The sequence below is a fragment of the Dipteris shenzhenensis genome, chromosome 10, assembly GCF_047967505.1.
Source record: "Dipteris shenzhenensis isolate YYH24624 ecotype China chromosome 10, Dip_SZ_1.0, whole genome shotgun sequence".
In the NCBI taxonomy this organism is placed as follows: domain Eukaryota; kingdom Viridiplantae; phylum Streptophyta; class Polypodiopsida; order Gleicheniales; family Dipteridaceae; genus Dipteris; species Dipteris shenzhenensis.
The window spans coordinates 6,481,476-6,553,564 of record NC_141605.1 but is presented as its reverse complement, the minus strand read 5'-3'; positions in this window follow the sequence as shown (position 1 = coordinate 6,553,564).

The following is a 72,089-nucleotide window of genomic DNA, read 5'->3' as shown; positions in this document are numbered from 1 at the left end:
ACCAACACCTCGAGAGATGCATGTCCAAGATGTGATGCTCGCTACGATTGTGAGAAATGGCCTACAGAAAATAAAAGGGGTGCACAACTTAGATGAACTAACTGCAAAGAGGGTGACATTAGCTATGTTGGTGTGGGCCTAAAACAAAGGAGAAATGGCTTGGGCACACAATGTCAAAGATGTTGTCAATCAAAAGGACCAACATGGCTCCAACATCTGAACATAGAGTGGAAGCAATGCATGATCATCATGATCCGAGAAGTCTGTGGGCTTCAACGAAACGCAAGAAAAGGAGAGACAGGCTAAGTGCAAAAGTCATTGCTAGAGTGATGACTTTTTGGCATAAAAATATGAGAGTTTTTGCAAATAATAAGGACATCTGTAGAAAGCAGACGGGATGCAAGACATCTAACGAGCATATCATACACATTCTTGATACAATCTAGGTCATTGGTTGCTAATCTAGCCTGGTGGTTGTTTGTGGATTGAGATTTTGGAAAGTTTACTTGCTTCATTTCTAAACCAAGCTAGCTTGGACTTAATGTGATTGTCCTAAACTAGCTCGGTGGTTGTTTGTGTGATGAGCACATCATACACATGTTTGATACAACACAAGTTAGTGGTTGGCTAATCTAGCTCGGTGGTTGTTTGTGATTGAGCTTTTTGATAGTTTACTTGTTTCATTTGTAAATTAGACTTAATGTGATTGTCCTAAACTAGCCCAATAGTTGTTTGTGATTGAGCTTTGGGATAGTTTACTTATTTTATTTTTAAACCAGGCTCGCTTGGGGACTTAATGTGATTGTCCCAAACTAGCCTGATGGTTGGAACATCATGCAATAGTTGGTTGGTTCAACTTAAACACCAGTTATGTGATTGTCCTGAACTAGCGTGGTTGAACAAAAATTAGCAGCAATATATTTCGCAATTGAACATCAATATATTGTTATTTTTTTAAACCAGCCTGGTGGTTGGAATATCATGCAACCGTGGCTAGTTTAGCTCAAACACCACTTATGTGATTGCTTTGAATTAGCGTGGTTGAACAGACATTAGTTGTTGACCAACCCGGTGGTGGTTGAAATTATTGCACAGTACTTAAATTAGTTAAATTTAATTTCCTACTGTTTGGGTCATATATCGCTCAAGTTCTAGGCCGAGATGGCTTGGACTTAATGTGATTGTCCTAAAACAACCCGGTGCTAAAAGCAATATATTGTTATGTTCTACTTGTGAAATTTAGAAATGAAAGCAGGTGGATGAAATTATTGTGTTAGTACTTAAATTATCTATATTTGATTTCCTATTGTTTGGGTCATATACCACTTAATTTCTAGACCGGGATGGCTTGGACTTAATATGATTGTCCTAAACCAGTTTGGTGCTAAAAGCAATATATTGTTATTTTCTAATTGTAAAAGTTAGAAATGAAAAGTAATATAATGTTATATTGTCACTAGCCTAATGGTTGAAATTGTGATCATGTCCTAAACCAACTCGGTGGTTGAAATTGTGATTGTTCTAAGCCAGCTCAATGGTTAAAATTATGATTGTCCTAAACCAGTTTGATGGTTAAAATTGTGACTGTGTCCTAAACCTACCCAATGGTTGAAACTGTGATTGTGTCCTAAACCAGCCTAGTGGTTGAAATTGTGACTGTCCTAAACTAGCCCGCCCGATGGTTGAAATTGTGATCGTGTAGGACCTGAACCATCCCAGTGGGATTTAAGGGGTTTGGGATTTTAAGTGGTTATGAGGGGTTTAAGAGCGGGGTTAGGGTTTAGGGGTTTAATGGGGGCTAGGGTTTAGGGGTTTAGGGGGGTTAGGGTTTAGGGGTTTAGGGTTCAAAATGAGGGGTTGAAGGGGGGGTTTAGGGTTCAAAATGAGGGGGGGTTTAGGGTTCAAGCTGAGGGGTTTAATGGGAGATAAAGTCTCTATCAAAGCCAATGGTTTGTTTAAAGGGAGACCTTGAGTGGCACCACATTGAATGCATTTGTGTCACATGCAAGCATTGTAGTCTAAAGCTGAAGAAGATGCAATTCTATGTCTATCTAAATGAAATGAGAGAAGATAGCCTAGTTGCTCTAAAATGGAGGAGATTTGAAAATGTCAAATTTGAAGGATCCGATATAAAGATATGGCTACTATTATATAAGAGCACTCAGCCAAGGGGGCCTCTAGGTCACTTTGTTCAATCCATCCCAAAATAAGTGTTTCATAATTACATGGCGAGCTGGTAGGATAAGCAGTTCAGGAGGTGCCTTGCTAATTTTCCCCATGACACTATTGTCTCTGTCATAGATTTTTCATAAAATTATCATTTCAAGAAATTTAAGACTCTGATACAAAGTGTTCACTGGTACAACAAGCATATAATAATTCTTGTGCATATCATGTATAGTCATTTGCTTGATTCCTCTATGACTAATGCCAATCTGCTTGCTCGCTCATAGGAGTCCAGGTCATTGCAATGCACATACCATTTCTACATTTCAAATGATAGGGAACATGACACCTTATTTGTGCAGCATGCTTTTCTACTGCATTGGGAATGGATGAAAAAAGAAGATCCCCATGCAGAAAACTAGAAGCAAGATCAAGTTTCCCTTTATGTTTAGATGGAGTCACAAACAATGGAGAGGCAAAGAATGACTCTCCACAGTTTGGGGAGAGTTTTGATGACCTCACTAACTATCTGAAAGAGGGGGATAACTTTGCAGTGCTCGTTGCCTTTGGGGAGAACGAGGAACATGACCCATACTTTGTGTTGCAATGCACGAAACCTAAGCACAAGGTTGAGGAAGCATTTAAGTATCATTGGGGAACAATCTATGAGAAGTGGGATGTAGTGGTTGGAGCTTTTTGGTACAAAAAAACATCCAAGAGAGGCCACAATTACATTGTGTTACATAAGGGTCCTCGAACTTTTGTGTACTCTCATCCAGTAAGAGCTATGAAGAGTCCAAATGCAACCTATGGCACAAAAAAAGAAGGACAAGAGTGTCTTCAAAATGGATTTAGACATGCATGAGCACAACATGGGGTGTCTTGGAGTAGTGGATGAGGATGACTAAGGTAGTACTAATAAAATACAGTCTCATTGTAAGTAACAATATTCCACTTATCTTGCACTACTGCCATGCTATCCTAAACCGCATCGTATTGTTACAAAGTGCTATACTAAAATAGTCCCCTTTAGGCTATTCTCTTTAACCATTGTCTTTAGGCTAGTTCTCTTTATCTATTGTCAAATTTCAGCCACGGGGATTGTGACCACAAATCCTAAACGAATGAACTTGTATGCCATTCACCTTGTAATGATAAAAGCAAACCACTGTGCTGGTTGTAGTTTATCCTAGTGTACAACCAACCACTGCGGTGGTGGCACCCCCCCGCTAAACAAATGAAACTGTATGCCATCCATCTTGTAATAATAGAAGCAAACCATTGTGCTAGTGGGAGTTGATCCTAGTGTGCAGCCAACCATCGTGGTGGTGGTAATTAATCCTAGTGTGCAACCAACCAACATGGTGGTGGTAAAAAATCATAGTGCTACAACTGCAACCAACCAGTGCTATACTAAAATGAATCACATTACTGCATTGCTGCAAAGTACTATCCTAAAACATATACATTTCCCAATCTTCTTTGCCTTTCCATGTCGATAATTTTTTCAATGGCCTCAGCTTGCTCTTGTGCCTACAAGGCCCTCGCCTCTACACCCTCCCTAAGCATTTTCTCATGTAGCATTGCCTTTGCTGCATCGGTAGCTTTCTTTTGTATAAAAGTCACCTTCTTACCATATTTCTCAAAAATTCGTTTGAGGGTAGATGTCATCAGGTGCATTGCAACTCTAGTGGACTGAGCTGACAATTTAGATTTTCCATCCATGCAATTATTCAAGTTAACCATCACGCTCTTGGAGATCGCCCTTGAGAATGAGACTTCACGTCCTTTAATTATTATAGCTACCATAGTGGCTAGTTACCACCATCGGGCTTGCATGATCAATAGAGTGCAATTAATTACCAATCATCAAGCTAGCATGCTCAGTACACCAATGGGCCGATTACCCACCATTGGGCTTACATGATCAATAGAGTGTAGTTAATTACAAGTCATCAAGATCCCAATCTTGTCTGGATTCATGTATAAGGTCATTGTGTTGCACTTATTAGGACTTGAAATGCTTACTCTTATGGAACCTCTTCATTCCCTCACTGCGTGACACCACCTTGGATGGCATGTACACCTTTGGCCTCTATATGGTTGTGCTCTATGGATTCCCTGGAGACGTTGACAAAGTGTTCATGATTTTCATAGTAGAGTTCTCTCGTCTTGTTGGGGAGGCATATTCAAAGTCCTGCATTGTCTTCATTATGTCCATCATCTCCTCCATTGGCTCCCCAAAAAATTCAAAAGCAGCAACCTGGGCTCTCTTGCTCAACGAGGCTCAACCACTCATCAGCAATGGCCAGATGTAATCTGATGAAATATTTTGGCCTCTAAGGCTCTCAACAATTGCTAAGTTTTCATAAGTGTAATCTCTTTTGTTCCATACTCTTTTTACTCAGCCATGGCTAGGTGTAAAATTTGATGTAATTTTTTGCCTCTAATGCTCTCAACAATTGCTGAGTTTTAATAAATGTAATTCTCTTTTGTTCCATACTCTTTTTATAAATGTAATCTCTTTTGTTCCATACTCTCTTTATAAATGTACTCTCTTTAAACACAACGTTTCCATACTTTCCACACCAATTTAATTCACGCTCTGGGAGACTTAGTTTCAAATGTGTAATAAGGGGTGATCATCGTTGATGGATTCCCTAATCGTGCGACTGAGACATACATTAATGTATTGGCTTTACCTAAAATGGGAGGGATAAAGCTTATAATTGTACAAATCAGATCACAAATCAATAGAAATCATACAAAACACAAGCTACCAATGAAAGCCAGAAGACATGTATAGTGTGGGTTCATTGGCAATCTTGCAACAACTGAGACTCAATGAAATTTCAATCTATTATGGAGGGTGCTAGATGAAAGCTAGAAGACATTTACTGTGGATTCATTTGGGCATGCAATTGAGACTGAGACTCATTAAAATTTTAGTCCGTTATCTACAAACATTGCCTGAAATGAAAAGATTGTGTAGTTTTAATATGCTAATGAAGTGGGTTTGCTAAGTGCAACAATGCACGAGCAACGTACTAGTAAATTGTTATTAGATGTGTATGAATTGTATTTGATTATTTGGATGGCACCACCGAGCCTCCAGTCACCACGATGGCTAGAATTTTGGCTTGAATGATTATGTGGATGGCATCGCCGAGCCTCCAAACACCGTACAGTGCCTCAAATTTTGACTTGAATGATTATCTGGATGGCACCACCAGGCCTGCAGTCATTGTAGTGGCTCTGAATACTTTGGCCCTCATTTAGGATTTATTGCAACAAGGACTAAAATACCAGTAAAGTAGGACTACATTTTCCTTGGTTTAGGACCAAAATAATGCTAAAATAGCTCCAACAACCACCACAGTGTTACATGGAGATACACCTAGAAAAATACAATCAAACTTCTAGAAAATACAATTGATGATATGGCCCTTGAGGGGTCCCCTCTAGGGGCAAGGGCCATATTGACATGCATTATACAATATCCAGAATGCCACTGGAAAAATTTGGCATGTCGATATGGCCCTTGTCCCTAAAGGGGATCCCTCAAGGGCCATATCAACAATCGCATTTTCCTTGGTTGCACAAGGAAATACATTTTCCTTAGTGCACTAATAAAAATAACTTCGAAAGTCCAAGAACCAAAATGGGGTTAATAAATTAAAAAAGGTAACTCCATAACTCCAAGAATGAGCACGGTGGTCGCTCCAAGCTTGAAGGAGAAGGTTGGCTTGGAGCAACCACCATGCTAGTTCTTGGAGTGTCAATGCCAAAGAAAAAGGTTGTGTGTTGATAGGCAATTAGGCCAGAGACTGCGCTATGCCAATGTAGTCTGCACTGCATGAAGCAAGGTAGAGCTGCATGATTTAGTCATGCCAGAGATGCGCTGCGAGAAGTAGGGAAGAGACCTACACGATGTAGTTAGGCCAAAGACTGCACTGTGTGAAGTAGGGCAGAGCTACCCCATGTGTTGAGCTCTGTGGTGTTCCAAATGATAAATTGTGTCTCACTATTACACCAGTGTGGCATCATGACATCGGGCAAATTTTCGTCGGTGAGAGTGTGGGTCTGCCATACCAAATTCAAAATCTCACCCAAAATCGCATCACGTCATGGCCTCCAAATGGCCCTAGTTGGCTACACCTGATCATACTGTTAAGATATCGAGCTCCACTCGAGATATGCCAGGGTGACCGTTGGGTACTTATGTCACCGACTTGTTAGCTAGAGATGCGGTTGGTACACCGCCCACGAATAATAGCTGGATGACAGCTATCCTTATCTACACTAGTTCGTGGCTCAGTTAGTATGCCACCTTAGTTAGTTGAGTTTGGTTTGAGACCCACATATAGGGTTCTTCTATTTCTTTGTACTTGAGTTCTTTTGGCTTACACAACTAAGAAGAGGAAAACTGTTTTCAGCCTCCACCTTTGTGTGTATTCCCCCATTGTGATTGTGAGAAAGCCGCAAGTGAGACTCCTTCCCTCTCTCCCACAATCTTCACATGGTATCAGAGCCTTGTTCGTGGTAAGGAGCTCAAGAAAGCAAGCCAAGTTCGTGGTGTCTTGGTAAGAGGACAAGTGTTGCTTTCCTATTTCGAGTTTGGGAGCAAATCTCTGCAGGTAGCACAGCTAGAAGTGCAGGAGTGCACTGTTTCAGATTGAGACGCCCTTCGCGGTGTTGCGAGAGCGCAGTATATGCTGCGGGAGTGGGCAAAGCCCTCAGTGACTTTATTTTTCTGATTTGAGGCCGTTTCGGGGCCCATTTTGGAGGCGGAAGTTCTTCACAGGCACTCAGAAAAAGGCCCTGTTTTTTGCTGTGCGACCACTGCTGCACGGCTAGTCGGTGGAAAGGTGCCGCAGAAATTGCATCGTATGCCTGTGTGCAGAGATATTCGGAGTTGCAGATTCATGCCTGTTGCCTGTTGATGCAAAATCGTCACTAGGAAGTGACTGTGTGGTGAAATACCACTTTCGTCAGTTTTGCAGATCTGCCCGTGTGAGGCAAAAGCTGTGTTTTTTGCAGTGACAGAATATTTTGCAGTGTTCTGTAATGGCATCTGATTCTCTTTCACAGATTGTCACTGAAAAGCTTGACAAGAACAACTTCCAGGCATGGAAGTTTAGAATGACGAATTTCTTGATGGGAAAAGGCTATTGGGAATTCATTACAGGAAATGAAGAAGAATCTGTTCTTCCTAATGTTCCCAGTCAACAGGAAATGCAGGCATTCAAAGGATGGCATGAGAGAGCCAGGAAAGTTATGTACTGGCTATCTATCAGTATTTCGGACTCCATGATTGTGCATATTCAGGATGCAAATACGCCAAAGGAGGCATGGGATACTTTGGCAAAAATGTATAGCACAAATACGCAAGCCAGGAAAATGCAACTCAAACAGGAGTTGCACAATGTGCAGAGAGAAAATTTGAGCATAAATGACTACCACATGAAAGTGAAGAAAATTGCAGATGCACTTGCTTCCATTGGGTCGCCAGTGGATGATGATGATTTGGTTTCTGTGACCTTGAATGGTCTAGGAAAGGATTATGCACAGTTCCGGACATCCATTGCCGTCCGTGAAAACTTTCCTGATTTTGAGGAGCTGATTGCTCTTCTAATCTCTGAAGAGCAGAGAAATGGTGGTGCATCTTCTTCAGCAGGAACTTCAAAAGAAACTGTCTTCTACTCAAATGCTGGCAGAGGTAGAGGCAGAGGTAGAGGAGGCCGATCTGCAGGCCGTGGTAGAAAATCAGAATATGCAGCAAACGCAAGAAAACCAGTCCTATGCAGGAGGACGTGGTAACTCTAGAGGCAGGGGGAGCCAAAGAGGCCGTGGTGGATGGCAGAGAAGCCAAAATGCAAACAGCAATGTTGAATGCTACTATTGTGGCAAAATGGGTCATATGGCTAAGGACTGCTATAAAAAGCAGAATGACATTATGAGTGGAAAATTGCAGCAAGGCAATTATGCATCTTCTAGCAGGCAGGGTGATGACAGAAATGAGCATCTATTTATGGTGCAGCATATGACCAATTCTGTGACAAGTGTAGAAGAACAAAATGATGTGTGGTACGTTGACTCAGGTGCATCAAACCACATGACAGGTCATGCAGAATGGATGCAAGATGCAAGGAAGATGGAAAAGCCAGGATTTGTGGAGACTGGTGATGATACTGCACATCCTATTGTGCAGATTGGCAAAATTCCTTTGTCTATGCAAGATGGGAAAAAGAAATACTTGTCTGATGTATTTCATGTCCCAAACATCACCAAGAACTTGGTTTCTGTTGGTCAGATGGTTGAGCAGGGCTTGCAGGTCAGATTTAATCCTCATGGATGCTTTGTTGAGGATATGAAAAATAATGGTCGCTTGATAGCAAAAGGAAGGAAGAAGGGCAGGATGTTTACGTTGGATGCAGACATGCCTGAATTGAGTGTAGCAATGTTTGCACATGGGACCGGTGTAGTTGCAGATATTGATATCTGGCACAAACGCATTGGTCATGTTGATATACAGCAACTTAAATCAATGCAAGCCCAAAATATTGTTGCAGGATTGCCAAAATTCAAGGTTGCAGAAATGCACAAGATTTGTGAAGCTTGTCAATTTGGGAAACAGGCAAGGAAACCTTTTCCTAGGCATGTTCAAGAGAGTAAAAAAACCATTGGAATTAATACACTCTGATGTGTGGACTACAAAAGCTGCATCTATTGGAGGCTGTCACTATTTTGTCACATTTATTGATGACTTCAGCAAAAAACTGTGGGTGTATTTTATGAAAAAGAAAAGTGAAGTGTTTGGGCACTTCAAAGCTTTCAAAGCTATGGTTGAAAAAGAAACAGGCCTGCAAATAAAATGCCTAAGGTCAGATGGAGGGGGAGAGTACCTCTCAAATGAGTTTGCAAGGTTCTTGCAGGAGCATGGTATAAAGCAGCAATATTCATGCAGTCATACCCCACAGCAAAATGGAATTGCAGAAAGAAAAAACAGGCATATTGGAGAGGTGTCTCGGGCTATGCTAAATGAAAAAGATCTACCAGATTATTATTGGGCTGAAGCAGTTGCTACAGCAGTCTATATAATGAGCAGGACTCCCACTGCAGCAATACATGGCATGACGCCAGAGGAGATGTATACTGGTAGGAAACCAGATATTTCCCATTTGAAGATTTTTGGTTGCATTGCTTATGTCCATGTGCCAGATGAGTTGAGGTCCAAGTTGGATCCAAAAGCTGAGAAGTGCGTCTTTATTGGTTATTCTCTGCAGCAGAAAGGGTATAGATGCTATAACCCTTCTACACGTAAGTTCACAGTGAGCAGAGATGTTGTTTTTGATGAGATGAGCAGTTGGTATAAACCAGTAAATGTGATGATTGATGTAGATGCACAAAATGGTAATGCTGCACAGAATGCACAGCAGCAATCACAAAATATCAGTGGACCTGGAGTGTCCTCTACCAGTGGTTCACATACTTCGCCATGGACAGGCAGATTGAGATCAGGAGAATCCCCTCAAAGCAATGCAGAGAGTGGTACACAGGTATCACGAAAAGGGAAAGAGAAGGTAGATCAGCCCATGTTTGATGTGAATGCAGGTCACTCTTATGTGGATGGTGAATCCAGTGGCTCAGAACAGAGCATTGATGATGAGTTGGGTATTCCTTCTGTTGTTACACCTGGAGTAAGGAAGACCAGGGATGTTTTGAGAGCACCTGGAAGTGAGCCTATTTTGCGCAGGTCTACCAGGGTTAGGTATCCTGTGGATAGGCTGAAATATGATGGATTTACAGCCATTCACTATGCCTATATGGTCAAAGTGATACAGGAACCAGAACCCACTTCTTTTGAGCAAGCCATGGGAAATGAAAAATGGGAGAAAGCCATGGATGAAGAAATGGATGCCTTGGATGCTAATGCTACATGGGAATTGGTGCCTTTGCCTAAAGGCAAGAATGCAATTGGTTGTAAGTGGGTTTATAAGATCAAGCACAATGCAGATGGTTCTGTGAATAGATACAAGGCAAGATTAGTTGTCAAGGGGTATGCACAGACATATGGCATTGATTATGAAGAAACTTTCAGCCCAGTTGCAAGGATGGCAACCGTAAGAGTAGTCATTGCTATGGCTGCATCAAAGGGATGGTCTTTACATCAGATGGATGTAAAGAATGCCTTCTTGCATGGTGATTTGCAAGAAGAGGTCTTTATGGAGCAGCCAGCAGGTTATGTTCATGCTATTCATCCTGAGTTTGTTTGCAGGTTGAAGAAAGCCTTGTATGGCTTGAAGCAAGCACCTAGAGCATGGTCTGACAAGATAGGACAGTATCTTGTCACTATTGGCTTTCAGATTTCCAAGGCAGATTTCTCACTCTATGTGAGAAAAACAGAGAAAGGGATTATGCTGCTTGTCATTTATGTTGATGATTTGATCATCACAGGTGATAGTGATGAAGATATCCTTCATGTGAAAATGCTATTGAAGCAGAAGTTTGAGATGAAGGATTTGGGAGAGCTGTGTTATTTCTTGGGCATTGAGGTGATTAGATCACCAAGTGGGATACAGCTCTTGCAGAGGCAGTATGGATTGGACATGCTGTCCAAATATGGGATGACAGGCTGTAAGCCTATTTCAGTTCCTTTGGAGCAGAATGTGAAGCTGAGCACAGATGCAGGTGAGCTTCTGGAAGACCCTACTATGTACAGACGCATAGTAGGAAGTTTGATTTACATGACTATTACCAAGCCAGATTTGAGCTATGCTGTTGGGTTGGTAAGTCAGTTTATACAGGCTCCAAGGAAACCGCATTTGGATGCGGCTAGACGCATACTCAGGTATGTGAAGTCCACATTGCAGTATGGACTATTTTATGAGGCTGGGGTTCAAATACAGTTGCATGGATACACTGATGCTGATTGGGCTGGTAGCATTTCTGATAGACGATCTACCAGTGGATATGTGTTCTCTTTTGGGAGTGCTGCAGTCACTTGGAGCAGCAAGAAACAGCCTACAGTTGCCTTGTCGAGCACAGAGGCTGAGTACAGGGGTGCAGCAATGGCTGCATGTGAGGTAGCTTGGTTGCATAAGCTACTCTATGATATGCATCAGTCTACAGATGGGCCGGTTGTCATTTATTGTGACAACATGAGCAGTATACACTTGGCAAAGAACCCAGTCTTTCATGCTAGAACAAAGCACATTGAGGTGCATTATCACTATGTGCGGGAGAAGGTTTTACTAGGTCTTATTGATCTAGTTTATGTCAGCACAGAGGATCAGGTAGCTGACATATTCACGAAAGAATTGGGCGCAGAGAATCTGCGCAAGTTCAGAGACCTGCTTGGTGTGCAGGATTTGGGATTGAGCTCGAGGGGGAGTGTTGAGATATCGAGCTCCACTCGAGATATGCCAGGGTGACCGTTGGGTACTTATGTCACCGACTTGTTAGCTGGAGATGCGGTTGGTACACCGCCCACGAATAATAGCTGGATGACAGCTATCCTTATCTACACTAGTTCGTGGCTCAGTTAGTATGCCACCTTAGTTAGTTGAGTTTGGTTTGAGACCCACATATAGGGTTCTTCTATTTCTTTGTACTTGAGTTCTTTTGGCTTACACAACTAAGAAGAGGAAAACTGTTTTCAGCCTCCACCTTTGTGTGTATTCCCCCATTGTGATTGTGAGAAAGCCGCAAGTGAGACTCCTTCCCTCTCTCCCACAATCTTCACACATACATCAACCCAGGAGCACGCTGAAGCATATTTTTTGATATCATGTATGGCACGCGGTGAAAATTGGGAAAATATGCATGTCCAATCATCCACACGATCTTTTTTGAGCATGATATTTTGCTGGGAATTACAGTAATTAAGTTTAAGATGTGTTCAAAATATCATATATATGAGACAATTGCACATACAATAGAAGCACAAAAATGTGTATTTTTTGATACTCATCTATGACACATGATGGAAATGCGTAAATATGTATATCCAATGATGCAAACGATGTCTGATGAGAGCATTATACTTTGCATGAGGCTTAAGATAGATGAGTTTCAAGAGTGTGGGAGATATCATACCCATTGGATAAATGTACATGTGATACAAACACACATATATGTGTTTTTTGAAACTCATTTATGACACGACATGAAAAATGGAAAAATATGCATGTCCAACCATGCAAACAATGTTTGATGAGCATGATACTTTTCATGAGCATTAAAGTAGATGAGCTTAAATATTTGGCAAAGTTTTGTATCCATTAGACAGATGCACATGCGATAGGAACACTTTGATGCATATTTTTTATACTTATCTATGTGACGAGTGGTGAAAAATGAGGAAATATGCATGCCCAACCATGCAAACGGTGTATGTTAGGCATGATAATTTGCACCAAAACTAAAGTAGATGGTTTTAAGGATTGTGCAAAATATCTTATCCATTAGACAAATGCACATGCAATAAGAGCACACTGATGCATATTTTTTGATACTCATGTATGATACACATTGAAAAATAGAAAAATATTCATGTCCAACCATGCAAACAGTTTCCAATGGCATGGGAATTAAAGTAATAATTTTAACATGTGGGGAAAATATTGTATGCATTGGAAAAATGCACATGCCATAGGAGCACATCGATGCATATTTTTGTATATTAATCTATGACTTGTGGTGAAGAATTGAAAAATATGCATGTCCAACCATGCAAACAGTGTTTAATGAGCATAATATTTTGCATAAGCATTAATGTAGATGATATTAAGGAGTATTCACAATATTCTACCCATCAGACAAATGTGCATGCAATAGGAACACGCTCATGCATATTTTTTGAGATTTATCTATGACCGGTATGACACATGGTGAAAAATGGAAAAATATGCATGTCTTCCCATGTAAACAGCGTCTTATGGGAATGATATTTTGCACAGGAATTAAAGTAATTAAGTTCAAGATGTGTGGAAAGTATCATACCCATCGGACAAATACACATGCGATAAGAGCAGGTCGATGCATATTTTTGGATACATGTATGACAGGACATGAACAATGGAAAAATATGCATGTCCAACCATTAAAACGATTTCTGATGAGCAGGTTACTTTGTACACAAATTAAAGTAAACAATTTCAAGGTGTGTGCAAAATACCATACCCATAAAAAAAATATAGATGCCACAAGAGCATGCTAATGTATATTTTTTGATACTCATGTATGTCACACTGTGAAAAATGACAAAATATTCATGTCCAACCATGCAAACGGTCTCTTATGAGTATGCAAACAGTGAAAAATGACAAAATATTCATGTGTAACCATGCAAATGGTCTCTTATGAGCATGATATTTTGCACACAAATTCAAGTAATTAATTTTAAGGTGAGTGCAAAATATCATATCAATTAGACAATTGCACTTGCGATAGGAGCATGTTGATGCATATTTTTTTATACTTATCTATGATACGTGATGAAAAATGGGCAAATATGCATGTCCAAACATACAAATGGTGGTGATGATTTATATTTATTTATACTCATGTATGACACGTGGTGAAAAATGGGAAAATATGCATGTCCAATCATCCAAAGAGTCTCTTATGAGCATGATATTTTGCTAGGAGTATCAAAGTAATTAAGTTTAAGGTGTGCAAAATATCATATCCATCGGACAATTGCACATACGATATGAGCACATTGATGTGTATTTTTTGATACTCATCTATGACACGTGGTGAAAATGTGTAAATACGCATGTCCAACCATGCAAACAATGATAGGAGCATGTTGATGGGTATTTCTTTTGGTACTCATGTATGACACATGGTGAAAAATGGATAAATATGCATGTCCAATCATTCAAACGGTGTCTTACAAGCATTATATTTTGCGTGAGAATTAAAGTAATTAATTTTATGGTGTGTCCAAAGTATCATACCCATGAGACAAATTCACATGCGATAGGAGCATGTTGATGCATGGTTTTGATATTGATGTATGAGACGACATGAAAAATGGAAAAATATGCATGTCCAACCATGCAAACGGTGTCTGAAGAGGATGATACTTTGCATAGATCTTGAAGTAAATAATTATAATGTGTATGCAAAATATGGTATGGAGCAGACAAATGCACATGCAAAAAAAGAGCACACTGATGTATATTTTTTGATACTCATGTATCACACATTCATACATGTGGTGCAAAAAGGAAAAATATGCATGTCCAACCATGCAAATGGTCTCTTAGGAGCATGATATTTTGTAGAGGTATTAAAGTAATTAAGTTTAAGGCTAGTGCAAAGTATCGTACCCATCGGACAAATGCACATGCGATAGGAGCAAGTCGATGCATGTTTTTTGATACTCATGTATGACATGACGTGAAAAATGAAAAAATATGCATTCCCAACAATGCAAATGGTGTTTGATGAACATGACACTTTGTGCCACCCAAATGGAAAATTAACTTGTAGCCGTAGGTCTGCATCCAAGTTATGTCTGCATGTAGACTTTCGGGAGTGCAAATCCATGGCATGAGCTCCTCGGGCTTTACGAGTTGCATCACCTCATCATGCGTAGGATAATTAAGGGACTCAGTGATGATGCAGCACCAACCTTGAAAGTTGAGAAGAATGGGATGGGCGAATAGGGTTTGGAGATCGGAGGGGCAAAGAAGAGATAGGGAGGTGGGCGAAAGGTCAAGAGAAAAATAATACGTAGCTAAGATGGGGCGGCAATGGTCGGGATTATGACGAAGAATAGTTTGAAGGGCATTGGGTGGTAGTGGAGTAGTGAGGTCTAGGTGGAAGGTGAGGTTTTGTGTGTAGAGTGCATTGAAGTGCATTTGGAGGGTTTGGGTGATGGTGCGTGGTGCAAGTGTATATGTGGCTAATTGTGCAGACACCTTGCAGTATAGCATGAACTCCTGCTGCTCATAGTCTTCCACAGCAGACATCTTGTAATAATAGAAGCAAACCACCTCGCTGGTGGCTATCCATATCCTAGTGCAACTAACCACCACACTGGCGATAACTTATCTTGCTCTACTACCCTGCTATCCCTACACTACTGCCATGCTATCCTAAAATTTATTGCATAGTGCTAGTGCCCTTTAGACTGGGTTATTGTTAATCATCATATTTCAACCATCGGGATACTTAAAACATTTAAGTACTAACATGGAAGCAAGTATCTACTCTCTCGCTTCTGATAGTTGTAGCAGGCAGGCACATTTGATCTATCCATGACCTAGACAATGGCACATGACATAGTCTATATACCGAGCTTGTAGTTACAAACACTTTAAAGCAAAAAACATCCATAGGGTGGTGGCATGTAGGACATTGGATCATGTTGTCATTTATGATGGGGGTATGGCAGGCCATGCATTTTGGACCCTACTGATTAACAAGATAGGCATCTGATTTAACTATTGTGGTTATCTCAATAGCACAGTCGAACTCTTTATATAAAGAAGTTGCTTCTTGATTCCTTCCTCCCTCATCTTAAGTGTGTGGATGTTCTCCTTCAACTACTCCCATTTTTTCTCACTCTATGCAATAGCAACATCTGATTCCATTAGCATCTTTTGAAGCTCTTAAAGCTGACGAAGACTAGCATCAATACGGGCTGTTTCTAAGACTTCCACTCTAGTTTGGATCCTTGTCACCCAAGCGGCCTACACCTTTTGACAGCCTTTGCAAGAAGCTGGTGTGAAACCTTATTATAATCTTATTGCACAAAAAAGAGCTTAACTTTCCAAAATTCCACAAGTGGTTCTAGATAACAACTATGGCTTCTGCAACTTATTCCACCATGGTGGCTGCTCGCTACATTCTTCCTGCCTGGAGAGCTACCTCGCTATCTTCTCCATCGTTGGCTGCTCTCTACATCCTTCTTGGTCTGGATATCTATCTCATTGCCTTGTCCACTATGGCTGCTCTCTTCCCCATCCTTCCTGGCCTTGAGGCTCTCTCATAGCTCTTGCATCACTAGGCTAGTTTTTGCATTCTCCTTTTTCAATTCCTCCATCATCTTGTCTTTTTCAACGGTCAATGCATTCTACATGTTGCAGAGCCTTTTGTAAAGAGCCTCCTTTTTGGCTCTCTGGTGTTCAAGATGCTTTTGCATGATTGCTAGCTCCTACTCTACCATGTCCCCATCTATTCTGACATCTTCAAGCCTATCACGGAGCTCCTTGATGCGCTTCTCTACTCCTTTCCTTCTTTGCCTTTCCATGTTGACCCTTTTTTTAGCGACCTCATCTTGCTCTCGTACCTACAAGGCCTTGGCTTCTGCTTCCTCTACCTTGGTTTTTGAACCATCCATGAATATTTTCTCATGTAGCAGTGGCCTTTGCTACATTGGTGGCTTTGTCTTGTAGAAAATTCATCTTCTTATCGTATTGCTCAAAAATCCCTTTCAGGGTAGATGTCATCAAGTGCATTGCAACTCCAGTGATTGAGCTAACAATTTGGATTTACCATCCATGAAATTCTTTAAGTTAACCATCATGCTCTTGGAGATCTCCCTTGAGAAAGAGACTTCACATCCTTTTAGTTGCTCTACTACTGCTTGAACAGGCCAGAACTTCATGGTTCCTCTGGTATCAAAAAAGTAATTTATTATCTTCTTCAAGACATCTTGGAGGTCTATTGGCAAGCTAGAAAGATTGACTTCACCATCTGCATTAATTTGAGCAGTGGGGTATACATCTAGAATATCCTGTCACTTCAAGTGCTTCTCCAAGAAGTGTGCTTGCAAATTTCCTTCAAGAATGCCTAGCGCCTTTTGAATCACGCTTTTAGTGATATTGATCTTTTGCTGTCCTTGACAGACTATGTGTCCCTCATTCACATTCACCTCCTATACCAATCTAGGGAAGTTGGTGAGAGCATTCAAATTGGACTTTTGAAGAGCAAGTGAGGAGCTCCCATCTGGCATGATTTCAACCTCGGTGTGTCTAGGGGGATCCATTATGAGAGGGGAGAGAAGTTGTAGGAAGAGTGCAAGAGAGAAAGGATTATGAGAGGGGATAGAAGTTATAGTAAGAGTGCAAGGGAGAAAGGTTAAGAGGGATAGAAGAAGAAATAGTGAAGGAAATAGAATAGTGGAGGCTTAAGTTTGCAGTCCGAGTGCAAGGGAGAAAGAAATGGTCGAGAGGGATAGCCCACAAAATAGTGAAGGGAATTGAATAGTGGAGGCTTAAGTTTATATCCTGACTTAAAGGAGAAAGAAATGGTCGAGAAAGAAACATGAGAGAAAGAATGGATCAAGTTTGTAGCCTAACTACAATAAGGGAGAAATAAAGACAAGAGGAAGAATGGAATGAGAGCCACCATGGTGATTGCACAAATTTTGATTAATTCAAGGTGGTAGTACTACCTTGCATAGTAATGAGTGATTAGGCTTAAGTTTTTATCCCAAATGCATAAGATTCCATTGGGCTTACTAGCCACTGTAGTGGCCAGTTACCATCACTGGACTTGCTACCAATCGCCAGGCTTGCATGCTCAATACACCACCAAGCCAATTACCACCACCAAGCTTTCATGATTAGTAGAGTGCAATTAATTTACCAATCAATTGGGCTTGTTCCACCCACCCTCCTCCAGCTCTCTTCTGCCCCCAATCTACTTTACTCTAGGCTCCCTCCTCGAACTCTCATCCACTCATCTACTCCCTTGCTCATCCGCTCCACTGCTCACCCACTCTTTTTACCATGCCTCTAAGGCTCTTAGCAATTGCAGAGTTTTATAAATGTATATCTTTTGTTCCATACTCTTTTTACTTAGTAACAATGCTAGATGTAATCTGATGTAATCTTTTGGCCTCTAAGGCTCTCAGCAATTGTCGAGTTCTTATAAATGTAATCTCTTTTGTTCCATACTCCTTTTATAAAATATAATCTCTTTTGTTCCATAATTTTTTTATAAATGTAATCTCTTTAGACACAACATTTCCATACTTTCCACACCAATTTGATTCACGCTCTCAGAGACAGTTTTAAATGTGTAATAAGGGGTGATCATCGTTGATGGATTCCCCAATTGTGTGACTGAGACATATGTTAATGTATTGTATTTGCCTAAATTTGGAGGGATAAAGCTTAAAATTGTACCAATTGGATCGTGAATCAATAGAAATCATACAAAACATGGGGTGCTAATGAAAGCCAGAAGACATGTACAGTGTGGGTTCAACAATCTCACAACAATTAAGACTCGATGAAATATTAATATGTTACATGGGGTGCTAGGTGAAGAAAGCCAGAAGACATTTACCGTGGATTCATTTGGGCATGACACTGAGACTCAATGAAATTCTAATCCATTATGTATTAGCATTGCCTGAAATGAAAAACTATGGAGAAATTTTAATCTTCTAATGAATTGGCTTTGCCCAATGTAGCAACACATGAGCAATGTACTAGTAAACTATTATAGGATGTACATGAATTGTAGTTGATTATTTGGATGGTACCAGTGGGCCTCGTCATCACGATGGCTTGAATTTTGGCTGGAATGATTATGTGGATGGCAACACTAGGCCTTGAGTCACTGCGGTGCCTCAAATTTTGGCTTGAATGATTATGTGGATGGCACCATCAGCCCTCCAGTCATCGTGGTGGCTCTGAATACTTTTGCCCTCATTTAGGATTTATTGCAACAACAAGGACTAAAATACTAGTAAAGTAGGACTACATTTTCCTTAGTTTAGGACCAAAATAGCGCTAAAATAGCTCCAACAACCACCATAGTGGTTGCATGGAAGACATCTAGAAAAAAACAATTAAACTTCTAGAAAATGCAATTGATGATATGGCCCTTGAGGGGTCCCCTTTTGGGACAAGGGCCATATCGACATGCATTATACAATATTCAAGATGCCATTGGAAAAATTTGGCATGTTGATATTGCCCTTGCCCCTAAAGGAGACCCCTCAAGGTCCATATTGACAATGCATTTTCCTTCGTGCACTAATAAAAATAGGTAACTCCATAACTCCAAGAACCAATGCGGTGGTAGCTACAAGCCAACCTTGAAGCACAACCACCACTCTAGTTCTTAGAGTGGCAATGCTCTGGCAAAAGGCTGCATGATGATAGGTGGTTAGGCCTGGTACTGTAGTATGCCAATGTAGTCAGGCCAAAGATTATGCTTTGCAAAGTAGGGTAGAGCTACATGATGTAGTCAAGCCTACGCTATACTAGTGTAGTTATGCCAGAGACTATGCTATGCGAGGCTTGGTAGAGTAGCATGATGTAGTCATGCTAGAGATTGTGCTGCATGAAATAGGGTAGAGCTACCATGTGTCGAGGTCTGTGGTGTGTAGAATGATAGATTGCATCTCATTATTACACTAGTATGGCATCATGACGCAAGAAAAGTTTTCGACGAGAGTGCGGATCTACCCCAAATTCAAAATCTCACCTAGGACTACATTGGGTCATAGCCCCACAATGTCCCCAAAAATAGTTTCGTGATTGGCTACCCTCGGTCATGCATCGACCCAAGAGCACAATGATTCATATTTTTTGATATCATGTAAGACACGTAGTGAAAAATGGGAAAATATGCGTGTCCAATCATCCAAACGATCTCTTATGAGCATGCTATTTTGCATGGAAATTAAAGTAGTTAAGTGTAAGGTGTGTGGAAAATATCATATCCATTGGACAATTGCACATGCAATAGGAGCATGCCAATGCATATTTTTTGATACTCATCTATGACACGTGGTGAAAATGCTCAAATATGAATATCCAACCATGCAAATGAACAAGGTCGGCCAATAGCATCCAACATGTAAAATCTTCTTAGTTGTATAGTCACTGGCATAGTGGCCTCCACAAAATCCATCATGATAATGCTTCAATACCTTAGGCATTTCATCTGCATCAATGGCCCATCTTAGTACCCTGTCCATGACTTGATGGTACAACACCCCATCAAGGAGGGTGTAGCGCCTACTATCTCTACGGATCTTCTTTCTCTCATAGCTAGTACTTTCTGGAGGAAAGGAGAAAGCAGTCAGAAACCTATAGATACCACCATACCATGGATCCCCAACTTCTATGGTCACTACAAGGGTTACATCAAGGCACTCCTCTAAATCAATCAAATCATTCTTCAAGTTGGAACAACCCCCTTTTACAATTTTAAAAGAAAATTCATATTCTTGTAAAACTGCCAACCATTTGGCCGACTGACCCATGGGGTTTGGTGATTGAAGAACCTGCTTTGCAAGACCAGTGCAAGTGAGTATAATGAAGGACTTTCCAGCCACATAATGCCTGAATTTCTCAATACAGAACACCAAAGACAAGGCATGCTTGTCAGCCTCTAAATAGTGTCACTCAGTGTCGAGCAATTGTCGAGAAGCAAATCGAACAGGATACATGAACCGATCCTCCCCTTGCTGGAGAAGAATACCTACCAGAGTGTGCTCACCAAACCCAAGATTGATATAGAAAGTCTTTGACCAATCTGGATTGCATCGAATGGGTTCTGAAGCTAGAGCATTCTTGATTTGTGCAAACCCATGATCACAATCCTCATCCCAAGAGAAATCAACCCCATCTTTTAATAGCATAGTCATGGGTCATGTTAAAGCAGCATATTGATCAATGAAGCAGTGATAGTATCCTGCTAGATTGACAGATGAGCGTACCTGACTTTTGGTTGTTGGCAGGGAGAGCTTAAGGATGGCTTCTACCTTCTCGGGGTCAGGCTTGACACCCTCGGATGAGACAATATGTCCCAGTAACCTCCCTTGAGTGGCTCCAATGGTGCATTTCTCTGGCTTGAGACTTCCATTCGCATAATTGACCCTTTGGAAGGCCAACCTAACCTTCATGATGTGCTCCTTACATGACGAGAATATACAAAAATCATCGAAAAACACCTCCAAGAAATCCCCCAAATAAAGAGCAAACACCATCTGCATAAATCTTTGAAAGGTAGTAGGAGCATTGGTGAGGCCAAATGGCATTACTTTGAATGCAAATGTCCCCCAGGGTGTGGCAAATGTGGTTTTAAGCACATCTTCTTCGGCAATTCTGATTTGATAAAACCCAGAGTAACCATCATAGAAAGTATACATCTCATGACCACTTACCTTCTCAAGAATGAGGTCTTGAAAGGGAAGAGGGTGATGGTCCCTCTTGGTGGCTGCATTGAGTTTCTTATAGTCCATGCACACCCGCCACTTGTTGTTTTTCTTTGGGGTGACTACCACTGGTGAAACCCATTTAGTATTGTGAATTGGAACAATAAACCCAGCTTCTACAAGCTTCTGCAACTCCGAGTACAAAGCATCGGTCAGTAGGGTCCCTAATCTCTGATAATTCTGAGCCACAGGCTTCGCATCAGTCTTCAGCTCTATCTTGTGCTCTATGGCAGTCACATGGCGAAGGTGGTGGTAGCTAGTTGCAAAGAGGTCAGGGAAATCTTTGAACATTTCTAGGAACTCATCTTTCTCACTTGGAGTGAGGTCTGGGGAAAGCATAGATTCAAGTTGTTGAGAACTATCTGTTACCTATTCTGCAGATGGTGGGTTGGAGACACCCCCATCATGTAAACTTCCTCCTCTGAGAACTCCTCCCCCCCGTCTAATTCTCGTCTAATTCTTCTATTGATTCAGACACTGAGGATGAGAGAGTATCACTATCTTGCTCCTCTTCTTCTTCTGGTTCCGTGGCACCTGGTTGCATCGAGATCTTCTCCTTAGAAGCACCAAAAGACATGTGTCCTATCTTCCAATAGCTGATTGCATCACTCTTTCTCAACCATGGTCTCCCAAGTATGGCTGTCTGACTCCTACCTGTATCTTCAATGTCCACTACATAGAAATTGACGGTGGTGGTCAACCCATTGATAGTGATGGGCAAATCCTCAATGACTCCTAGGGTGGCGAGTCGTCAACCATCTACTACCTTGATTCGAGTGGAGGAACGCCTTGTACATTTCAAATTCAATTTCTTCATGATTTGGGGCACCATGATATTACATGTAGCTCCCCCATCAACACACACATTTTTGACACGGCAATTATCTATGATGACATCTACTATATGTAGGTGCCGATCAATTTCTTCAGAGATAGAAGATACCTCTCGTACCTTTTCCTTTTTCTTGCTCCTCCTTGTTGAGAGCCCCTGCTGTAGCTCACGTCTCACCTTAGGGCTTAATGCTATTAGTTGAGGGAGTGTGATGCTCAAAGAACGATGAGCAAGGTCTTGAACGACCGAATAGTCTTCTTGCCCTGAGCCGATGGGAAAATCTGAGGGCGACCACTTACTCTTGCAGGATCTTTTAGTCTTCTCTATTGGTGGGTCTGCCATCTCAGCAACTGAGGGCTTTGAGAAGGACACCTTCTTCCTGGGGTGGCCCGGTCCACGGTTTGGAGAGGGGTCCGAGGTGGTATGACTTCTTTTCCCAAGGTCAAGTATCTCTACGTCAGAATCCTCAGTGCCTAATTCACTTAGAAGCTTCACCCTTTGAATATTGGGACATTCCGTGTGATAATAACCCTTCTGGTGGCACTCGTAGCATACAACATTAGCACGGTCTCTAGGAGGGTGGTTGGCTTGATTTCTGATGCCCACCATCTCAAGCTGAAGATCATTCAGTGTCTTGGCTAGGTCATTGTCTCCAGGTTTTGTTGCAGGGGGGGCTCTTTAGCTGGAGGGGCTGAGGGAGTAGAAAGGAGGGGGGCTCATGGGTGAGGCTGGGGAAATGTTTGAGGTAGAGGGTGAGAATATACACCTTGTTGAGGGTAAGCATCTAAGGGAGGACCATACATTTGAGATGGAGGTGGTGGATACATCCCTGATGAGGGGTGGGGGTATGCCCTGAGTTAGACCCCCCAGGTTGTTGTTGCAGGAATTGAGGGGGTTGCAGAGGGACAATCGTCTCCTTTGAAGTGGGGTTAGACTGAACTTTATCAAACTTTTGAGCAATCTCATGTGCTAGCACAATAGTTTTTGGATGCTCCCATTTAAGCTTGACGTGGAATTCGTCACTTGCTCCTGCTATAAGGTAGCCCAACACATGCTGAGTCATTCTAGCTCAAGATCTGGCATTGTCCTCCTGCGTGGCAATTAAATGGTCTAGGAGCACATTCGCTCGATCCACATATCGACGTGCTGTCTCACCTTCTGACTGCTTCAAGTTTGCCACCTACAGGTACACATTCTCTGGCTCCTCTTCTTTGCCGAAATACTCAATCATCACTGCTATCAACCTTGGCCAAATTTGGCAAACATCTTCGGCTTGCTTCTCATACCACACTTGAGCCAAACCCTCTAGAAATGTGGGAAGAACCAACAGCCATCTGTCTTCAATAAGAAAGTTAAGAGAAACACAATGGCACTTGAAGGCCACAAGATACTCATTTGGATTTTCTTCCACCCATCCACAAAACACAGGAATGTCAACCATGCTTGGAAGATGGAAAAGAGAGAGGCAAGCTCTATGGACAAACAATAGAAAGAGGAAGCTTGAACTGAAAATCGGGTGAAGATACATCCACAAAGCACACATAGGCAGGGTAGGGTGTGACTGGTGTATTGTGAAATACTACACGAGAAGAATCTCCAGCATAGAATAGCACATAGACAATCTTAAAAGGACCAACCCTCATGACATCACATCCATCTTTACAAGCGAGGGTTAGAGACATGACGCTGCATGAGGTTGTTCATCAAGGCAAACAAGAATGCCATGACAAATGTCAACAATTGGAGGGCTTGCACATCACCTTCAACTTCTTCCAATTCTTATAGTCGCCATGCTATTTCTTCAAGGGGTGTGCAGTCTGGCATCCTTCTTTTGAGCGATGTCCTTGAGGACATTTCTGATGATCTTCCGAAGTCGGTAAACTCATACCAAATATGCCCAACACTTAGTTTCATGATGACCACAACCTTTGCATTCCTTACAAATGATCACCCTCCTTCGTGGCTTGTGGCTTTGTTGGGGTAGTGCTTCCAATCGCGTCATGCGTGATTGAAGTACAAGCTTCACGTGCCAAGAAATCAGCAACTAGATTTTGAGCTCGAGGCATATGCTGAATTTTTACCTCTTTAAATTTGGTTGCAAAGTTCCAATGCTTGTTGATGTCGTGGAACCAAGTCTTTGCTCTGCACCTTCCACCTTCCACTAACTTGTTCACACACTAGTTGAGAATCTCGTTGCACCTCAAGTTGCTTGATGTGATGTTCTTGTACCTTTTGTAGCCCAAAAATGAGCGCCGAGTACTCAGCTTGATTGCAAGTACTTGCAGGTGTAGACTTGCTATAACAATACTCCTCACCACCCGGTGAAGTGAGCTTCACACCCATGCTAGCAACCTTGGTCGAAGGTTTGTAAGCTCCATCAAATTGAAGGATCCAAGATGTCATCACACCAAGACTAAAATTTGGACATCCCAAGTTTCTCGGTAGTCCAAGATAGGTAGAAGGAGAGGGTGGGGAGAATTCAACACTTGAGCCAAACGTTCAGCACCAAATAAACTTGCAATTCTTTGTTGATAGTTTATCTTTAGACCAAAAATAAGTACAACTTGAAGCTCGAAATGAGGCACAAAAGGTTGATTAGGTATAAATGGATTCCTTAGTCGAAACATTACCAACCATAGCCGAGGCCTAGAAAACTTTGTAGTGAGATTGAGAATAAACCATTCAAGACGAGCTTATCCACAGGAATTAACAAGCAGATGCACCAAATCTCCCCACAAGCTTGGGGAGCATCCCACCCTTCGATGAAGGACACCCTTTTAATTACCTCTGAAGCAGCAAGTAGCTCGATCACCGCACAATGAGTAGAATTAAAATCAAAGTTCTCCCAGTGTATCAATAGTTCTTCACCTTGAACCAACCACAGTGTATCATCCCACCCGTCGTCTCCTTGAACAATGCACTGGACAATCAGCCATTGAAGGTCGACATGAAGATCAAGAAAGAGATCTTGCCAATTGGTAGCCGTAATAAGCGGAGGACTAGGCACCAAATCCTTAAACTCGTCGAGAAGTGACATAAATATCCACCCTCGTGTGGCGTGCGTTTGTGAAGTAGACTTGGAAAAGTTTTGAATTGGCAATCTAGCAGGAGATGTGAATAGAGCACATGAAATGAAGTACTTTTGCTTTTTACAGCAAGAGTAAACTCCCCACGGTTAGAGAGTTACAGTTCCCGAGATTTCAATATATAAACAAAAATCATTACATTTTCATCACTTCCAACTTGTTGGCCCAATGATAAGTCTCCCTTTTGTGAAGGGGGAGGTATTGGGTTCAAATCCTACTCTTTAATAAAAAGAGAGAAGAGGAGAGGAGAAGAAGAAGAAGAGAAGAGAGAGGGGGGGCGCGGGATCTGCTGTTACAGTTTTGCAGAAACTCAGAAAAACTGTCCGCGACCAGAAAACGGGGGAGCCCAAAAAATTGTCACACGAGTGAACACAGTAGACGCGTGAATCAAATGCGCACGCAGGAACTTAGAAGGAGCATAGATGTTACAGTTCTGCAGATGCGACGAGTACGAGCAGAATATGCTTTGTACTATTGTGACATGGAGTTGGGGATAATAAACTTCACGCACTCTTCACTTCCTGCTGCTTTCGAATTGACTGACAAAGATATTTATCATTGAGAATGGGACATTAGAAAGAAGCTTTTATGCCAAGATACCACACTATACTTTCCTCCCTCAGATGAGAATGAAGATGGTAACATCCCAAATGATGTTGTAATCAAGCATAGGGAGAAGGAAAGGATCAACAGAGGCCATAATCTCAGCGAGCCGGTGTGCACTAAAGAGAAGAGCGATACATTGTTGAAAGAAGATCTTACGACTCAACATGACATGAACTAATATATATCAAGGAGTTTGAAGGGGCTGATTAGGTCGGATGGGTAGATTCCAAGGAAACATTGCACCTCCTTCATAGACACCTTTACACTTAGCTCAAAACACTCTACAAACTATCATTAGACATAGAGGCCTATAACTTCTAGTAGAGATATGATAAACTATCATTAGACATAAAGGCCTATAACTTCCAGTAGAGACATGATATCAGAGATTCAAGCACACAAAGAGATATGCCTTAATATGGGCTTCACGTTGATATAAGTTTCATTGAAAACAGACAAACGGTTGAAGAGATATGGACAGTTTGCTGGAAGGGGGTAAAAACTATCATGAAAACAGACTGTCAGACACAGAGACTCTTAACATTTTGCAGCAATATCTGATTCAAGATCTAAGCACCTAAAGACATGCGCCTTAAAGAGAGCTTCGCGTTGATATATGTTTCATAAGAAACAAAGAAGCGGCCAAAAATAGTATGGACAGTTTACTATACGAGGGTAAAAACTATCATGAAAATACACTATCAGACACAGAGAATCTTAACTTTTTGCAACAATATCTGATTCAAGATCTGATTACATACATTGCGTTGATATAAATTTCATTAAAATCGGACTAACGAGAGCAGAAAGTTATGAGCAAAATACTAATAGGGGGTCAAACTGTCATGAAAACTGCCCTCCACCTATGCTAATTTCACCTGAGCAGGATGCTCCCTCAAGACTCCACCTTCATCAACGATCCACCCCTCATATATTTTGCCTAGAAGAGGGGAAGAAGTTTGCATGGTGGCTCGGGAAATAGATGGACCATGTGTGCACAGTGAGTAGCCGAATAGAAAGAACTTTTAAGGCTTTGAAAGAAAGAAAAGGAAAGAGACACTCAAGAGAGAGAGAACCTGAAGTGACCTTCATTACAAATAGAGTGAGAATCCACTCCTTATACAAACACAAGGGAGAAGAAGAGCTTTCATACATACAAGAGGGAGCAGAAGCTCCAAGACTACTCATAGAGAGAGAATAAACTAGAGAGAGATGGACTCAAGAGTCTACATAAGAGAATATCTACAAGAGGGAGAGAAGGCTCATGGAAGAGGCTTGGGGAGACTAGAGCTACAGAAACATGAGGCCTAATGGTGGAAGAGATTGATGAACAAGGGAGAGAAGGGCTCCTTTTATAGAGATTTTGTTACCCTCCTTCACCCATTTACAATTGCTGCCTGTAGATTCCTTTCCCCATCAATCACATAAGCACGTATGTCACCATCCATGTCCTTTTTGGCTACTCTTGCCATGTGTCCCATCACAAGATGCTCAAGACTCTTAAAATATTAAGAAAGTTAAGAGTCTCCTCACATGGAGCCCATAGGGACCCTCTCTTTTCCACATGTCCACATCCTCCTTATTCCACATAGGAGTTCTAAAAGGATTCCTCTTGACTTCACACTCCTCCACATGCCTTCCACACGCTTGGCATGTGGCCTCTCTTATATTATTGGAACACATGGACATGAGCCCACCTCTTTATATGACTCACTCTTCCTATTTTCTAAAAAACTCCATAATATCCCATACACAAATAACTCTCACCCCATACCAAGGTATTTATAATTCATACCTATGGTATTTACAATGAGCCATTCCACTCATCCTCTCCATCCCATACAATATCATAGAAAATAGAAATAAGTGAGAGCCTCTAGGCTATCACTTGATACTCAAACTCTTATCAAACATAGAGAAAAATAATACTAATACCAAATTAAAAATATCAATCTTTGGCATCACACTGTCTCTTTCTTTTTCGACATTAGTTAGATTTAAGTCTTGACCCCTCCTTGACCCTGGCACTCCCATTGCCAGGTGTGGATATGTATAGGTGTTTTTCAGTCTTTTGGAGACACCACTAACAGATACCATTTGAATGGTTGGACGTGCATATTTTTCAAATTTTCACGTTGTCATACATGTGTATCCAAAAATACGCATCGACTTGCTCCTGTCGCATGTGCATTTGTCTGATGGGTATGATACTTTGGACACATCTTAAAATTATTTACTTTAATGCCCCTAAAAATAATCATTCTCATAAGACACCGTTTGCATGGGAAGACATGCATATTTTTCCATTTTTCACCATGTGTCATACTGTCATAGATAAGTATTAAAAAATACGCATTAGTGTGTTCCTATTGGATGTGCATTTTTTTGATGGGTATAATATTTTTCACACTCCTTAAAATCTTCTACTTTCATGCTCATGCAAAGTGTCATGCTCATCAAACACCGTTTGCATGGATGGACATGCATATTTTCCAATTCTTCACCACGTGTCATAGACGAGTATAAAAGAATATGCATTGACGTGCTCCTATTGCATGTGCATTTATCCAATGTGTATAATATTTTGAACACACATTAGGATTATTACTTTAATGCCCATGCCATCAGACACCATTTACATGGTTGGACATGAATATTTTTCTATTTTTCAACATGTGTCATACAAGAGTATCAAAAAATATGCATCAACGTTCTCCTATTGCATGTGCATTTGTCTAATGGATAAGATTTTTTTTACAGCTCCTAAAACCATCTACTTAAATGCTGGTGCAAAGTATCATGCTCATCAGAGACCGTTTGCATGGTTGGGCATTCATATTTCCTTATATTTCACCACCTATCATAGATAAGTATAAAAAAGTATGCATCAATGTGTTCCTATCGCATATGCATTTGTCTGATGGGTACGACATTTGGCACAATATTCAAATAGATGAGTTTTAAAAAACACATTTCTACGTGTTTGTATCACATGTGCATTTGTCTGATAGGTATGATATTTCCCACACACTTGAACTTATCTAGTTTAAGGCTCATGCAAAGTATCATGCTCATCAGATGCCGTTTGCATGGTTTGACATGCATATTTGCGCATTTTCACCACATACCATAGATGAGTATAAAAAACTACGCATCAACGTGCTTCTATCATACATACAATTGTACAATCAATATGATATTTTGCACACATCTTAAACTTAATTACTTTAATTCCTAGCAAAATATCATGCTCATAGGAGACCGTTTGGATGATTGGACATGCATATTTTCCCAATTTTCACCATGTCTCATACATGATATCAAAAAATATGCATCATCGTGCTCTTGGTCTGGTACGCGATCGGGTGTAGCCAACTGTGGAACTATTTTTGGGGCCATTTTGGGGCCATGACATGACACACTGCTTGGTGAGATTTTGAATTTGGAATGGACCTATGCCCTCGCCAAAAATTTTCCCGACATCATGATGCCACAGTGGTGTAATAATGAGACACAACCTATCATTATGACCACCACAAAGCTCGACACACGATACCTTTGCCTTGCTTTGTACAACGTAATGTACTAGTAAATTATTATAGGATGTACATGAATTGTACTTGATTATTTGGATGGTACCACTGGGTCTCTAGTCACCACCGCGGTGACTTGAATTTTGGCTTGAATGATTATGTGGATGGCACCACTGCACCTTGATTCACTGTGGTGCCTCAAATTTTGGCTTGAATGATTATGTGAATGGCACCACCAGCCCTCTAGTCACCGTGGTGGTGGCTCTGAATACTTTTGCCCTCATGTATGATTTATTGCAACAAGGACTAAAATACTAGTAAAGTAGGACTAATCACTGTCTGATATTACACAGCGCATCTCCATGGGGCGTGGATGTTAGGAAAAGCTTTGCAGATTCAAACATTTTCCTTGGTTTAGGACCAAAATAGCACTAAAATAGCTCTGATAACCATCGCAGTGGTTGCATGGAAGACATCTAGAAAAAAACAATTAAACTTCAAGAAAACACAATTGATGATATGACTCTTGAGAGGTGCCATCTAGGGACGAGGGTCATATCGACATGCATTATACACCAATATCCAAGATGCCATTGGACAAATTTGGCATGTTAATATGGCCCTTACCCCTAAAGAAGACCCCTCAAGTGCCATATTGACAATGCATTTTCCTTGGTTGCACAAGGAAATACATTTTCCTTGGTGCACTAACAAAAATAAGTAACTCCATAACTCCAACAACCAACTCGGTGGTCGCTCCAAGCCAACCTTGAAGCAGAACCACCACGCTGGTTCTTGGAGTGGCAATGTTGCTGTAAAATGCTACATGATGACAGGTGTTTAGGCCAGATATTGCACTACGCGAATGTAGTGAGCTGTGATGTGAAGCAGGGTAGAGCTGCATGATGTAGTCAGGCCAAAGACTACACTATGCAAATGTAGTGAGCTGCGCCATGTGAAGCAAGGTAGAGCTGCATGATGTAGTCAGCTACTCTACACCAGTGTAGTCAGGCCAGAGACTGTGCTATGCAAAACAAGGCAAAGCTGCATGATGTAGTGAGGCTAGGGATTGCACTACATGAAATAGGGTAGAGCTACCATGTGTCGAGCTTTATGGTGTTGAGAATGATAGATTGCATCTCATTATTACACTAGTGTGGCATCATGATGCAAGAAAAATTTTTGGTGAGAGGGCGGGTCTACCCCAAATTCGAAATCTCACCCAAGAGTGCATCGGGTCATAGCCCCAAAATGTCCCCAAAAATAGTTTCGCGATTGGCTACACCCAATCGTGCATCGACCCAAGAGCATGATGATGAGTAATTTTTGATATCATGTAAGACACGTGGGAAAAATGCATGTCCAATCATCCAAACGGTCTCTTATGAGCATGATATTTTGCATGGAAATTAAAGTAATTAAGTTTAAGGTGTGTGGAAAATATCACATCCATTGGACAATCAGACATGCGATACGAGCACGTCGATGCGTATTTTTTGATACTCATCTACAACATGTGGTGAAAATGCTCAAATATGATTATCCAATCATGAAAACGGTGTCTATGATACTTTGCACAAGGATTAAAGTAGATGAGTTTCAAGAGTGTGGGAAATATTGTACCTATCATACAAATGCACATGCGATATGGACACGTAGGTGCGTATTTTTTGAAATTCATCGATGATACGTTGTGAAAAATGGAAAAATATGCACATCCAACCATGGAAACGGTGTTTGATGAGCATGATACTTTGAACGAGAATTAAAGTAGATGAGTTTAAATACTATCTAAAATGTTGTACCCATCAGACAAATGCACATGGGATAGGAACACTTTGATGCGTATTTTTTAATACTTAGTATCATGATCATCAAACACTGTTTGCATGCCCAACCATGCAAACGGTGTTTGATGATCATGATACTTTGCACCAGAATTAAAGTAGATGAGTTTAAGGGCTATGCAAAACATCTTATCCATCAGACAAATGCACATTCAACAAGAGCACACTGAGGCATATTTTTTGAAACTCATGTATGACACGTGCTGAAAAATAGAAAAATATTCATGTCCAACCATGCAAACGGTGTCAACGGGCATGGACATTAAAATAATGAATTTCAATGTGTGTGCAAAATATTGTACACATTGGCCAAATGCACATGCGATAGGATCACGTCGATGCATATACTCATTTATGACACGTGCTAAAGAATTGGAAAATATGCATGTCCAACCATGCAAATAGTGTTTGATGAGCATGATACTTTGCATGAGCATTAAATTAGATAATTTTAAGGAGCTTTTAAAATATTATACCCATCCGACAAATGCACATGTGATAGGAACACGTCGATTTGTATTCTTTTATACTTATCTAAGACAGGTATGACACATGGTGAAAAATGGAAAAATATGCATATCCAACCATTGAAATGTTGTCTTCTGAGCATGAAATTTTGCAAGGGAATCATGGACAAATGCACATGTGATAGGAGTAGGTCAACGTGTATTTTTGGATACACATGTATGACACAATGTGAAAAATGGAAAAATATGGATGTTTAACCATTCAAACGGTATCTAATGAGCATGATACTTTGTACAGACCTTAAAGTAAACAAGTTCAAGATATGTCCAAAAGATCATACCCATTCAACAAATGTAGATCACACTGATGCATATTTTTTGATACTCATGTATGTCACACGGTGAAAAATGACCAAATATGCATGTCCAACCATGCAAACGGTCTCTTATGAGCAAAATATTTTGCATGAGAATTACATTAATTGATTTTAAGGTGTGTGCAAAATATCATATCTGTCGGACAATTGCATATGCAATAGGAGCATGTCGATGCATATTTTTTGATACTCATCTATGACACATGATGAAAAATACTCATCTATGACACATGATGAAAAATGGGCAAATATGCATGTACAAACATGTAAACAGTGTTTGATGAGAACAATAATTTGCATGGATCTTAAAGTAAATAAGTTTAAGGTGTGTGCAAAATATTGTATCCACTAGACAAATGCACATGTGATAGGAGCACACTGAATGACATGCGACTAAGGTGTGTGAAAAATATCATATCCATTGGACAATTGCACATATGATAGGAGCACATCGATGCACATTTTCATGTCTTTTCATACATGAGTATCAAAAAATACACCTCAACCTGCTCGTATAACATGTACACTTGTCTGATGGGTATAATACTTTGCACACACTTTAAAATTGATTACTTTAACGTATGTGAATATAATGGTCATAAGACACCATTTGCATGGTTGAACATGCATATTTTTACATTTTTCACCATGTGTCATACATGAGTACCAATAGAAATATGCATTATGAGTTCCTATCGCATGTGGATTTTTTGGATGGGTATGATTTCTTGCACACACCTTAAAATTATTAACTTTAATGCCCATGCAATGTCTCATGCTCATCACACAGTGTTTGCATGGATGGACATGCATATTTTCCCATTCACCACGTGTCATACATGAGTGCAAAAAAAAATATGCATTGAATTTCTCCTATGGCATGTGCCTTTGTCCTCTAGGTATAATCTTTTTCATAGATCTAATAATTACTCACTTTAAGGCCCATGAAAATTATCATGCTACCAAGACACCATTTGCATGGTTGGGCATGCATATTTTTTTAGTTTTCACCACGTGTCATAGATGAGTATCAAAAAATATGCATCGTCGTGTTCCTATCACATGTGCATTTGTCCGATGGGTAAGGTGTTTTTCAGACTAATTAAACTCATCTAGTCTAATTCTAGTGCAAAGTATGATGCTCATGAGACACCAATTGGATTGCATGGTTAGACATTGCATATTTCCTTATTTTTCACCACCACCAGCTGTCATAGATAAGTATAAAAAAATGTGCATCGGCATGTTTCTATTGCATGTGTATTTGTAAGATGGGTATGAAATTTTGCATAGCCTTTAAAATTATCTAACATAATGCTCGTGCAAAGTATCATGCTCATTGTTAGATATCAATGCTCCACTCTCATGTAACTACACAGGAACCAGCTAACTCTACTTGTAAGCCCCCATATGAGGAGAAGGCATTTGAGTAGCTCAGTTATCCGGTAAGTCCTGGTTTGGACACCAGATGGGGGCTATGTGTGGCCCGATGGCTGGACGGCTTCAGATAGAGTTGGCACACCACCAACTAGGCTACATGCAAGTGCAGGAAGGCATCCTTTGATTGACCGCACTGAGGGTACACAGAGCATTTCCTGGGGCAGCCCACTCTCAGGTTGCAGGGCTCGTTTGGAGCCTCAGATGATCTCAGATGTCTCTGGGCCGAACGAGTAACATAGGTTAGTTTCTTTCTTTTGCGCACCGGTTCTATCGTATGGTTGGTGGCCTATTTCGAGACCGACCCCCAGTCAACCATTTTGGGTGGACTGGGTCGGTCACCCGATTGAGCCTAACCGACTACGACTGGTGGCTATATAAGAGCAAGCTTGTGAAGCCCATTTCATCACTGGCTACAACAACCCTGATTCCTTAGCATCCAGCCTCTGTCTTCTATTGTTTCCAGCATGCCATCGAAGCTTCTTTCACAGGAGCGCACGGTTGGGAGGCAGCGCCATCTATTGTATTAGTTCTGCAGTAATCAAATTTTTTATTCTCCATACTATCTTGTTTTCTCTCTTGCATACGAGATCCTATTATCTATTGAGCACAGACGTTGTATTATTTTCTTACAAGGTATCAGAGCCTGGACTCTAGCAAGAAGATTTGGTAGTGTGTTTCTGTTTGCAAGTAGATTGTGAGAGATGGCCCAGCCCGCAAGACTGCGAATCCTACCATTTGGCGAAAGTGAAAAGTTGGACGGCTCTAACTATCCAATCTAGAAGTTCAAGATGAAGGCCATCCCAAGTGCATATGAGCTTTGGGACATTGCTACTGGGGTGAACATGAGGCCGGTTGCGAGACCAGATCCAGCCAATGCAGGACAACAGATAGTACCAACTGTGAATGAGATTCTCGTCTAGACAAGAAGAAATGCAGATGCGCTATGTTCTATTATCTGCAGTGTTAGTGATTCCATCATGGCGTTAATTCAACATGTCACCACAGCAGAGGAGGCATGGACAGTCTTGAAAAATTAGTACGAGACCACGAATCAGACGCAGATTCAGAATATGGAGACTCAATTCGCGAACGAGAAGTTGTCTGAGTCTGAAGCGGTAGAGAAGTTCATCACCAGGGTGAAGAATCTACGTGATTAGATGACTGCGATTGGCATCACCATCACCAGTGAGAATCTAGCATGAAGGTGCATACGGATTCTCCCACCAAAGTACGACGGTCTTGTTACGGCACTAAATACGTAGAATAGAAATCCATCCCTCAACTTTGAGGATTTTAGCGTGATGCTTTTGGAGGAGGAGATGCGTAAAAGGACGAGGACTGGAGAAGATTCGGATTTCTAGACCGGATCAAAGAAAGGTAAGGGTAAGGACTCTGGTAACCCATCTTCTTCTGATGATAAAAAGAGAAAGAAGAAGATCAACAAGGCAGGGCACAAGCAGAATGAGTGCCGAAAGAAGATTGCAGATGAGAAGAACGGAGTAAAGAAAGAGTCTAGTAGCAGCACACAGGCAGTACCAGTAGAGCTGTTCGTCGCAATTGAGGAGATTTTCACAGAGGCAGTTCATGTACCTACGGATGAACCATGGATCATTGACAGTGGTGCATCGCGCCACATGAGCAGTCGGAAGGATTTGTATACCTCTCTACAATCGGTAGGGAATGACATCCTAGTAGCAGTCAGCAATGATGCAAAATATCCAGCAAAAGGAAAAGGTACGATTGCTCTCAAGTCAGATGGAGTTGTAAAATAGTTGTTTGATGTTCTTTATGTGCCAGATATCAAGAGTAACTTGTCCGTTGCCACGATCACGGATCGGGACCTCAAAATTATGTTTCGATAAGAATGGTGCACAGATTTTGGATCTTCAAGGGAAGGTCGTTGGTAAAGGTACACGGCGCAACAACATTTATTTCTCAGCTTTTAGTGCTCGAAAGGATGTGAAGAACACTAAGCTATGGCATGAGAGGTTTGGTCATCTAAACCTTAGTTCTTTGAAGGAGATGCATAAAAGTGGAATGATTGCAGACCTACCGAAATGTCAGATCTTCCCGATGTATGTGAAGCTTGCATGATGGGCAAGCAGCATCGGCATCCCTTTCCTAAAGAGGCCAACAGGGCAAAGGCTCCTCTAGAGCTCGTTCACACGGACCTCTGCAGAAAGATGGAGACAGAAGCTTTGGGTGGTTCCTACTACTTCATGATGCTGATCGATGACTACAGTAGAAGGATATGGATAGACTTCCTGAAGACTAAAGACGAGGCTTTTAGTAGATTCAAGGAATGGCATGTGATGGTCGAGAAAGAAATGGGGAGAAAGGTGAAGAATTTGAGATCAGACAGAGGTGGAGAGTTCACATCAACTGAATTCGAAAGTTACTACAAAAGTCATGGAATCAAGAGGCAGAAATCCCCGCCACATACATCACAACAAAATGGAGTAGCAAAACGCAAGATGCGCATCATCTGCGAAATGGGTCGGAGTATGGTGAAAGGGAAAGATTTGCCAAAGACTTTCTGGACTGAAGCATGTAACATTGTAGTTTACATCTTGAATCGTAGCTACACGAAGCCTGTGAATGGGATGACTCCACTGCAAGCCTTTTCTGGTAAGAAACCTTCAGCTGTACATTTTAGAGTTTTTAGATGTGACTGTTTTGTGCATGTCCCTGATGCTACCACGACCAAATGGGAACTGAAGAGTCAGAAGTGTATTTTCTTGGGCTACAGTGAAGAGGCAAAGGGTTACCATCTCTATAACCCTGTTACCAAGAAGGTAATTGTAAGTCACAATGTGGTCTTCTCAGAACCGAGGAGGATGCTTCCTTCCCAGACAACCAAAACTAGGATATCCATCCAGTACCGCCACCAATAGCAGACCAAACTCCCCCAACGGTGCTTGGGAGGATTCAAGACAAAGAAGATGAAGAAGAGCCTACAGAACCACAATGGCAACGGCCATTCCCGAAGTCTACAGAACCACAATGGTGACGGCCATTCCCGAAGTGGGTAAAGCAGCTTTTGGATGGCAGAGAACCTCCAACCATTGAGGAGGAACCATTCAAACACCGCCGGTCCAAGAGATTAGAGGAGCAAAGAAGGGCGAAGGAACACTTGGTCAACTATGCTTTAATGACAAAAGTGATCTATGCTGATGAACCCAAGTGACTTGAAGAGGCACAGGGCGATGATAGGTGGATGGAGGCTATGTAGTCAGAGTATGGCTCCATAATGAAGAACAACACTTGGGACCTTGTGGATCAACCACCAAAATGCAAGGTAATCGAAACCAAGTGGGTGTACAAGACCAAGTACAAGTTCGACGGCACATTGGATAAGTACAAGGCTCGGCTCATGGCAAAAGGATTTGCACAGGTACATGGTTTTGATTATCAAGATACTTTTGCTCCCACAGCTCGACTAACCACAATTCATAGTGTTTTGGCTTTAGCTGCCTAGGGAAGTTGACCCGTGTTTCAGATGAATGTGAAATCCGGCTTTCTAAATGGAGATCTCAAGGAGGAGGTATACGTGGAACAACCACCAGGTTTTGAGATCCCCGGTTCAGAATGTAAAGTCTGCAAACTGAAGAAGGCACTTTACGGGCTAAAACAGGCCCACGAGTGTGGTACCAGTGAATTGATGCCTACTTTCTACAAAACGGGTTCAGGAGGAGCCCATCTGATGCAAATTTGTATATCTTCAGAAAATGAGGCAGGTGTATGATCATGGTCCTTTATGTGGACGACCTTGTCATAACAGGGAACCATGAAGAGAAGATCTCGCAGACGAAGCATTTGCTAGGAAGAGAGTTTGAAATGACAAACCTCGGATTGATGCATTTTTTTTTGGGGATTGAAGTCTGGCAGGAGCCGAAACAGATCTTCATTTCATAGCTGAAGTATGCTAGAGAGATATTGAAGGCATTTGGCATGGCTGAGTGCAAGACAGTTGGTACCCCTATGGAGGTTGACGCGAAGCTCTCAAACAAGGATTCATCACCACTAGTGGATGAAGCGAAGTACAGAAGGCTTGTGGGCAACTTGATTTACCTATGCAACACACGACCGGACATCAGTTTTGCGACTGGTGTACTAAGCAGGTTTTCCAATAAGCCCCGGGAGAACCATTGGAGGACAGGGATGCGGGTGCTGAAATACATCAAAGGCACACTTGATTATGGCATCACCTATACCAAGGGCAACATCTTGACCGGATTCGATGACTCGGATTGGGGAGGAGACGTGGACAACAAGAGATCAGTGACAGGGTACTATTTCTCACTTAGATATGGAGTTGTGTCATGGGTCAACAAGAAGCAACCCACAGTTGCTCTTTCTTCTACCGAGGCCGAGTACAAATCTACATGCTTTGCTTCTTGCAAGGCAGTGTGGTTGAGGAGGATTTTGGGGGACATGGGTGCAGTGCAAAACAAGCCTACGCAGTTATCATGTGACAATCAGAGTTGCATGGCAATTGCAAAGAACCCGGTGTTCCACGCTTGCACAAAACACATTGAGATTCAATATCACTTTGTACGCGAGCTCATCATGGATGGAGAGGTCGACTTGGTGTACTATCCAACTACAGAGAATGCTACGGACATCTTCACGAAGGCTCTTGGAAGAGACTTGCTAGAGAGGCATCTTCATCGACTTAGCATTGGGCCGAAAAAGTAAGTTCACTTGCAGGTGGACATTGAGGGGGGGTGTTAGATATCCATGCTCCACTTTCGTGTAACTATGCAGGAACCAGCTAACTCTACTTGTAAGCCCCCATATGAGGAGAAGGCATTTGAGTAGCTCGATTATCTGGTAGGTCCTGGTTTGTTGGACACTAGATGGGGGCCATGTGTGGCCTGATGGCTGGACAACTTTAGATAGAGTTGGCACACCACCAACTAGGCTACATGCAAGTGCGGGAAGGCATCCTTTGACTGTACACACTGAGGGTAGATGGAGCATTTCCTGGGGCAGCCCACTCTCGGGTTGTGGGGCACGTTTGGAGCCTCAGATGATCCTAGATGGCTCTGGGCCAAATGGTATCCATAGGTTAGTTGCTCTGTTTTGCACACCGGTTCTATCGTATTGTCGGTGTCCTATTTCGACCCCTAGTCGACCATTTTGGGCAGACTGGATCGGTCACCCAATTGAGCCTAACCCACTACGACTGGTGGCTATATAAGAGCAAGCCCGTGAAGCCCATTTCATCACTGGCTACAGCAACCCTGATTCCTTAGCATCCAGCCTCCGTCTTCTACTGTTTCCAGCATGCCATCGAAGCTTCTTTCACAGGAGCACACGGTTGGGAGGCAGCACCATCTATTGTATCAGTTCTATAGTAATCAAATTTTTGATTCTCCATACTATCTTGTTTTCTCTCTTACATACGAGATCCTGTTATCTGTTGAGCACAAACATTGTATTATTTTCTTACACTCGTCAAACACCATTTACATGGTTGTACGTGCATAATTTTCCATTTTTCACAATGTGTCATAGATGAGTTTTAAAAAATATGCATTTGTGTTCATATCACATTTGCATTCATCAAATAGTTGGGATATTTTTCACACTCTTAAAAATCATCTAGTTTAAGGATCATGGAAAATATCATGCTCATCAAATATCGTTTGCATGGTTGGACATGCATATTTGTGCATTTTCACCACGTGTGATGGATGAGTATAAAAAAATATGCATTGATGTGCTCCTATCATATGTGCAATTGCTTGAACACACCCTAAAACTAAATACTATAAATATTAGAAAAATGTCATGCTCATAAGAGACAGTTTGGTTGATTGGACATGCATATTTTCCATTTTTCACCACGTGTCATACATGAGCATATATCAACGTGTTCCTATCACATGTGCATTTGTCTAGTGGGTACGATACTTTTCACACACATTGTAATTATTTACTTTAAGATTGGTACAAAGTTTCATGCTCATCAGATACCGTTTGCATGGATGGACATGCATATTTTTCCATTTTTCACGTTGTGTCATAATATATCTAGAAATACACATCGAGCTACTCCTATCACGTGTGCATTTTTCCGATGGGTACGATACTTTGTACACACCTTATAATTAATTACTTCAACTCTTTTACAAAATATCATGCTCATAAAACACCGTTTGCATGGTTGGACATGCATATTTTTTCAATTTTCACCGTGTCATAAGTGTCATAGGTAAGTATAAAAAATACGCATCACTGTGTTCCTATCGCACGTGCATTTATCTGATGGGTACCATATGTTGCACACTCCTTGATCTACCTTAATGATAATGCAAAGTATCATGCTCATCAAAGACCATTTGCATGGTTGAACATGCATATTTTCCAATTCTTCACCACATGTTATAGATGAGTATTAAAAAATATGTATCGATTTGGTCCTATCGCATGTGCACTTGTTCAGTGCATACAATAATTTTCACACACATTAAACTTCATTACTTTAATTCCCATGGCATCAGACATCCTTTTCATGGTTGGACATGAATATTTTTCTATTTTTCAACGTGTGTCATACATGAGTATAAAAACATATGCATCAGTGTGCCCCAGTTGCATGTGCATTTGTCTGATGGGGATAAGATATTTTGCACAGTCCTTAAACTCATCTGATTTAATTTTGGTGCAAAGCATCATGCTCATCAGACATTGTTTGCATGGTTGGGCAGGCATATTTTCACATTTTTCACCACCTGTCATAGATAAGTATAAAAACATTTTTCATATTTTTCACCTCATGACATAGATAAGTATAAGAGCATATGCATTAGTGTGTTCCTATTGCATGTGCATTTTTCTGATGGGTATGATATTTTATACAGTCTTTAAACTAATCTAATTTAATGCACATGCAAAGTATCATGCTCATCAAACACCATTTGCATGGTTGGACGGGCATATTTTCCCATTTTTCACGTGTCATAGATGAGTTTCAAAAAATATGCATCTACGTGTTCGTATTGCATGTGCATTTTTATGATAGGTATATTATTTTGCACACTTTTTAAATTAATTACTTTAAGGTTTGTGCAAAGTCTCATGCTCATCAAACACCGATTGCATGGTTGGACCTGCAAATTTGCCTATTTTTCATCACATGTCATAGATGAGTATTAAAAAATACACGTATAGTAATTTTCTTGATTCCTCTACGAACTGATGCCAATCTACTTGCTCACTCATAGGAGTTCAGGTCAGTACAATGCACATACCATTTCTACATTTCAAATGATTGGGAGCATGACACCTTATTTGTGTAGCATGCTTTTCTACTGCATTGGGAATGGATGAAAAAAGAAGATCCCCATGCATAAACATAAAACAACATTGGGTGTGGTTAGATGGTGCTGCACCTCAATTTAAATGAGCCTGTGGATTCTACTTTGTCTCAAGGTTCAAATCCATGACCGGTCTAGACATGATGTGGAATTTCTTTGGGTCTAGCCATGGCAAGGGTGAACATGATGGATGGGGTGATGTTATTAAGCGAGCTCTATTTAAACACCAATTAACATGCCGTCAAGAAAAGTTCAATGAATCCCATGATGCTATAACATGGCTTACATCCAACCTCTCCACCACAAGGGTGCATTCAACATACAGTAAACAAAGCCTTAAGAATAGTGTAGTGCACAGAGTGTTCCACACATAGTGTAGTGGCACCTATTCTATCCCACACACTTCTTCATTTGGTATCAGAGCTGGTAGGCTTTAGAGAACTCACTTTGGTAGTGCCACCTCATCATCTTCTCCATCACCTCCATTTTGAAGCTTTTTCCTCCCTTCCTCTTCAAAAATGGCTAAGCTCTGTTCTCTTCAAGCCTTGCACCTTTTGCCACACCCTCTAAGCTGAAGATTCTACCCCTAAGGCACACCTCTGGCTTAGAGCATTCCTCCAAATTTGAACTGTGTAGCCCGTGCTAATTCAAATGGAGTGCACTGCGACTGATCGCCTAATTCCACATCTATAGAGCAAATGGAGACTTGGCCTTCAAGCACAAGTTAGGCAATGCCTAGGGCTTGCTACTAGAAATTAGAGGGCCAATGCATGTTGGAGTGAGGAGAAATCAAGAAAAGAACAATCAAAAAAAGCGCAGTTCTCCCAGATAGAATAGTGCATGATTTCGCCTAAGCTCTATGCTGAACTTACCTTGGTAATAAAGCTTTACTTTTGCATAGAAATCCCTTTCAAACTCTTCTCCAATTGTGTGAATTCTTCCCTCCAAGTTGAGCTAGTACTCTGCAAAGCATTTTTGACAATTTTTTAAAACTTGATGCTAGAGTAAATGCTAAGATGATGTTTGAGGAATGAACTGATGCTAATGTATAGATAAGAGAATTCAATTTTAGATTGAAGTTCAGTTGGGACTAATCTTTTGTCAAGATGCCACGCTCTCAATGTTCTTCCAACACTAAGCACTTGAAAAAGACTACAAGAAGGACAAAATTCAAGGTAAGGAAGACCCCGGCCACAAAGACCCCGGCCAAGAAACTTTGGGAGAAGCCAACTGGGTGTGCATATGCTAAACAACTAGGCTTTTTTGAGTTTATCTCTAGCAATCTACATTTGTATGGTGAGGGAGTTTTCTTTGTTCAACAAGATTAGTCATTTTGCACTGCCTGATAAAGGTAAGACCCTCTCATGGCTACCTATAAAATTGACAAGTTCAATGGCCAAGGCCTTCACACTTGGAAAATGAAGATAAAGTTTGTGCTTATGAAAGATAATTTGTGGGACTTAGCCAAGGCAAGAACTCAATCTTCTCAAGAAGGTGAATCAACCACAACCAAAGGTAAAGGGAAGGCAATTGACTCTACTTCTACACCTGTAGATGAAAAAAACAAATAATTGCATTAGGTTTGGGAGATGATTATGTACATAACACTTTTCACATTTGGAATACCCTTTTGGGGCATGGCATAAGTTAGACAATGGAGGGAGACAATGTTGCAGCTCATGTTAATACTTTGAGGAGTCTTATGACATAATTAGCCTCAATTAACTCTCCAATCATTGAAGATGATGCTATGGTTGTGCTCTTAAAGAGTATGCCTCAAGAGTTTGACTATGTTGTTACTACTTTGAAGAATCTTCCCCAACCCACACTGGAGGGCATCATCAATGCTTTACAAGAGGAGGAAAGAAAGAACACTTCAAGAATGGGTAAAGTACACATAGAAGCACTTGCATTGAAGTTTTCAAAGAGCAGGTACAAGGCATGCAAGCATGGGAAAAACAATCATCTTGAGAAGGATTGTTATAAAATCAACCCTTGCTCTTATTGTGGCAAGAACAATCACTTAGAGAAGTTTTCCAATGAGAAAAAGAAGGGTATGACAAATCTGGTTGAAGAGAGAACTCCATCAACAAATGAAGCATCAAACTTTGTGGTAGAAGACAAGGACTTTGCCTTTTGAGAGCTTTGTCTTTGAAATTTTTTGTGTATCATCACTTGGTCAAATTTTGAGGTTCTCTACCTGGAGTAGTACTACAAAAAGAATGTCATGTGTTTTGTCTTTTGTAAATCACCTCTGGCCACCATATGATGTAGGCCATGTGATATGTGTGTTTGGTCTATCCCATTTTTGTAAACCTTGACCCTTGGGCACCTTTGCTAAGCATGAGATCCTAGCCATAGATTTATGCTTGACTACCATGAGATGGCATGTGTGACGGCCATGAGATGGCATGAGAAACTATGTGACTAGATGTATCCTTGACATAGCAAGAGGCAAACCCTTGAGGGAGGGTATGTTGGGATAAATGTGATCAAGGGCCTACTCTAAGGTGCATGTGTGCATCTTGGGGAGTCTGTGTGTGTGTGTGTGTGTGTGTGTGTGTGTGTGTGTGTGTGTAGTAGAAGCACACCTAGTGCTATGAGGTGTCTAGTTTGTGACCTAAGTGATGATGTAAGCACAAAGGCCCCCACATGGGAGGTTCCTTTGATTTAGCTAGTCCCACTGATGTAGGGGCTGCCATTGATGTAGGGGAGGTGCCTACACCTTCCTCTCACTCTATATAATGGAGGATCTTCCTTCGTTCTACATCCAAGAGAGGCCACAATTACATTGTGTTACATAAGGGTCCTCAAAATTTTGTGTACTCTCATCTAGTAAGAGATATTAAGTTCCAGATGCAACCTATGCCACAACAAAAGAAGGCCAGGAGTGTCTTCAAAATGGATTTCTACATGCATGAGCACATCATGGGGTGTCTTTGAGTAGTGGACGAGGATGACTAAGGTAGTACTAAGAAAATGTAGTCTCATTGTAATGAAACAATATTCCACTTATCTTGCACTACTGCCATGCTATCCTAAACCACATCATATTGTTGCAAAGTGCTATACTAAAACACTCCCCTTTAGGTTGATTCTCTTTACCTATTGTTAGATTTCAGCCACCGGGCTGGTGACCCCAAATCCTAAATGAATGAACTCATATGCCATTCATCTTGTAATAATAGAAGCAAACCACTGCGCTGATGGTAGTTAATCCTAGTGTGCAACCAACCACCATGGTGGTGGCACCCTCCCCCCCTAAACAAATGAAACTGTATTCCATCCATCTTGTAATAATAGAAGCAAACCATGCTAGTGGCAGTTAATCCTAGTGTGCAATCAACCACCATGGTGGTGGCAGTTAATCTTAGTGTGCAACCAACCACTACGGTGATGGTAGTTAATCATAGTGCTGTGAGCTGCAACCAACCACCAGTGCTATACTAAAATGAATCACATTGCTGCATTGCTACAAAGTGCTATCCTATGCTATACTAAAATGAATCACATTGCTGCATTGCTACAAAGTGCTATCCTAAAACATATACATTGCCCAAGTAAAGTTTGGAGAACATTGATAATTCAATAGATTGCTACAAAGGGCTATCCTAAAACAAATACATTGCCCAAGTAGACTTTGGAGAACATTAAGAATTCAATAGAGATTACATGTAGATTACATAGATTACATCTCAAAGACTCATGTCCATCAAGGGGCTGATTACAAGAGGTTGCCTTTTTGAGAGGTTGATTACAAGACTCAAAGACTTATGTCCTTCAGGGCTGATTACTAGAGGTTGCCTCTTTCAGCTCCTTGATTGTAGTCTCAGCCCTTCTTGCTCCTTTCCTGAAGGGGCCTATTTCCTTTCTGATTGTAGTCTTGGCTCTATTTGCTCCTTTCTTAAAGGGGGCTGGGTCCTTCACATCGCTTCCTCTTTCCTTGCTTTGAGCTCCCTGGTTGTAGGCTCGACCCTTCTTGCTCCTTTCCTAAAGGGGTCTAGTTCCTCCATTTAGGCTCCTATTCCTCACAATCAAGCTTGGGCCATCTTTAATTCAAGGTCCTTTTTTGCACTTTGTGCCACCTAAATGGCAAATTGACTTGCAGCATCTACTTTCTCGCTTTGGTAGTTGTAGTAGGCAGTCACATTTGATTGTCCATGACTTGGGCAGTGGCACATGACATAGTCTACATACCGAACTTGCAGTTTTACAAACACTCCAAAGCAAAAAACATGCACAGGGTGGTGGCACGCAGGCCATCGGATCATGCTATCATCTATGACGGGGGTATGGCAGACCATGCATTTCAGACCCTGGTGATTAACATGATAGGCATTTGATTTAACTATTGTAGCTATCAATACCATAGTCTGACTCTATACATGAAGAAGTTGCTTCTTGATTCCTTCCTCCCTCATTTTTAAGGGTGTGGATGTTCTCCTTCAAGTGGTTGACTATTTCCTCACTCTCTGGAATAGCAGCGTCTGATTCCATCAGCCTCTTTTGCAGGTCCTGAAGTTGACAACAACTAGCATCAACACGGGCCATTTGTAAGACTTCCACTCTAGTTTGGATCCCTCTCACACGAGCATCCTGCTTTTCATAAATTTTGATAGCCTTTACAAGCTGGTGCGAAACCTTATCATAATCTCGTTGCACGGAAGAGTGATTAAGTTTCCAAAATTCCACAAGTAGTTCTAGATAATAATTGTGGCTACTACGACTTGCTCCACCGTCGTGGTTGCTCTTTTCATATGTGCATTATATGATGGGTACCATATTTTGTATGTGCATTATAATTATTTACTTTAAGATCTATGCAAAGTATAATGTCTTTAGCATGCTCTTTTTGTATGTGCATTTGTATGATGGGTACCATATTTTGCATATACATTATAATTATTTACTTTAAGATTTGTACAAAGTATAATTTCTTTAGACACCGTTTGCATGGTTGGACATGCGTATTTTTCAATTTTTCACATCATCTCATACATCAGTATCAGAAACCATCCATCAACCTCCTCCTATTGCATGTGCATTTATCCAATGGGTATGATACTTTGGACACACCTTAAAATTAATTACTTTAATGCTTGTGCAAAATATAATGCTCATAAGAGACCGTTTGAATGGTTGGACATACATATTTATCCTTTTTTGACTGTGTGTCATAGATGAGTACCAAAAGAAATACCCATCAACATGTTTCTATCACCGTTTGCATGGTTGTACATGCACATTTACAAATTCTTACCACGTGTCATAGATGAGTATCACAAAATATGCATCGAGGTGCTCCTATATGTATGTGCAATTGTGCGATGGATATGATATTTTGCACACACCTTAAACTTTATTACTTTAATTAGCAACAAAATATCATGCTTATAAGAGACCGTTGGATGATTGAACATGCATATTTTCCCATTTTTCAGCACTTGTTATACATGAGTATAAAAAAATATGCATCAACGTGCTCCTATTGCATGTGCATTTGTCTGGTGGGTATGATATTGTGCACACAGTGTGTGAACTTATTAACTTTAATCTCCATGCAAATTATCATGCTCATTAGACACCATTTGTATGTTGGGACATGCATATTTTCCCATTTTTCATCATGTGTCATAGCTGAGTATCAAAAAATATGCATCATGTGCAATTATCCAATTGATATGCTTAAAATTAATTATTCGAATTCTCATGCAAAATATCATGCGCATAAGGGACCATTTGCATGGTTGGACATGCATATTTTGTCATTTTTCCTCCGTGTGACATGCATGAGTATATGAAAATATACATTAGCATGCTCTTGTGAGATCTGCATTAGTCTTATGGGTACGGTATTTTGAACACATAGAAGTTGTTTACTTTAAGTTCTATACAAAGTATCATGCTCATCTAATACCATTTGAATGGTCGAACATGCATATTTTTCCATTTGTCACATCGCGTCATACATGTGTATCCAAAAATACGCATCAACCTGCTCCTATCGCATGTGCATTTGTTCGATGGGTATGATAATTTGCACACATCTTAAACTTAATTCCTTTAATGCCCATGAAAAATATCATTCTCATAATACATCATTTGCATGGGAAGACATGCATATTTTTCTATTTTTCACCATGGCATACCGGTCATAGATAAGTATAAACAAATATGCATTAGTGTGTTCCACACTCCTTAAAATCATCTACTTTAATGCTCAATATGCAAATTATCATGCTCATCAAACACCGTTTGTATGGTTGGACATGCATATTTTCCAATTCTCCACCACATTTCCTAGATGAGTATAAAAGAATATGCATCGATGTGCTCCTATTGCATGTGCACTTGTCCAATGCATACAATATTTTGCACACACATTAAGATTATTACTTTAATGCCCATGTCATCAAACACTATTTACATGGTTGGACATGAATATTTTTCTATTTTTCAACGTGTCATACAAGAGTATTTAAAAAAATGCATCAGCGTCCTCCTGTTGCATGTCCATTTGTCTAATGGATAAGATATTTTGCATAGTCCTTAAAACCATCTACTTTAATGCAAGTGCAAAGTATCATGCTCATCAGACATCGTTTGCATGGTTGGGCATGCATGTTTCCTCATTTTTCACCACTTGTCATAGATAAGTATAAAAAAGTACGCATCAGCATGTCCTTATCGCATGTGCATTTGTCTGTGCATTTTCACCATGTACCATAGATGAGTATCAAAAAATGTGCATCGACGTGCTCCTATCGTACATGCAATTATATGATGGTATGATATTTGCACACATCTTAAACTTGATTACTTTAATTCCCAACAAAATATCATGCTCATAGGAGACCGTTTGGATGATTGGACATGCATATTTTCCCAATTATGTGTCATACATGACATCAAAAAATATGCATCGGTGTGCTCTTGGGTTGATGCATGATCGAGTGTAGCCACCATGAAACTATTTTTGGGACCATTTTGGAGTCGCGATATGACATGCTTTTTGGTGAGATTTTGCATTTGGGACAGACCCGCACCCTCGCCAAAAATTTTCCTGACATCATGATGCCACACTGATGTAATAATGAGACACAACCTATCATTATAACCACCACAGAGCTTGACACATGGTAGCTTTACCCTGCTTCATACAACCCAGTCTCTAGCATGACAACATCATGCAGCTCTACCTTGCTCCCACCTTGCTTTGTGTAGCACAGGCCTGACTACATCGTGTAGCTCTACCCTACTTCATGCAATGTAGTGCCTAGCCTGATTACATTGGTGTAGTGCAGTATTTGGCTTGATCGCCTGTCAGCGCGAAGCCTTTTGCCACAGCATTGCCACTCTAAGAACTACCACGGTGGTCGCTCCAAGCCAACCTTCTCCTTCAAGAATGGCTTGGAGTGACCACAAAACTAGTTCTTGGAGTTACAAAGTTACCTTTTTTTACTTTATTAACCACCACGCTGGTTCTTGGAGTTATGGAGTTACATATTTTTATTAGTGTACCAAGGAAAAAGTATTTCCTTCTGCAACCAAGGAAAATGCAATTGTCAATATGACCCTTGAGGGGTCCCCTTTAGGGTCAAGGGCCATATTGACATGCCAAATTTGTCTAGCGGCATCCTATATATTATATAATGCATGTCGATATGGCCCTTTCCCCTAGAGGGGACCCATCAAGGGCCATATCTAGTCAATTTCATTTTCTATTTTAAAGGTTTTTCTTTTATGCTAATTTCATCTATTCTTTATTTAGTAGTAAGTTTGAGTTTCCACCGCAAGTGGTGCAACACACCACACCTAGGATGATGCTAAACTAGTGCAATAGTGTCCCTACCCAATGAATCCCAAATATGCCATGGTGGTGTGCAAAGAGATCCAAAAGCTCATCAATGCAGGATTCATTTACAAGATTGAGCACACGGACTAGGTATCACCCATAGTGATAGTCCTAAAAAAGAACAATAAAATATGAGTGTGCGTCGATCTCAAAAAATTCAATGCCGCCACATAGCGAGATCACTACCCCCTACCGTTCACCAAACATGTGCTAGAAAGGCTAGTGGGGAAGGAGGCCTACAACTTCCTAAATGGATTCTTTGGATACAACCAGGTGTCCCTCACCCCTAAAGATCAACACAAAACGACCTTTGCCATGGAGTGAGGCATATTTTTATCCAAGGTAATGATATTCGGATTGGCCAATGCCCCTGCCACATTCCAAAGAATGATGATCACAACTTTTAAGGAATACCTGAGGGACTTCCTACAAGTCTTTCTGGATGACCTTTGCGTCCACTCCATGTGGGCTGATCATCTAAAGTACCTCAAGCTGGTATTTGAGAGATGTAGGCTTTACTGAATATCCTTGAATCCCCTCAAATGCCAAATTTGGGTGAAGCATGGAGTGATCCTCAGGCACATCATGTCCAAGAACAGGATCTCCATGGACTTTAACAAGATCAAGCTCATAATGGAGCTGCTACCACCTAGGAATGCCAAGGGAGTCCAATGGTTCATAGGCCATACTGGCAATGACTATAGGAACTCATCCTCTTTTATGCGGACATAGCACACCCATTGTATAAGCTCCTGATAGTGTTCAAATGGACCAAAGAGTGCCAGAAGGCCTATGATACCTTGCAGATGGCCTTAATCATTGCTCTAGTGCTAAGGGCACCAAACTAGGATGTAATATCCTATGTCCATATAGATGCATCAAACTTCCACGTCCATATAGATGCATCAAACTTTGCCACCATTGGATGCATTTTGGCAAAACCTAGGGAGTTCAACTTAGACTACCCTATTTATTTCGCCAGCTGACAGCTTAACAATGCCAAGGTTAACTATACCACTACGGAAAGGGAAGGGTTAGCAATGGTGTATGCGGTGAAAAAGTTTAAGCATTACTTGTTGGCAAAAAATTTTCCTTCTTTGTGGACCACCAAGCCCTCCTCCTCCTATTCAACAAACCTTGCATGATCGAGATGATCACACAATGGATATTGATTCTCCTTGAATTCAACTTTACCATCACCAAATGCAAGGGTTAAACACATGTACTTAGAACACCTAGTTCATTAATTTTGGACTCTTGCACTATCCAAATTCATTTTGTGAGATAATTCTGGATAAAACATTTCAAAAAAAGAGGCTCTTATAAAACAAAACATTGAGTCAAAAATGAAGATTTAAAAAAATCAAATTAGAAAAAATGACGTGAGATGTTAAAAATAGAGTACATCACATTGTTAAAAGAGACAAAAAAGTCAGATTTTAAAAAATCAAATTAGAAAAAATGGCATGACATGTTATGAAAACTAGAGTACATTTCAAAAAAGAGCACATCACATTTGTAAAGAAGTAGATCATATTACTCAAAGCCATATGGTGTCAAAAAACACCTTAATACAGTCTCTCTTAACATCATCTTAACATCACATTACAAGAAGTAGATCATATTACTCAAAGCCATATGGTGTCAAAAAACACCTTAATACAAAGCCATATGGTGTCAAAAAACACCTTAATACAAAGCCATATGGTGTCAAAAAACACCTTAATATAGTCTCTCTTATCTAAGTCTAGAAGATCTCATCATTGGTCTCTCTTATCTTCTCAACAACCCAATCCTTCACTGCCTCCACAGCTGTATCCTCAACATAATTACATGTGAAGAAGAAGTTTAAGCAATCACAAATTGTTTCTTTATAATTTCTCTGAGAGGCTCTTATTGTTCTCTCAGCATCCGCATCAAATCACCCATGACGAGAGCTGCGATAACGCAGGTTACTTAAGAAGTCTAATAGATCTTGTCGTGCTTTTATCATACGTCTTAGAAGTCTTTCACTCTCTGCTATCTTGAGAGTCTCCTCCCTCTCTGCGTGCCTTTGTGCAGCAAATTCCTCTCTCTCCATGTGTGTCAAAGGAGAACCTTGTCGAATTCTGGCCTCTCTCTGTGCTCCTTGGTCAGCAATCCATTCTTTGAGATTGTTAATTCCGAACTCCACGTCTTCGACAATGCCAAGGACATCCATGGGTGGGGAGATGATAAAGAAAGGGAGATGGACTACGATGCAAGAAAGAAGAGAGTGTCTGCGAAAGAACTAGGATAGAAGAATACTTGGTTATCAAGATGGATGAAAGAAGACTCTGAGAGTGTTTGCGGAAGGACTAGGATAGAAGAATACAAGAAGAATACAAGTTAATGAGAAGCACTAGGATGTAAGAAAGAAGAGAGTGTCTGCGGAAGAACTAGGATAGAAGAATACTTGGTTATCAGGATGGATGAAAGAAGACTCTGAGAGTGTTTGCGGAAGGACTAGGATAGAAGAATACAAGAAGAATACAAGTTAATGAGAAGCACTAGGATGGATGAAAGAAGAGAGTGTTTGTGGAAGAACTAGGATAGAAGAATACTTGGTTATTAGGATGGATGAAAGAAGACTCTGAGAGTGTTTGCGGAAGGACTAGGATAGAAGAATACAAGTTACTCAGAAGGACTAGGATGTAAGAAATAAGAGAGTGTTTGTGGAAGGACTAGGATGGAAGAATACAAGTGCACTAAGGCACGATGTGTTCACTATGATAAGGATAAGGGTTGGAATAAAGTGAGTGGCACGATGTGTTCACTATGATAAGGGTTGGAATAAAGCGAGTGGAGATTGAATGCTCTACTTTAAGTGAGTGGAGATGATAAGGATAAGGGTTGGAATAAAGTGAGAGAAGCATTGCGAATGCTCTACTTTAAGTGAGTGGAGACTGTCCAACTGAATAAAATTCTCATCACACAAGGATTTATTTCCAAATAATCACATCATCACACATTCATATCATAAATTTCTGCTATCGCTAAGTATAGGAGAAAGGAGGGAATCCAACATATACGCACGATTTTGTACGACTCTACCAAATCGTGAGATAACTATACTGCACCAACAAATAAATGAATATTAGCTTATTAGCTTATTAGATTAAATCAAAATATTGAATTATCAAGTAGAGAAAAAGTTTGTATCAAACCTGAGAATGGCCATCATAACGTTGTTATTGACCTCATTTGAAGCTCTAGAGAGAATTGAAATCTCTTCTCCCCCAAATTCAAGATACTGAGGTCTATGTTGAATCATAACCCTAACATTAAAAGAGCTTCCCAATTCTTTTAATGAAGCCATGTTTGTAGAGTTGAGGTCATCTATCCTCTTTGACTCTTTGATGGCATTCATTTCGCAATCAATGATTGCTCGAATGGTACATGTTATAAATGCATAGAGATGCAAATCCGTATATGTTGATAGTGTGGTGTCATTTTGCATCTCAAAAATTTGACCAAGTACCAAAAAGCAATTGTAGCCCACCCTCCATCCACAATTATAGATGTGGCTATTATCTTGATGTGATACCTGACATGTTATATACTCTATTTGTTGTGCCAAGTCACATTGCCGCATTACTATGTCGATAGCATCTACTAATTTTCGAGCTGATCTGCATATCAAAACATATAACAACATTGAATATGTGCATTGCATATCAATCTACATGTCAAGAAGTGACAACAAGTGTAGTCTATACTTACTCTAACACATTGCCATGGACGGATGTCATTGAGTTTGCAAAGAAGCACTTCTTCGCAAGGATGTCCACGACTACCAGACTCCAATGTGAGCTGCATTATCAATAAAGAATAATTACTGTGTTTGAGACAATTCTAGCAATGCAATAGAAAAAACAAGTAGGGTTTGATGCTTACTTCTCATAATATGCGGTAAAAATAACTCGTGCGTCATTCATAGGAATGTGCTTCAACCACTTGCAAACATTCTCTATGGTTTCTTCTTTGTTGCTAAGCACTTCCGAAATACGAGGATCGAGCATATATGAAACGCTTTGTATATTTTGCGGAAAATTTGCTATAACATTACTATATTAAAAAAAAAAGTATTAGCTTCTTGGGTTTAATCAAAATAAGCAAAGTATAAAGCCAAGGAAAAGGATGCATCAAACCTGAGGATGGTTGTAATGACTTTGACATTAACCTCATTCTTAGGATTCAAGAGGATTGAAATCTCTTCTTCACCAAATTCAAAAAAATGAGGTTGTTGTCGAATTAACAACGTAGCAGTGAATGAACTTCCAATCTGCTCCAATAGATTCATATTTTTATGACTCATCTTATTGAGGGAGTAGTCTACATCATATTCTTCTTCACTTGCTATGTCCTCCACATCCTCCTTCTGCCATAAAAATATAAAAAAGTTATGCGATGTACACATCCCAAATAAAGGCTTAAACAAGCAGATAAGGTTTCATACATGCTTTCATTAGTGTAAGTCTCTCCTCTGCTTGGAGCAAAAATTTAAAAAGGTTTCATACACGCTTTCATTAGAGTGAGTCTCTCCTTCTCTTGGATGAAAAATTTAAAAAGTTATGAGATTTACACATCCCAAATAAAAATAATGGTTTAAATAATCATAGAAGTATAAAGATAGCATGCTTTCATTAGACAAGTTATGAGATTTACACATCCCAAATAAAATTAATGGTTTAAATAATTATAAAAGTATAAAGATAGCATGCTTTCATTAAACTCATCCTCTTCTCCTTTTGGAAGAAAATATAAAAAAGTTATGAGATTTATACATCCCAATTAAAGGCTGGAACAAGTATACAAGTATAAAGATAAGGTTTTATACATGCTGCAATGTAGTCATATTTTCATGTTGTTTCCCAATGGTAGTAATTAGATGCTGAATACTCTCAGCCCGAAATGCTAGCAGATCAGCTTCTGTATATGATTCCATTTTGACTGGTAACTCCAAATCAAAAATCTCTCTAAGAAACAACATGCAGTTGTAGGCGACTCTCCACCCACAGCTGTGTCCATCTTTTTGCTCCACTGGCAGACGTCTTTTGAATTCTACTTGATCTTGTTGCTCCGTGGTTGTTCTGACAGCAGATACTAGCCGATATGCAGCACTGTCCAGCATGACATATGAAATATATTAATATGTCATGATCATAAGATACAAAATAAGAAAGTATCAAAAATATTAAGAGAATAATTACCTTGGGGAGTTGGCATGATAGCCTTCTATTGAATTCACAAACCATAAATGGTTGAGTTCAAGGTCCCAGAAGATCAGACTCCAATGTGAGCTACACGACCAGAATAAAAATGATTATTGTTTTACACAAACTTGCCAAAGAAATAGTAAAAATAAGGTTAGAGTTGATACTTACACCTCATGATAAGGCATTAAGATGACTCGCACCCCATCTAAATTCAAAGGGCTTAACCAGGTACAAACATCTTCTATAGTCTTTTGAGGAGAGCTAAGAATAGAAGAAAGGAGAGCATCGAGCATGTAGACACGATGCTGCACTGTACTAGGAAGTTGAGAAATAACTACACTGCACCAAGAATTGATTTGCATTCTGCACTAGGAAACTGATATATAACTGAACTGTGAATAAATAAACAAATGTTAGCTTATTGAAGTAGTAATAAATAAATAAACATTACCTGAGAATGGCCAAGATAACATTGTCATTAACCTCTTTTAAAGGATTGGAGAGGATTGAAACCTCCTCTCTACCAAAGCTTAAATACTGAGGTTCTCGTTTCAAAACGATCTTAACTTGAAATGAGCTCTCCATTTTATCTAATGCAGCTAAATTTGATTTTTCAATCAAATTTAGAGGTGGTTGCATTGTTGAAGTAGAAGGGAGTGCCTCCGTATTGACTTCATCCATTTCTTCTCCCTCTATTGCCTGTAAACAAATATGAGAGATTAGATTCATTATCTTTAAATTTAAATCTTATTTAAAAAATTGTATTTAGTTGAGAAATAGAGAGTTCATACCGCTAAGTATTGTCGTAGTGGCCTTTTTTCATAACCCTGCGAGCCATAATTATCAAAGAGGGCATCATCATATTTGTCTTCATCCACCAACCTCTCTGTGAATGGGTCATGTAAGTCCATCTTTTCATCATCAACAACTGGGACATTATGATCTTCAAGGTAATCATCCATGTCATCGGTGTCCTTGTGGTCTATCTCTTTTTCATAGCCTGTGGTTAGATCTGCTTGAAGCTGGAAATAGGCCATGAAATGCTTATTTTCAATAATATTGGTGGAGTTGCCTTTTCTTAGGAGATCCTCAAATAAATATCCCATCCTGCACAAGGTGACCTCCCAACCTGCCGGCAGCAAATTCTCCATCATGGTAAGCAAGAGACTCCTACTTTTTGCAGGACTTCCATAGTTGTTTTTTTGATAATGTATGGACCTGGGAATATCTTGCTCTTCTAGCATCAATCTCAAATTATTTGAATTCCCTCTTATGTTCTTTTGTAAAGAGTGATCAGGGTTGGGACTCCGCATACACAGAAAGAATGATTCAAGAGTTTGAATCGCTATGCCACATTCTCTCTTGCCTCTCTTTACTGCATAAACACCACTATAGATCTTCAAATCTGCTGAATATGCTCGCTCTAGAGTAACCTGCATGGCTTCTTTGTCTTTTTTATCAACAAATATGACAATGTTACAAATCGCCACTTTGCTAATGGTGGTATATACTATTCTATCAATGAAGTTAGGGATATCATCACTAGAAACTTCATTGATAAAGAATAGTTGTGGCTTATCCCATGCTGACTCATTCTTAAAGAAGTCATCTTCTGAGACTCCCCTGAAGTTGACAAGCTTTCCAGACTCTGCCGTAACCTCTACATTGAATTGAAAGCTTTGGTGCATACCTGTCGGCATTCTTATCTCGCTGATTAATCTTTCCACATATGCAACCACCTGTTGTGGGATCTCTTTTCTCATATAAGAGGTTACTATTTCCGACCCATCTTCATCCTTTTTAATCCACCTGTTTGCCCATAGCTTTACCTTGGGTGTTGACAAAGAAGCTATATGCTTCACCACATTATAGTCAATGTTACAATGAGTAAGTGGAATTTGTTTCTCTGACAGCAAATACTTGATGGCACTATGCACTGCATCACGCCTCACCTGTACATTGATGCATTCTTCCATGCAGTGGTCTTTGTCTTTTTTTCCAAAAAACCATTCTTTCTTTAAAATTTTTTGTGCTGCCATGGATGCATACTTATCAGGTAAGTACTTTACAGGCCTCCACATCCTTGCCGTCAACTCCTTCTTATCCATTACCTTTGACTTGCCGGAGATAAACAAAGGAGCTTCATAGGTCAGCTGTCCACGCTCACAAGCAATGCACGTTTCAAGCATCTCATTGAACACTTCAACAGGACGAAATATGATAGAAGTATAGTCGGCATATCTGTCCCTCACCACCTTGAGGCTTGTCATACTTTCTTCCCGCTCTTGGGTTCCCCTAGGCACAACTGCACTCAAAGAAGTATAAAAGTTTGTGAGTGTGTCGGCGTCTGCTTTTGTGACCTTTCGCTTCAAATCAGGATTTGGGGAACCAAATGTTGTCCATATCACCCTTGCCTTCTGTAAGACCTCTGATGTTGAGGATATCTTACGCTTTCCATGGACATAATGATTAAGTCTTTCGGACTCAATCAAATACTTAATCTCATGCTTGAATATACAGATCGTTGCAGGATAATAATGGAATGAGCTTATCTTTACAAATTGTTCTGGAGTGAATCTTTTGCCCTCCTTTGCTTCCCTTGCGATCTGATTACAAGCATAAGCCCAATGTTGACCATCAATGGGCTGGAATCTGCAATGAAGGAGAAATTCCTTCTTGACTTCCTTTAGCATATTCTCTCCTTGTGCCTCTTCGCCTTGTTCATGTGGAATATTTTTTAGAGTGTTTTTAAAGAATTGACTGAAGATCTCCTCGAAATGTGTAGGCCCTGTAAATGTTATTTGATCCAGAAAACTATTTTTGGTTGGACAAAACATTATTGGGCGCAAGACCACATTACTTGCCACAGGTTTCTTACCATCTCTCAAAGCCTCGTATATTTGCATTGCATAGGATATATCAAGGCTTCGGCTATTAGTAAACAGAGCTGTAGCTTCCACATCTTTGGCATTCACAAACCACGTCCTTTGACCCCAGATATATCCCACATCATCATCTGTAACTGCTTCATTAAGACGCAGATTAAGATTTTTAATTGATGTGAGTTCATCTTGATCATCTTCAGCCTCGGATTCTGAGTCTTCTTCATCTTTCTCTTTTTTTGACCGTTTTTCATCCACATTATCTTTCTCTACAGTGGGACGATGTCTTTTCTTACTGCTTGGAACCGTGGCTCTTGCAGTACTAGCCTTTTGCATTTCATGTCGTGGTTTGCTAGCAAGAGCTTCTAGCATAACTGCAGTGGATCGACCTTGATCTTCTTCAATTTTTGCTAATTCCCGTGCACTCAAGGCTTGTTTTTCATCATCCTTAGTTACATCCACCATTTCTGGCTCTAGAAGTTTGCGCTCATGTTCTACAGGTTTGTGACAGTGTGCCTGTTCTTCTTGTCCCTGCATTGAAGTCTGAGCTTTTTGATCTCCTTCATGTGATGATTCTTGCATATGGAGAGCATATTCTGCATCCTGAAAGTATTCAAACATTATCTTTGCATGCATCTTTTTGCCACCACACTAGGAAATTGCTCCCAAGTATATGAAAGAGTCTCCAATGCCCTTTGCAGCTCTGGAAACTTTGATGGTTGAGGAGGAGGCATCACAAAGGTCTTTGCGTCTCTCCTTGACACAATAAAATGCATACCGCCAACTTCAGGATCTGAACTCTTTGTTAAAATATCCACAAAGGTGTCTTTTCCCTGAATTATTATGCCTACTACAAGGCTTGAAGTCATATCTTTTTTGAAGAAAGTAGCATCCCATGGATCTTCAACACCATTGAACTCCCTTTTTGACATAAGTAGAAAGAGTCTCTTTTCCTTTTGATGAAGAAACCAAGCTCTTCTACCCATGTGATATCGAGTCCACCTACCAAAGCCATTGGGGCTATATTCCTTTCCTTTGAAATTCAAAGTGACATCAGAAACCCATTCTCTGATCTCAGAGTCATCTAGCATAGCCATCACATTAGCTGATTACTCCATAATCCTACAAGAAAAGATAATGAAGAATTTAGATACATACAAGTAAAGTACAATATACAACCCTTGATACAATAAATGTGGAAAATAGCCCAAAAGGCTTTACAAGGCTTCATATGGCAATAAATGTGGGAAATAGCCTAAAAGGCTTTACAAGGCTTAAATATTTGTACAAATGTAAAAGAATTAGCCAATAAAGCTTTACAAGTAATATAAAATGTCGTCTAGTGATAAAGCTTCAATCTTCGTGAAGATTCATGTAATCTGTCCATCCATTGATATCTGAGCACTGATACCCAACTGGTGCAATCTATCCACTAAAAACTGTTCCACTGATATCCACTTATGCAGCCCACATGATATCCACTTATGCATCCCACTGATACTCGTTAATTAGTGAATGGTCGGGATGATCGGGTTTATTACAAGGCACTTCATATGACAATAAATGTAAAAAATAGCATAAAAGGCTTTACAAGGATTTTTATGACAATAAATGAGCTTAAATATTTATACAAATGCAATAAAAATAACCAATAATCATCAAGCTCCAATATGTCCCATGACATGTAATCTGTCCACTGATATATGCAATCTGTCCACTGATATCTGCTCATGCAATCTGTCCACTGATATCTGCTCATGCAATCTGCCCACTGATAAACTTCTTGGTAAATGGTAAAAGGTCTTATTTAATAGCATGTTATGAGTGTTAAACCGCATGTGAGCGAAGGGACTGACAACGATTAGGAACTAGTTAGAAAAATTTGAGCATGGCTTCGATTGGCAACTTGGAGAATTGTCTCTCCTCTAAGGCAATCTAATCTATGCTAAACTATGCTAAACCAACCGTCGAAGCGAAGAAAAGCAATAAATAATTTCTTTTTCTGTGTTCATTTTAATGTGCTGGGGTTTAAGAGGCTTAAATATGCAAAAGAAGGGGTTGTGATGTAGAGGCTAAACCTGCATGTGATATAAATAAAGAACAAGTATCTAAAGAAAAGTTAACATTTTTCAATTTAAAAGATGAATATATATAAAAACATTATCTCACCTTCAAAACAAACCATAAATTCACTCTTTTATAATTTTTTAAAAGTATAATATAAAAGATGTAAATATATAAAACTCTCTTTACTTTCTCTCTCTCTCTCTCTCTCTCTCTCTCTCTCTCTACTCCTAAATCTCTTTGTAGCCATAGTCAAGACACCTCATTCTCTCTCTTAATCTCTCTCTCTCTCTCTCTCTATAACTCTTAAGTATTTTTCATTCCTCTCTCTCTCTCCCTCTCTCTCCCTCGCTCTCTTCCTCTCTCCCTCTCTCTCTTTCTCTCTCTCTCCCTCTCTCTCCCTACTCTCTCCCTCCCTCAAGCAGCCACGGTCCCCAAGAGAAGCCACGGTCCCCAAGAGACCCGCTTCTCTCTCTTAATCTCTCTCCCTCTCTCTCCTCTCTCTTTCTTTCCCTCCCTACTCTCCTCTCTCATTTAAAAATATAATATAAAAGATGTAAATATATAAAACTCTCTTTACTTTCTCCCTCTCTCTCTCTCTCCTCCTAAATCTCCTTGTAGCCATAGTCAAGACACCTCATTCTCTCTCTTAATCTCTCTCTCTCTCTCTTTGACAACTCTTAAGTATTTTTCTCTCTATCCTCATCCCACTTATTCTCTCTCTCCCTCTCCCTCCCTCTAGCACAAAAGTTTCATTCCTCTCTCTCTCTCTCTCTCTCTCTCTCTCTCCCTCTCTCTCTCTCTCTCTCTCTCTCTCTCTCCCTCTCTCTCCCTAAGTCTCCCTCTTCTCTTCTCTCTCTCTCTCTCTTTTCCTCTCTCCTCTCGCCACGTTTCATTCCCATAAACATCTCTCTCTCTCTCTCCCTCTCTCTCTTTCTCTCTCTCCCTCTCTCTCTTTTTCTCTCCCTCTCTCTCCCTACTCTCTCCCTCCCTCAAGTAGCCACGGCCCCCAAGAGACCCGCTTCTCTCTCTTAATCTCTCTCCCCCTCTCTCCTCTCTCTTTACCCGCTTCTCTCTCTTAATCTCTCTCCGCCTCTCTCCTCTCTCTTTCTTTCCCTCCCTACTCTTCTCTCTCATTTAAGGAGCCCCTCTTCTCTGTGTGAATCTCTCTCTCTCTCTCCCTCTCTCCCTCTCCTCTCTCATTTAAGGAGCCCCTCTTCTCTCTCTTAATTTCTCTCTTTCCCTCCCTCCCTATTCTCCCATTTCTCAAATTTACAAACTCAAATATAAATAAAAAACTAATTAAAATAGAACTCAAAAACTCAAATAAGAAACTAATTTAAAAAGAATTGTAATGCCTTCTAAAAGACCACCCTCCTCAAAAACTTTAAGAATAAACTAATTGAAAAAGAATTATAAGTAAAGAAAAAGAATTACAATACGAATTTTAAGAAATAGAACTCAAAAACCTTAACAAGAAACTAATTGAAAAGAATTGTAAGTAAAGAAATAGAATTACAAGACGAATAAAAAAGAATGCAAGTACCTGGAAAAAGTGAAAAAAGTAAGGCTCGGCTTATCCTTTCTCTTCCGCTCTTGGTTGCTTCAATGAAATGAGGAGAGAGTTAAAACTAGTCCACTCCTACGCATAAATTTGAATTTTCAAAAAAGAGAGGGAAATTTGAATTCATTATAAATTTGAATTCAAATTTGTGTTCAACATTCTTCTTATACTTTCTTCTCATACGTTCCTTTTGAATTCAAATTTATGTTCAACATTCTTCTTGATACTTTCTTCAACATTCTTCTCGATTCTCGTAAGTCCTTTTCATTCTCGTAAGTCCTTTTCATGTAAGTCCTTTTCATTCTCGTAAGTCCTTTTCATTCTTCTCGTAAGTCAAATCTTATTTTTCGTTCTTGCTCGTGATAGTAAGTCAAATCCTCCTCTCCCATCTCTCTCCTTCTGCTCTCTCCTCTCCTCTCCCTCTCTCTCTCTCCTCTCTCTCCTTCCTCTCCTCTCCTTCCCTCCATCCATCCCTCGACCCAATCCTCTCCTCCAACCTCCTTCCCTCCCCTCCCTCCGCCGCCAAAACTCCTCCCTCGACCCCTCCCTTCCCCTCACCCCCCCTCCTTCCCCAAAATCCCCCTCCCCCTCCCCCCTCCCCTCCCGCTACCCTTCCCCCTCTCCCGTCGCCTAACCTCTTCCTCCCCTACCCCTTTTTCCCCCTACCCCCTTTTAACCTTCCCCCCTTTTCCCCACCCCCCTTGGCGACCCCCCCAACCCTTCCACCCTCTTCCCCACTCTCCCTTTGGCCCCCTCTCAACCCTCCCTCCCTCCTTGGCGACACCCCCCTCCTCTCACCCAGCCCCCCCCTCTTCACCCTCCCCCCCCCCTTCGCAACCCACCCATCCCCCCCCCTTCACCCTCCCTGGCTGGCGGCCGCGGCCGCCAGCCCCCCCCCTCCTCTCACCCAGCCCCCCCCCTCTCCTCTCACCCAGCCCCTTCGCAACCCACCCAGCCCCCTCTCCTCTCTCCCTGGGCTGGCGGCCGCGGCCGCCAGCCCCCCCCCCTCTCACCCATCCCCCCCCCTCTTCACCCTCCCTGGGCTGGCGGCCCCGGCCGCCAGCCCCCCCCCCCTCCTCTCACCCACCAGCCCCCCCCCTCTTCACCCTCCCCCCCCCTTCGCAACCCACCCATCCCCCCCCCTTCACCCTCCCTGGCTGGCGGCCGTGGCCGCCAACCCCCCCCCCTCCTCTCACCCCCCCCCTCCTCTCACCCAGCCCCCCCCCTCTCCTCTCACCCAGCCCCTTCGCAACCCACCCAGCCCCCTCTCCTCTCTCCCTGGGCTGGCGGCCGTGGCCGCCAGCCCCCCCCCCTCCTCTCACCCAGCCCCCCCCTCTTCACCCTCCCGCCCCCCCTTCGCAACCCACCCATCCCCCCCCCCTTCACCCTCCCTTGCTGGCGGCCGCGGCCGCCAGCCCCCCCCCCCTCCTCTCACCCAGCCCCCCCCTCTCCTCTCTCCCTGGGCTGGCGGCCGCGGCCGCCAGCCCCCCCCTCCTCTCACCCAGCCCCCCCCTCTTCACCCTCCCCCCCCCCTTCGCAACCCACCCATCCCCCCCCCTTCACCCTCCCTGGCTGGCGGCCGTGGCTGCCAGCCCCCCCCCTCCTCTCACCCAGCCCCCCCCCTCTCCTCTCACCCAGCCCCTTCGCAACCCACCCAGCCCCCTCTCCTCTCTCCCTGGGCTGGCGGCCGCGGCCGCCAGCCCCCCCCCTCCTCTCACCCAGCCCCCCCCTCTTCACCCTCCCACCCCCCCTTAGCAACCCACCCATCCCCCCCCCTTCACCCTCCCTGGCTGGCGGCCGCGGCCGCCAGCCCCCCCCCCTCCTCTCACCCAGCCCCCCCCTCTTCACCCTCCTCCCCCCCCCTTCGCAACCCACCCATCCCCCCCCCTTCACCCTCCCTGGCTGGCGGCTGCGGCCGCCAGCCCCCCCTCTTCACCCTCCCCCCCCTCCCCCCCTCAGCCGCACCCCCCCCTCCCCCTCTCAGCCGCTCCCCCCTCCTCTCAGCCGCTCCCCCCTCCTCTCAGCCGCGCCCCCCCCCTCCCCCCCTCAGCCACGCCCCCCCCCTCCCCCTCTCAGCCGCGCCCCCCCTCCCTCCCCTTCTCAGCCGCTCCCCCACCTCTTCACCCTCACCCCCCCTCCCCCCCCTCAGCCGCTCCCCCACCCTCCCGGGCTGGCGGCCGCGGCCGCCAGCCCCCCCTCTTCACCCTCCCCCCCCCTCCCCTCTCAGCCGCGCCCCCCCTCCCTCCCCCTCTCAGCCGCTCCCCCCTCCTCTCAGCCGCCCTCCCCACCCCCCTCTCAGCCGCGCCCCCCCCTCGCCCCCCCCCTCCCCCTCTCAGCCGCTCCCCCCTCCTCTCAGCCGCCCTCCCCACCCCCCTCTCAGCCGCCAACCCCCCTCCCACCCGCCGCGCCAGCCTCCCCTCCCACCCCCTTCCCTCCCACCCACCTCCCTCTTCGCCCCTTCTTCCCCTCCCTCCTCCCTCCCCTCCCACCCTCTTCCTTCCCTCCCTTCCTCCTCCCTCCCCTCCCTCCCCTCCCCTGAACCTTTCTCTCTCTAGTTTCTCTCTCTTCAAATTTTAAAAAAGAAACTAGAAAAAAAAGTTTGCAAGTACCTGGAAACAGTTTGTAAGTTTGCTCTTTCTTGCTTTCTTGCTCTTCCTTCCTTGCTCTCTTGATCGTCCTTGCTTTCTTGCTTGAATGAAATGAGGGGAGAATGAATGAATGAAGGAAGACTATATATAAGAAAAATTAGGTTTTCCTCCTCCTCTCCTATTGGCTTTCCATTCCTCCCCTCTCTCCTATTGGCTTTTCATTTATCTCCTCTCCCATTGGCTCCCATTACTCCCCCTCTCCTATTGAACCCCCATCCCTCATCCATTAGCCCTCCTCCCATCCATCCATTTCTTCTTCCTCCCCATTGCCACCACTCCCATCCCACATTTCCACCACGTCCCATACTCCTCCCATTTTCCAAAATCCCATATTTCCCCATCTCACCCTCCTCTTTTTCATCCCCTATTAAGTTCCTCACTCATTTCACTCCCTTATTAGCCTACTCCCCTATTACCTTCCCCTCTCCCATTCCATTCTTCCCTCCCCACTCTCACTTCCACTTCCCATTACTCACTTGCCATTTAAAAACTATTAATATATTATACTATTTTTTATACTTATTATCATACACCCTTATTACTTCCCTATCCTATTCCACTCCTCCCTCCTCATTCCCACTTCCACTTCCCATTACTCACTTGCTATACACATTTGCAAACTATTAATATATTATTACATGATTTTTTATACTATTTGTAAACTTACATATGGGCAAAATCACAAGTGTCAAAGCGATCCTATTGTGGTCATACAACAACTGTGCTTTTATTCAAGGGCATATTTATCCTCATCAACAAGCTTATTTACTCAAGGTATGAAGTGCATAATTTGTGCACTAGGTGTTTACTTTGTGCCAAAATTGTTTGCCACACACACACACACATATACATATACCGAGAATTTTCTAATATTATCGCATCTACATTTCTCCAATGGGCACAAAACTTTGTACACTCCTCAACCTAGGTCTTATTGACTTGCATAAAAAGTGGTGCACCCATCTCATAAGTACTTGTTCGGATAACACACCTCCTATGTATTTTATGACGATTGTGCATAACACTAGCAACAAAATGGTGTATCATGTGAGACAGACTATGCAACAATCGTGTTTTAAGCTTGATCGACAATGCAAAGCATATCCGATGGGCACAATACTTTGCACACACCTTCAACTAGGTAGAATCGACTTACATGCAAAGTGGCATGCCCATCCCATAAGTGCTTGATCCTATAACATACCTAGAAACGTGTTTTTTGACGGATGTGCATGACACTAGAGTAAAAATAGTATTTAATGCTCGATCGACCATGCAAAGGATATCCGATGGGCACAAAACTTTTCATACGCCTCAACCTAGGTGGTATTGAAATGTTCTCAATGAGGCACACCCATCCGATAAGTACTTGGTCAGATAACACACCTAATGGCATGTTTTTTTGCGAATGTGCATGTCATTAGGAAAAAAATGATGTATAATGCGTGATCGACCATGCAAATCATATCCGATGGTGACAATACTTTACACGCACCTCAACGTAGTTAAAACGGACTTGTGTGCAAAGTGGAGCCCCCATATGATAAATATTTATTTGAATAACACACCTATGGCCGTGTTTTTATATGGTTGTGCATGACACTAAGGCAAAAACAGTATGTTATGCTTGATCGACAATGCAAAGCATATCCGATGGGCACGATACTTTGCACACACCTTCAACTAGGTGGAATTGACTTACATGCAAAGTGGCACGCCCATCGCATAAGTGCTTGATCAGATAACACACCTAGCAGCGTGTTTTTTTACGGATGTGCATGGCACTAAGGCAAAAATGGAATTTAATGCTCGATCGACCATGCAAAGCATATCCGATGGGCACGATACTTTGCACACACCTTCAACTAAGTGGAATTGACTTACATGCAAAGTGGCATTCCCATCGCATAAGTGCTTGATCGGATAACACACCTAGCAGCGTGTTTTTTTACGGATGTGCATGGCACTAAGGCAAAAATTGTATTTAATGCTGGATCGACCATGCAAAGCATATCCGATGGGCATAATACTTTACCTATACCTGAACTTAGGTCGTATTAAAATGTTGTCAAAGAGGCACACCCATCCGATAAGTACTTGGTCAGATAACATACCTAAGGGCGTGTTTTTTTGCGAATGTGCATACCACTAGGGAAAAAACAGTGTATAATGCGTGATCGACCATGCAAATCATATCCGATGGTGACAATACTTTGCACACACCGCAACCTAGTTGAAATAGACTTGAGTGCAAACTGGAGCCCCCATCCGATAAGTAGTAGTTTGAATAACATACCTAGGACCGTGTTTTTTCATGGTTGTGCATGACACCAAGGCAAAAACGGTGTTTTATGCTTGATCGACAATGCAAAGCATATCCGATGGGCACAATACTTTGCACACACCTTCAACTAGGTGGAATTAACTTACATGCAAAGTGGCACGCCCATCGCATAAGTGCTTGATCAGATAACACACCTAGCAGCGTGTTTTTTTACGGATGTGCATGGCACTAAGGCAAAAATGGTATTTAATGCTCGATCAACCATGCAAAGCATATCCGATGGGCACAATACTTTGCACACACCTTTAACTAGGTGGAATTGACTTACATGAAAAGTGGCACGCCCATCCCATAAGTGCTTGATTGGATAACATACCTATCAGTGTATTTTTTACGGATGTGCATGAAACTAGAGCAAAAATAGTATTTAATGGTCGATCGACCATGCAAAGCATATCCGATGGGCACAATACTTTGCACACACCTTCAACTAGGTGGAATTGACTTACATGAAAAGTGGCACGCCCATCGCATAAGTGCTTGATCAGATAACACACGTAGAAGTGTGTTTTTTTACGGATGTGCATGGCACTAAGGCAAAAATGGTATTTAATGCTCGATCGACCATGCAAAGCATATCCGATTGGCACGATACTTTGCACACACCTTCAACTAGGTGGAATTGACTTACATGCAAAGTGGCATTCCCATCGCATAAGTGCTTGATCGGATAACACACCTAGCACCGTGTTTTTTTACGGATGTGCATGGCACTAAGGCAAAAATGGTATTTAATGCTCGATCGACCATGCAAAGCATATCCAATGGGTATAATACTTTTCCTATACCTCAACTTAGGTCGTATTAAAATGTTGTCAAAGAGGCACACCCATCCGATAAGTACTTGGTCAGATAACATACCTAAGGGCGTGTTTTTTTGCGGATGTGCATACCACTAGGGAAAAAACGGTGTATAATGCGTGATCAACCATGCAAATCATATCCGATGGTGACAATACTTTGCACACACCTCAAACTAGTGGAAACAGACTTGCGTGCAAACTGGAGCCCCCATCCGATAAGTACTAGTTTGAATAATACACCTAGGACCATGTTTTTTCATGGTTGTGCATGACACCAAGGCAAAAACGGTGTTTTATGCTTGATCGACAATGCAAAGCATATCCGATGGGCACAATACTTTGCACACACCTTCAACTAGGTAGAATCAACTTACATGCAAAGTGGCACGCCCATCCCATAAGTGCTTGATTGGATAACATACCTAGCAGCGTGTTTTTTGACGGATGTGCATGACACTAGAGTAAAAATAGTATTTAATACTCGATTGACCATGCAAAGGATATCTAATGGGCACAATACTTTGCACACACTTTCAACTAGGTGGAATTGACTTACATGCAAAGTGGCATTCCCATCGCATAAGTGCTTGATCGGATAACACACCTAGGAGCGTGTTTTTTTACGGATGTGCATGGCACTAAGGCAAAAATGGTATTTACTGCTCGATCGATCATGCAAAGCATATCCGATGGGCATAATACTTTTCTCATACCTCAACCTAGGTGGTATTAAAATGTTGTCAAAGAGGCACACCCATCCGATAAGTACTTGGTCAGATAACATACCTAAGGGCGTGTTTTTTTGCGGATGTGCATACCACTAGGAAAAAAACGGTGTATAATGCGTGATCAACCATGCAAATCATATCCGATGGTGACAATACTTTGCACACACCTCAACCTAGTGGAAACGGACTTGCGTGCAAATTGGAGCCCTTATCCGATAAGTTCTAGTTTGAATAATACACCTAGGACCGTGTTTTTTCATGGTTGTGCATGACACCAAGGCAAAAACGGTGTTTTATGCTTGATCGACAATGCAAAGCATATCCGATGGGCACAATACTTTGCACACACCTTCAACTAGGTCGAATCGACTTACATGCAAAGTGGCACGCCCATCCCATAAGTTCTTGATCGGATAACATACCTAGAAGCGTGTTTTTTGACGGATGTGCATGACACTAGAGCAAAAATAGTATTTAATGCTCGATCGACCATGCAAAGCATATCCGATGGGCACAAAACTTTTTGTACGCCTCAACCTAGGTGGTATTGAAATGTTCGCAATGAGGCACACCCATCCGATAAGTAATTGGTCAGATAACACACCTAGCAGCGTGTTTTTTTACGAATGTGCATGGCACTAAGGCAAAAATGGTATTTAATGCTCGATCCACCATGCAAAGCATATCCGATGGGCACGATACTTTGCACAAACCTTCAACTAGGTGGAATAGACTTATATGCAAAGCGGCACGCGCATCCCATAAGTGCTTGATTGGATTACATACCTAGCAACGTGTTTTTTGACGGATGTGCATGACACTAGAGCAAAAATAGTATTTAATGCTCGATCGACCATGCAAAGCATATCCGATGGGCACAAAACTTTTCGTATGCCTTAACCTAGGTGGTATTGAAATGTTCTCAATGAGGCACACCCATTCGATAAGTACTTGGTCAGATAACACACCTAATGGCGTGTTTTTTTGCGGATGTGCATATCATTAGGAAAAAAATGGTGTATAATGCGTGATCGACCATGCAAATCATATCCGATGGTGACAATACTTTGCACGCACCTCAATGTAGTTAAAACGGACTTGCGTGCAAAGTGGAGCCCCCATCTGATAAGTACTTATTTGAATAACACACCTATGGCCGTGTTTTTATATGGTTGTGCATGACACTAAGGCAAAAACGGTGTGTTATGCTTGATCGACAATGCAAAGCATATCCGATGAACACAATACTTTGCACACACCTTCAACTAGGTGTAATTGACTTACATGAAAAGTGGCACGCCCATCGCATAAGTGCTTGATCAGATAACACACCTAGCAGCGTGTTTTTTTACGGATGTGCATGGCACTAAGGCAAAAATGGTATTTAATGCTTGATCGACCATGCAAAGCATATCCGATGGGCACGATACTTTGCACACACCTTCAAACTTGTGGAATAGACTTACATGCAAAGTGGCACGCCCATCCCATAAGTGCTTGATCGGATAACATACCTAGCAGCGTGTTTTTTGACGGATGTGCATGACACTAGAGTAAAAAAAGTATTTAATGCTCGATCGACCATGCAAATGATATCCGATGGGCACAAAACTTTTTGTATGCCTCAACCTAGGTGGTATTGAAATGTTCTCAATGAGGCACACCCATCCGATAAGTACTTGGTCAAATAACACACCTAATGGCGTGTTTTTTTGCGGATGTGCATATCATTAGGAAAAAAATGGTGTATAATGCGTGATCGACCATGCAAATCATATCCGATGGTGACAATATGTTGCATGCACCTCAACGTAGTTGAAACAAACTTGCGTGCAAAGTGGATCCCCCATCTGATAAGTGCTTATTTGAATATCACACCTATGGCCGTATTTTTATATGGTTGTGCATGACACTAAGGCAGAAACGGTGTGTTATGCTTGATCGACAATACAAAGCATATCCGATGAACACAATACTTTGCACACACCTTCAACTAGGTGTAATTGACTTACATGCAAAGTGGCACGCCCATCGCATAAGTGCTTGATTAGATAACATACCTAGCAGCGTGTTTTTTTACGGATGTGCATGGCACTAAGGCAAAAATGGTATTTAATGCTCGATCAACCATGCAAAGCATATCGGATGGGCACGATACTCTGCACACATCTTCAACTAGGTGTAATTGACTCACATGCAAAGTGGCATTCCCATCACATAAGTTCTTGATCGGATAACACACCTAGCAGCGTGTTTTTTTACGGATGTGCATGGCACTAAGGCAAAAATGGTATTTAATGCTCGATCGACCATGCAAAGCATATCCGATGGGCATAATACTTTTCTTATACCTCAACCTAGGTGGTATTAAAATGTTGTCAAAGAGGTACACCCATCCGATAAGTACTTGGTCAGATAACATACCTAAGGGCGTGTTTTTTTGCGGATGTGCATACCACTAGGGAAAAAACGGTGTATAATGCGTGATCGACCATGCAAATCATATCCGATGGTGACAATACTTTGCACACACCTCAACCTAGTTGAAATAGACTTGCGTGCAAACTGGAGCCCCCATCCGATAAGTACTAGTCTGAATAACACATCTAGGACTGCGTTTTTTGACAAATGTGCATGACACTAAGACAAAAACGGTGTTTTATGCTTGATCGACAATGCAAAGCATATCCGATGGGCACAATACTTTGCACACACCTTCAACTAGGAAGAATAAACTTACATGCAAAGTGGCACGCCCATCCCATAAGTGCTTGATCATATAACATACCTAGCAGCGTGTTTTTTGACGGATGTGCATGACACTAGAGTAAAAATAGTATTTGATGCTCGATTGACCATGCAAAGGATATCCAATGGGCACAAAACTTTTTTTACACCTCAACCTAGGTGGTATTGAAATGTTCTCAATGAGGCATACCCATCCGATAAGTACTTGGTCAGATAACACACCTAATGGCGTGTTTTTGTGTGAATGTGCATATCATTAGGGAAAAAATGGTGTATAATGCGTGATCGACCATGCAAATCATATCCGATGGTGACAATACTTTGCACGCACCTCAACGTAGTTAAAACGGACTTGCGTGCAAAGTGGAGCCCCCATCTGATAAGTACTTATTTGAATAACACACCTATGGCCGTGTTTTTATATGGTTGTGCATGACAGTAAGGCAGAAATAGTGTGTTATGCTTGATCGACAATGCAAAGCATATTGGATGGGCACAATACTTTGCACACACCTTCAACTAGGTGGAATTTACTTACATGCAAAGTGGCATTCCCATCGCATAAGTACTTGATCGGATAACACACCTAGCAGCGTGTTTTTTTATGGATGTGCATGACAGGAGCAAAAATAGTATTTAATGCTCGATGGACCATGCAAAGCATATCCGATGGGCACAACACTTTTTGTACACCTCAACTAGGTGGAATTGACTTACATGCAAAGTGGCACCCGCATCCCATTAGTGCTTGATTGGAGCTTGATTGGATAACGTACCTAGTAGGCTCATGTTTTTTTACGGATGTGCATGACACTAGAGCAAAAATAGTATTTAATGCTTGATTGACCATGCAAAGGATAACTTGGCATGTCCATCTGATGAGTACTTGATCGGATAACTTCTCCCACTAATAAATTAAGTACTAATTAAAAATTATAATAAATAAGTAGATTATTAAAAAGAGACTAATATTTATGTAATTGTTGCCACTGCAGCTTGCTTGCGAAGCTTGCTTGCGAAGGACTCTCACAAAGGAGATGGCTATAGATTTTGTTCTAGGGATGGATGTGATTTTATGTAGCAAAAGAGAAGTAGTTGCATTTGCTACAATCCATGATAGTGATCCCAATTCACTTTGCCACTTTCGAAGACTTGGCGAAGATAAGGCAGCAGTTACTGTATCAAAGATTCTTAGCGCACATGTTGAGCTAAAGTATAAATGTGGAGATATGGAAACACTTGGAGATGTTATGCCCTACAATACATCCAACAAATCATTTATAGCATGGGACAAAGATGAGACTTATGCAACAGACATTATCAAGAATACAAAGTGCACCACCTTGGATTTTACTATAGGGGACATTTTACAAATGAGATCATCTGCAAATAAGATTGTAGCAGAAGGTGAAGTATTGGGATTTGAACAAGTGGAGCAATGGTCATTTGCGCAGATGAGGATTCTAAAAGTCACTGATGATGGTATGGTTGATAACACTCGGGGGGGTCACTTAGTGTAATATGTCTATATCACGTGCGTGCAAGGGTTCTTTTCTAAATCCCTATGTAACCTATTTGTAGTATTTCCTGGTATCCCCTCTGTAAATTTTGGGAAATTTTATAAATCCCCTTCTGTAAGTATATTTATTTTCCTAGAGGAATTTTAAAAGTCCTTATGTGAGTCATACACTACTACTTTTGGAGTCCCTTTAGGTAGGATGAGATATTTAAACTGCAAGATCTCTACATCACCTGCATTATTTGAATCTACACACAAAAAATTGAGGTACCGACTGCAATAATGGGCAATGCATAAGTTTAAGATGGGTTTGTGTCCTGATGATGCCATAAGGCAAGAGAAACAAAGAATAAAGACATATGTGTAAAAATTAAGAGGAACAAATATCAAACAAGACAAATCATGTGTGCCGTACACCAAGAGCAAAGAATTGTGCAAAGCCACTTGAAACACGTAAAGAGCTCAAGAAACAACCTTTATAAAAATACTACATGAAAGATTGGGAGCTTTTATAAATGCTTTATATCTTTCAATTTTTTACAAAACCATATGTATGGATGTTTTAGCTAAGAGAAGGGATGATAGATTAGCCAATTTTACAAAGCATTCAATGACGATATATAATATTTATTTCTTGCCAAATACAAACATCCACTAAGTCATATCAAACCATGAAGCCATGGTATTAAAACCATAGAGGCTACATTCATACAACATCTTGTTGTACCCGATGCCAAAATAGCATTTTTAAACTTGCTTAATGGCATTCATATAAACAAAAGTACCCAGGCGGTTGCAAATCATCCACTTGTGTGAT